The sequence below is a fragment of the Zingiber officinale genome, chromosome 1A, assembly GCF_018446385.1.
Source record: "Zingiber officinale cultivar Zhangliang chromosome 1A, Zo_v1.1, whole genome shotgun sequence".
NCBI lineage: Eukaryota > Viridiplantae > Streptophyta > Magnoliopsida > Zingiberales > Zingiberaceae > Zingiber > Zingiber officinale.
In genome coordinates this window covers 123,275,101-123,347,189 of record NC_055987.1, presented here as the reverse complement: position 1 = coordinate 123,347,189, position 72,089 = coordinate 123,275,101, and the positions used below count along the sequence as shown (strand labels likewise).

The window sequence follows — 72,089 nt, the reverse complement described above, 5'->3', positions numbered from 1 at the left end:
TCATCCGTATAGGGGAGATGTTGCCGAAATTTCTTCTAACAGAGACTACCTGGGGCGTGACAATATTTTTGGTATCAGAGCCGGTTACGATACCTGCTTTACGTGTTCTGGATTTTAGGGTTAGCCCAAGTTTGCTAGTAAACTTGGGTATTTATTTTCGGATTTGTATGGATTTTCGTTATGGTCATGTTTCGGAATTCCATTTTGGATTTGTATAGATTTCCGTCGATTTTCTCGTTCGGAGTTCTGAGGTTATAAAGGGGGGGACTGGACAGCGGCGGAACATCCCCAGATAGCAATTAGGTAAAAGGTAATTTTATAATTTTTGTTACTTGTAGTAATATTTGGGTTATAATTGAACAGATATGAGGCGAGGTGCACGTGCTCCCATGCTGAGACGTGGTGCAGGACGACCACGCAAGAGGACGTTGGAGTCCTTGGTAGCAGAGTCACCAGAGACGTCTGTTGGAGTTGAGCCTGCCGGTCAGGGACAGACTTCGATGGTTTCAGAGGTAACTACCCCGACGTACTCGTCGTACCCACTCCTACCATATTTATGGTACCACCAGCGGTACCACTGGCATACCCGGTACCACCTCCATTAGTGCCTACGACATACCAGGCACCACCGCCACCGGTGCCCACTGCATACGCGGCACCCGCACCAGCAGCAACAGTTGCTCCACCTCCGGTACCACCACCCACCGTACCTCCAACCGCGCCCACCTATACTGACCCTGCGGTGCCACCAATGGCACCTGCCCCCACCTATGCAGTAGCACCGGGGATGCCTCCCCCGGCCTATGCAACAGTACCACCTGTTATACTAGCTCCAGTGGTTCTATCAATTCCTACATCCATCCCTACTCACCTCACTGATATTGTCGCGGCACGAGCCCGAATTCTAGCATTGGTAGAGTCGATGAAGAGTCGATTCACACTCTTCCAAGGAGAGATTGATCCAAGTGTGGCTCAGTCCTGGATAGAGACCATGGAGCGGACCTTCTTCTACATGGCTTGCTCCAAGTGGGAGAAAGCAGAGCTGGCTGCTTTCCATTTACGGGATGAGGCCGACACCTGGAGGGTTTCACAGCGTTCCATCATAGGTGAGAAGAACATCACCTGTGCCAGATTCAGAGAGGCTTTTGAGAGCCGCTACTTCTCACGTGCATATTAGATGGCTCGTCGACAGGATTTTCTGAGTCTGTGACAGAACACCCGCTCGGTGACTGAGTACAATGCTGAGTTTAATCGGTTGGCCAGGTTTTGTCCAGAATTAGTTGCTGAGGACAGTTCCCGTATGCATCAGTTTATCCAGGGACTAGAAGGACATCTACAAGTAAAGCTTGCTGGTTTCGAGAGTTCACCCTATTTAGAGACATTGGACAGAGCCCTCATGATTGAGTCAGCTCAGCAGAGAGTGTTTCTGGACAGGAAAAGGAAGCAGGCGGGTCAAATATCAGGACAGACCCAGTCACCACAGGTGACTGGACAGCAGTAGAGTGGTCGCAGTCGGCCAGGTTAGGGTACTTCTAGGGTTTCTGGTCAGCCTCAAAAGTCAGGGTGATCTTCATCAGGACGTTCCCGATCTTCTCAGCAGAACCGAAAACAACCTGCCAGTGATACTCACTGCACCAGATGTGGGTCCAGAGACCACGTCACCACAGCCTGCTCCCTAGGACAATCGGTTTACTATTATTGTAAACTGCTCGAGCACCTGAGCCAGGATTGTTCGCTGAAGGCTCAGTATATGGCTTCCGGAGTGTCTGGTCATGGAGGATAACCCAGTCAGACAGAAGCTTATCGAGGAAGGCGGAGAGCCCAATCTTCGCATAGCCAGCAGAGGACATCTCCCCCGGCAGCACTGCATATGGCATGCATGGGCAGGAGTACTCCGGTGCCCTCATAATACCACAGAGCTTTGTTCCGAGACCACAGTATCTAACTCAGGGGTAGTATCAGCCACAACCACTAGTCTAGTACCAGTCACAGCCCCAGCCATTGGTCCAATATCAGTCGTAGCCTACCTATCCATCTCTGGCTCAGTACCGGCACCGTCACAGTGGCAGGCTCAGACTTAGGCGCTGCAGCCTTTGGCAGCACTACCACCTCCACCACCGCCATAGACTGGACATATTCATGCGGTTACCAAAGAGGATGCGCATCGGGCCGACGAATCTGTTTTCCGCGGTACGGTTTTACTTTATGCATTATCCGCTGATATGCTGATAGATACTGGTAGCTCGCATTCTTTTATTTCCCGTGTCTTTATGAGGGACATAGGTAGACTACCTACTCTTAGACCGCAGCGACTGCCCGTCTCCCTACCGTCCGGTGATTCATTAGACGTCACTCAGGAGGTCAGAGGTTGCCCGTTAGATTTTGGCAACATGATACTTATGGTTGATTTATTAGTTCTGGAAATGGTCGAGTTCGACATTATCCTTGCCATGGATTGGTTGTCTGCATATAATGCCATGGTTGATTGCCAGACGAGGGTGGTCACATTCCGACCTCTGAACCAACCCTTGTGGGATTTCACTGGCATCAGGGACGATGACATATCGATCATTTTAGCAATTCAGGCTGAGAAGTTGTTATCACATGGTTGTCAGGGATTTCTTGTGTCTATGATTAATATTGACGACAACAGTAGTTCCCAGCTCTCAGACGTTCCGGTGGTCTGAGAGTATCCTGATGTATTTCTAGATGAGCTACTGGGCTTGCCTCCCCGAAGGCAAGTGGAGTTTGCTATTGAGCTGATTCCGGGGACCGCGTCAGCATCGAAAGCTCCATATCGTATGGCACCGAAGAGTTGGACGAGCTAAAGGTCCAACTCTAGGAGTTATTGGATAGGGGATTCATTCGCCCTAGTGTTTCTCCGTGGGGTTCTCCGGTATTATTCGTCAAGAAAAAGGATGGTACTCTGAGGTTGTGCATCGATTATAGACAGCTGAATGCAGTGACCATCAGAAATAAGTACCCCTTATCGCGGATTGAGGATTTGTTGGATCAGCTCAGAGGTACCTCAGTGTATTCTAAGATTGATCTGCGGTCCGGATATCATCAGTTGAGAGTCAAAGAATATGATATTCAGAAGACAGCATTCCGTACCAGATACGACCATTATGAGTTTTTGATAATGCCATTTGGGCTTACCAATGCTCCAGCGGTATTTATGGATTTGATGAACCGCGTCTTCCTGGAGTATCTTGATCAGTTTGTTATCGTTTTCATCGATGGCATATTGGTCTACTCGCGTTCCGAAGAGGAACATGCACAGCATCTTCGAACAGTCTTGGAGACTCTTCGACGACATCAGCTATATGCGAAGTTCAGCAAGTGTACCTTTTGGCTATCTTCAGTCTGTTTTCTGGGTCACGTGGTTTTTAGCCGAGGTATTTCTATAGACCCTCAAAAGATCGAGGCTGTCACTAGTTGGGAGAAGCCGAAATCAATATAAGAGATCCGTAGTTTTCTGGGACTAGCTGGATATTACAGACGGTTCGTCGAGGGTTTCTCCCGGATTGCTATGCCGCTGACACGCCTAACCAGGAAAGGCATGAAGTTCACTTGGACAGAAGGTTGCGAGACCAACTTCCAGGAGCTGAAGCGGAGATTAGTGTCGGCTCTGATTTTGGTTTACCCTCCGGAGAGGATGGATTCGTGCTCTACACCGACACATCTCTTCAGGGTTTGGGCGTTGTTCTAATGCAGCATGACAGGGTAGTCTCCTATGCTTCTCGTCAGTTGAAGGAGCATGAGAAGAACTACCCAGTACATGATTTGGAGCTAGCCGCCATCATCTTTGCTTTGAAGATTTGGCGGCATTATCTGTACGACATTACCTTCTTACGGATCATAAGAGTCTCAAATATATTTTCATCCAGAAGGAACTTAATCTCCGGCAGAGGAGATGGATGGAGTTCCTGAAGGATTATGACTGTACCATTAGCTATCACCCAGGGAAAGCTAATGCGGTTGCCGATGCACTCAGCAGGAAGTCCAGAGGGACTTTGGCTTGCTACCGGGCTTTAGTCACAGACTTGATTTAGGGTTTCTTCGAGTTAGGCCTTGAGGAGCAAGGATAGACAGAACAGGGTATTCTTGTTACCATGGTTGCTCAGTCATCGATCAGGACGAGGATCCGAGAGGCCCAGGTCGGTGATCAGCCCTTACAGTCCATTGGCAGCCAGATAGCTTCCGGGTAGCAGACCGAGTTCACACTAGATGAAGAGGGTATTATATATTTCTGAGGCAGATTATGCGTACCTCAGTCTCACTCGGTCTTACAGGAGCTACTTCAGGAGGCTCATCGCTTTCGATTTGCGATCCATCCAGGTGGAACCCGCATGTATCGAGATTTGAGGCGTTCCTACTGGTGGAACGTCATGAAGAAAGACATCGCGGAATTTGTAGCTAGATGTCTTGTCTGTCAGCAGGTGAAGGCAGAGCCCAGAGACCTGCCGGATTACTACAGAGGGTTTCGATTCCAGAGTGGAAATGAGATCACATTACTATGGATTTTGTGGTGGGTTTGCCTAGCACACGACGAGGCCATGACACAATTTGGGTAATCGTTGATCGATTAACCAAATCGACGCACTTCTTAGCGATCCGGAAGATTGATTCCCTAGATCGATTGATAGATCTGTATTGCCGGGAGATCATCAGATTACATGGTGTTCCTTTAAGTATTATTTAAGATAGAGACCCTCGGTTCACGTCCCGATTCTGGCAGAATCTACAGCAGGCCTTGGGCACTCATCTCTGTTTCAGTATAGCTTTCCATCTGCAGACAGATGGGCAGTCAGAGCGGACCATTCAGACTCTAGAGAACTTGCTAAGATCTTGTGTATTGGATTTCGGAGGTAGTTGGGAGGACCATTTGCCATTGGTAGAGTTCGCCTACAACAACAACTTTCATTCAGCTATCAAGATGGCACCTTTTGAAGCGTTGTATGGTAGACCCTGTCGAACACCCACCCTCTGGGATGAGGTTGGGGAAGCCTAGCTGTTGGGACCTCATAGAGCTCAACAGGAGGCAGAGTTGATCCGTAATAATAGACGGAGGATGTCAGAGGTATAAGACCGCCAGAAGAGTTATGCAGATCGGAGACGGAGACCCCTGGAGTTCTCTACTGGCGACCATGTTTTTCTGCTAGTTTCACCCACGAAAGGGGTGAAGATATTTGGCCTTAAAGGTAAGCTAGCTCTGTGGTACATTGGCCCTTTCCAGATCTTAGAGAGGATCAGAGTGGTAGCTTACCAGCTGGCACTACCACCCTCCCTGGCAGGCGTTCACGACGTATTCCACGTATCTATGCTGAGGAGATACATACCCGACCAGACACATGTGCTGACAGATATCTCAGTTTCCGTTCAGCCTGACGTCACTTATGAGGAAGTTCCGGTATTGATTCTGGACCACAAGGAGCGTCAGCTGCGGAACAAGACTATCCGGCTAGTTAAAGTCGGATGGCAGCATCATTCTGACGAGGAGGCTACCTGGGAGCTCGAGGATACGATTCGAGCTCGATACCCCCACCTTTTTAGTTAGCAATTCGCGCCGCAAAAATCACTTTTTGCGTTGCAAAAACCCCGAAGCTAGCCACGGATCCGTGCGAAGATATATTTAAAATTAAATCATGTACATGTTTCTACCCTAGATCTACCTTAGATCTACATGAAAAGATAGTTACCCTTGTAGCGAAGCCCTTCGCTTATCCCGCTCGTCCAAGAGTTGCTGGATCTCATTGGGTGTCAAGTGTACATCCCTCTATATGTATCCACACAGACAAAAGGTGGAGAAAAATTACTTAGAGTGTGCTAGCACTCTTGGTGGTCACAACAATGGAGGATGAGAGGGAGAAGAGAATGTAGAGAGGAAGAAGATGATGGATTGAATGAGCACACAATTGCATAACCCCCCCCCCCCCCCCCCCCGCGCCCCTCATCAAGTGGCCGACCACTTATTGTTTTAAACCTCCATGCAATACCAAGAGTCATGGCTCTTGGTCTTCCTCATGAGGTGACACATAATGATATGGCCTTGATGATGTGGAACACCATCATTAGTCGGCCCATGCCAAGTCACAAATGAGGTGGCATTTGGTCAAGTCAAACTTGACCCTTCATCTTCCTTCTCAAGTCAAGTCAAACTTGAATTAAATTTATTCAATGAGTCATAATCAAAATTAGACTCATTAGACACATGAATCAAATTGAGTCCAACTCAATTAGTCTAATTTGGATTACTCTTAATCCAATTTGGTTCATCATATGAACCTAATCCTCTTGGTCCATCATATGAACCTATTCTCCATCTAATTGCCCTTTGTGTGTGACCCTATAGGTTCTTGTAATGTTAGCAATGCTCCTAAACCCATTTAGAAGCATAAGTAATGAGCGGTATCTAGCAACACATCATTACTACCCAAGTTACAAGAATGTTGAGATCCAACATCACCTTTGTGACTACTAATTGTGACTCTCACAATATATGATAATGTTCTTCTATCCTTGACATCTAAATTGATCAAATGAGGCATAGACCGTGTCATCCTCTAATCAATTTATATCTTGAACTCCAAGTAGACTCACTCTAATCAAATGAGCTCAATATCTCATATTGACTCATTTGTGCATGGTCATGCACTTAGTAGTCTGACTCTATCAAGAATCATGATATCTCTCCTATCATATAGGAGGGATAGTTCACATCTACATCACTCACATCCCTCCGCATAATTTGTTACATACCTAGTAATCGCCTTTATAGTCCACCCAGTTACGGGTGACGTTTGACGAAGCCAAAGTATGCAACTCCTTATGTAAGGAACCATGGTGACTTCAGGTCCACGGACTGATAGTCATACTAATAGTCACATGAGAAAGTATATGACACTCATATAATGATCCATGATACTTTCTTATGGCGGGTCATTCAGTATATATTCTTCAATGCATACCCATGTATCAACTTGATATCTCTATATCCATGACTTGTGAGATCAAGTCATCGAGTTGACCTACATGATAGTCTCATCGTATTAACATTGTCTCTGAATGTTAATACTTAACTAGGAATGATTAAGAGTAGTGTTCTCTATATCATCTCACTATCAATTCAACCAATCGATTGATATAAATAAGAACCTTCTACTCAAGTACGCTATTATACTTAGTTATTTGACACTAATACAAGTAAGTATAATAACCATAAAGAAATGCATTTATTAGTATATAGGAATATGATACATCGAGTCCATACAATAATCATCATATGATTGGCTCTAGGGCTCTAACTAACACTTTTTACTTAAGGCATGTGAGTTATTTTCTGTTAAGCATTTATACTATCTATCTGTTGCTAGTATTTGCTGATAGTAGATAATGAAATTTGGAGACCAAATTTTATTAGTGGGGGAGAATGTCAAATATCGAAAAAGTGGCAAATAACCATAAGGGAATTTATCAAAATTTTTAGAAATTTTCTGGAAATTTTTCGGAGCTCGTATGGCTTAGGTTACGGGGATAGATATTGGGTCACGGGGAAGCCTATTTAGGCTACCCCATTTAACGAGGAAAAGTTCATTTTTTTTCCTTTTCTTTTCTTTTTCTTTATTTTCTTTTCCTCCGTTATCTTCCCGTGCCTTAACTCTTCCCCAAGCCGACGCCGATTCTTTTCTTCTTCTCCTCACCTCACGCGACGCCAGCCATTTCTCCTTTTCTTCCCCAAACCATCGCCGCCGCCGCCGCGTCGATTCCTCTCCTCCCTTCACGTACAAACCATCGGCTAACGGAAGCTTCGAGTGTTGGAATGTATACTAAAAGCATAGCTTTTTGTATAAACATTTACTTAGAAACAAGAATCATATTGGTCAATATCTACATTTATATGCTAAATGTAGTTGTTCAATTAATTTATATTGTAGATAACATGGTGTGTGGTGTCACACACAGAAGATTATGTTATCGGTTCTTTATGAATTATAAATAGTAGCTCACGACTAAGATGGAAAAGAACAAATCGTTGGAATAGTCGTAGTGTAATTAGATATTAGTTTATCTTGACTAATAAATTACACTAGTACACTCTAAGTGTATTGAGTAGGACTATTTAAGGTAAGTTCTTTTTATACTGACTTAAAAAAAGAACAAAAATTTTATACTGACTTAAAGAACAAGAACGTAGTTATTATGGAAGTGTTCTCTTAATCCTAATATAATAACAAGTACATATATTTAGTATTTATTTCTTTGACTTATCAAAGGGTGACCTTTAGCTCGATAAATCAATAGACCCGATAAGTTGGGAAATGATATTACTTATAGTGTATGTTGTTGATTATAGAAGGAAACTGTGTCCTAGTAATCTAGGTTGATAATGTCCCCAAGAGGAGCTTATAAGGATTGTCATGTTAAACCCTGCAGGTGGACTTAGTCCGACATGACGATAAGGTTGAGTGGTACTACTCTTGGACTAAGAAATTAATTAAAGTGAGTTGTCATTAACTCATTTAATTAGTGGACATTCAATATCTTAAACACGGGGAGATTAATACACTCATAATAAGAAGGAGCCCAAAATGTAATTTGGGATTGGTGCGGTAGTTCAATAATAATTCTTTAGCAGTATGAATTATTATTGATGAAATTAAGTTGGGTGTTCAGGGTGAACACGGGAAGCTTAATTTCATCGGGAGACCAAAACCAATTTCTCCTCTCGGTCTCTATCGTAGCCTCTTATTTATAAAGTATTATACCCACCTTTATACCCATCCTAATAGGGTCGGCCAAGCTAGCTTAGACCCCAAGCTAGGGGTCGGCCAAGACCAATAGGAAGAGCTAAGTATGTGGCTGGCCAATGCTTGGAGCCCAAGCATGGTGTGGCCGGCCCTAAGAAAATTAAAAGGATTTTTATTTTTAAAATTTTCTTATGTGGATTCCATGATTTTAAAAGAGAGTTTAAAATTTAAATCTTTCCTTTTATAGCTTTCTACAAAAGATTGAGAAAAGATTTGATATCTTTCCTTATTTGTAAATTGAAAGGAAGATTTTAATTTTGATAAAACTTTCATTTTTTAACCATGTTCATGATTTAAAAAGATAGTTTAAAATTAAATATTTCCTTTTATAAGTTTCTACAAAAGATTAATAAAAGATTTGATATCTTTCCTTATTTGTAGATTGTAAGGAGATTTTAATTTTAAAGATAACTTTCCTTTTTGATCATCCACATGTTTCAATAGAGAAATTTTAATTTATATATTTTCTTTTATAACCAACCATGAAGGGATAAATTATTAGAGAAATTTTTATTTTAAAATTTTCAGAAATAAATTAGGAAGTTTTAATTCTTGTTAAAACTTTCCTTGTTTGGGATTATAAGGTGGCGGCCATATTGTTTTAAGAAAAGGAAATAAGTTTTAATTAATTAAATTTTCCTTTTCATGGCAAAGTAATAAGGAAGTTTTTTATTTAAATTTTCCTTATTTTCCAAGACCAAGGATTATAAAAGAGGGGGTAGGGGTGCCTTCATGGCTAAGAACTCTATTCTATTCTCCTCCTCTTTTCTTTGGTGGTGTGGCCGGCCCTTCTAGTTCTCCTTCTCCTTTTTCTTTCTTCTCCTTAGCCGAAACTCTTCATCCTTTTGAGCTTGGAAGGTGGTCGGATATTGCTTGGAGAAGAAGGAGAGAAAGGAGGCTTTGTTTCTTGCATCCCTTGGAGCTTGGTGGTGGTGGCCGAACCTCTACATCCTTGGAGGAGTTTTGGTGGTCGAACTTGGTGAGGAAGAAGAAGGGCTTGGGTGGTTCTCATCTCGGTAGATCGTTGCCCACACAACGTCCGAGATATGAAGAGAAATACGGTAGAAGATCAAGAGATCGTTGCGTACAAAGAAAGGTATAACTAGTAATTATTTTCCGCATCATACTAGTTTTTCTTTGTATGAATTCCAAACACAAGAGGCATATGATTCTAGATTTTCGGATTAGATATTCGAAGTTATGTTTTTTTTTTTATTTTTTTCGATCTTATGATTCGATTGTTCTTTTTGGTTAAACATAATGTTATTTTAGGAAATTAAATATTGAATTTCATTAAGAGGCTTTGTCGAGGCAGTGGTGGATGCTCCCATACCCAAGAAGGTCATGTGCCTCGCCATGTTTGACCTGGGAGCCAATTTTTGAAATAAATATTTAATTGAATTTATAACGTAGGTGGATTTGGATCAATAATGTTAAGCATCGTTTGGATCCAAGTCTAAACCATTAAGAACAGATAAGTTAAATTTGGAATCAATAATGTTAAGTTTCGTTTGCAATTCCTAATTTAATTTCTAAAGAACACAATAGGTTGTTAGGAAAGGTTCAACACTTGTATAAAATTTTTGTACAGTGGAACCGGTACGATCTTCCTAGGACCAACCAACATCGAGTCCTCCCTTTTCCTCTGCTCTTGCCGATTTCCCCCTCTTCTGATCTCTGCGCGCTGATGCTGACCCCCGACTATCATGCCCTAATTCCTCATCGCCGGAGCTTGCCAGAGATTAAACAAGGAGGGCGGATCATCCCGAACTCCTCTTCTCAACCTTTCCCCGAGCCTTCCTCCCGATTCAGCCGACCCTTTTCTTCCCTGATCGACGCCACGGGATTGAGTCGTGCCACCAAATCGCCGACGTGAGAGGGCATTCAGGACCCCGAGGTCGATGCCCTAGTGCCATCATCGGAGGTGCGTCTTATGCTCATGCTCAGTGTTTGGAGGACTTGTCGGGTTTGCTGGTTCACAGTACTTGCCGAGATACCTAATCTGTCCCTTTTTTAGGATCTGATCCCATCGCGGCGAGTCGACCGTTGCAGATCATTGCCGATCATCACCTGATCTCTCCCTTTTGCAGTTGACATTTTCCTCTGTCGTGGGCAGCCTACACCGGTGCCCTAACTCCTCCGTCCTCTAATCCTGTGAGCAACCAGATTAAGGTAAGGATTAGTTTGCATATTAGATAGTTTGGGTACTTGGTTTAGAGGTGGGGGTTGCTGATTTAGGGTCTCTGGTTCTATGGACAGTAGCTTCATCAAGCTCCAGCCTTAACTTGCGGCAGCAAGCTTCTCCAGCTGCAATTCAATAGAGTAGGGCTAAATTGGGTAAGTTGATAAGTATGTGGATCCAATTTGGGTTAGTTAATTTGGTTGGATTGTTTAGGACAATCCAAATGGAGGTTCCTAATGAAATTAGGAATTTAGTTTAGCTTGTTACATTTGGAATTAGTTAAAATTATATATTTGACATAGGACTCTAATTTGAGACGGGCGTCTCGACTTTGGATTGCTTGGTGCTACTTTCTTTTTGAGGCGGGTACCTTAACCTATCTATTTTGATATGTTTTGCTGATATGTTTAGTAGAATTTAGCAAGTAATAATAATTATGTTTATATCTACATCGGTATGTCACTATTTGTTTCCTAGCATGATTTGTTTGTTACTTGTTTAGTGTTCATGCCCTGTTTATTATTTATGTTATGGAGGTAGTGTCATGTCATGCTTTATGATATACCAAACTGGTTAGATGTCATACCTGACCTATGTACCTAGATCATATTATTTGATCCACGTATATGGTACATGTTTACATGGAGGTAGATAGGATCAGGATATTTCTATGCTTAGTGTCATGCACCATCTCGCATGATTGCATGTTGTGGGATAGTCGACTCAATTATTGTTGAGAGCATCGCCAGTTACATGGGTCTGCACACACAACCACTCATGGGTTAGTGGTTTTTATTCAGGCAGAGTGTGTTGGTGCGAGAAGCATCCAACGATCGAACATCAGTTTTGATAATGACAAAGGGATTCAAAGTTAAGTTTAATTGTTATATAATGTGTATGACTGAGTGCTTCAGGAAAGTCCTAGCTGTGGTTAGGCAAGGGAAACCCCTAGGGGGTGGTAACCCTAGTTCATAGGGGGTGGTAACCCTATGCGGGAAGTCTTGGCGGGTCGACGCTTCGGGCAAAATTCCTAGGGGGTGGTAACCCTAGGTTAAAATCCTGGTGTCGCGAACCGGGTAGAAGTCTGGATGGGTCGAGGACCGGACATCCAGCATGAAGACCGGAAGCATCGGACGCTGAGCAAAAGTCCAGTCGATCTGAAGGATCGTACTGGCAACAGGTAAATCTCCTGAGAGGAGTAGGTGATGACGCATTCCCCGTAGAGGGAACAGTAGGCGTCGGGTCGACCTAGGGTTTCCGGTTGGAAACTCTATGTCAGACCCGGACAGTCCGATGACTGTCAAATTTATTTCTATATATTATCTTTTGTGTTCTAACTCTGTTTTGCAGGAAACTAATCTTTTTGTGCAGGGTTAGGACTGACCAGGATCGGTCGACCGAACCCATAAGCCAGCAGATCAGATCTCCAGAGGTTGGACCAGACTCGATCAGGGGATCGGTCGACCGAACCTTGGGATCGGTCGACCGAACCTTGGGATCGGTCGACCGAACCAGGGTTGGGCGTCAACTGGATCAGGCCAGGTTGACAGAGTCAGGAGAGTTGATCGGTTGACTGAACCTCAGATAGAGTTTGACCAGCGGAGCGAGAGGATCGGGCGGATCGGATGGGAGAAGATCGCCTGATCGGTCGACCGAACATTGGGATCAGTCGACCGATCCGCGTCGGGTCAAACCTGATCCCAAGACTTGGGGATATGGATCAGACTTTGCAGAGCTATAAAAGGAAGCCTCGAGGTGCAGCTCAAAACATCAATTCGAACAGAAGAACGTGTGATCTTGTGCGCTGCTCCGAAAGCTTCAACTAGACTCTGCTACTCCGACAATCGATAACCACTTCATTCATCTTTGTATTTGTCGGTATAATCTTTTAGAGTTTAATACTTGTACTTATTCACTTGTAAAGATTTGCGCTATATAGTTGTTGCCCACCGAAAGCGGTCAAGGACCGCAGGCTTTCGAGTAGGAGTCGAGATATGCTCCGAACGAAGTAAACCACTTGTGTCTCTGTGTGTTTGCATTTACTTTCCGCTACGTTTCTACTCTTAGTTTTAAATCGCTAAAATAGCCACGAGCATTATTCACCCCCCATCTAGCGCTTTCGATCCTACAATTGGTAGCAGAGTGGGGTCGTTTTGAATCGGTGCAACCACCATTCAAAACAATTTTTTCGTGGTATTTTCAGATTTTTCGGAGTCAATTAGAATTTAGCTTTATAGCTATATTCTAATTCTTTTCTCGAAACAGTTTTTTTTTTTTTTGCTCGAGGTTGGTGCAACACCACCCGAGTTCGTGTTCTATTTTTTTCTTCCCGTACTACTAATCCAGGACCAAGTCCTGGAATTTTCTTGTTGTTTATTTTTCATAGTTGATCTAAAATGGCCCTTCAAGAAGGCTACAGTACAGCCCGACCCCCGCTATTCACCGGAGACGACTTCGGGTACTGGAAGGGTCGGATGGAGACATATCTCCAGACTCATTTTGAAGTCTGGATGATCGTCAAAACTGGACTCTAACTACCAACTAATAGCGTCAGCAAGCCACTACCATACGAGGACTGGGACGCATCTCTGATTAAGAAGGTGGAAGCTAATGCCAAGGCGACCTGCACCCTCCAGTGTGGCCTATCAAAAGAAGAACTTAACCGCGTCGGCCCCTTCAACAGTGCCAAGGAGTTGTGGGAGAAGCTCATTGAACTTCACGAAGGAACGTCCAACACCAAAGTAAGTAAAAGAGACCTAATCTTCAATAAATTATTTAATATCAAACTGCAGGAAGGTGAGACAGCTACCCAACTCCACGCCCGGATTCAAGATCTGCTCAACGGTCTTCATGCAATTGGACAGAAGGTAGATAACCGGGACATCATAAGGTACTCTTTAAACGCCTTTCCGAGGAACACCTTGTGGGCATCCATGGTAGATGCCTACAAGGTTTCTAAGGACCTATCTACCATTAAGTTAGATGAACTTTTTGCAGAATTCGAACTTCATGAATAGACTAATGCACGCCCGGTCGAGAAAGGTGTTGCTTTGGTTGCAGGTACCAGCAGAATGCGTGAATCAATGTCAAGGCGCAAAACTAAGCCCAAGTCCAAAGATGAATCAGATGCAGAGGACGATGACGAAGTTGTTTCTGAACTGATAAAGCTCGTACAGAAAATATGCAAGTCGAAAAAGACGAATCAAACAAACACGAAGGATAAATCTGAAGCCACCTGTTACGGCTGTAACCAAAAGGGGCACTACAAGCCAGACTGTCCAAACAAGAAGAAAAGAAGGAAGGCATTAAAGGTGACCTGGTCCGAGTCATCAGATGAATCCGAGTCTAACGTAGAAGAACCGACAAGCTTCCTCGCGTTGCCAGTACAAGTAAATATTGACGAAACCGAGTCCGAATTCGAGTTCGAAACCGAGAGCGAGTCGGAAACTGATTCTGAGCAAAGCAACGAATACGCATCCATTTCCGAATGACCAAAACCCACAGTAAGTGCTTTAATGTCTAGTATTAACTTAGATGACTCGGAAAATTTAATTCCATACTTGCTTAAAAAATTAGCTAAATCCAACGTCCGGGTTAAGTCGCTCCAAAAGGAGGTAATAGTCCTTAAGGGAGCGACTGACTCGAGTTATTTAACTGAGTCAGTTCAAATTGGAAGTTCAACTCAAGTCCAACAACTTGAGGAAGAAAATTCCAATTTGAAAACTCAAATTAAAGAGCTCAAGGACATGTTGGAACGGTTTACCTCGGGTTCCAAGAATCTGGATCTGATTCTTGGAAAACAGTGAGCCGTTTACAACAAATCCGGACTTGGATTTAAGACCAAAACAAAGTTTAAATCATACTTGTCGTTAGTAAATAGAAATAATAGAAAAATAATTCAAGCATGGGTCCCCAAGTCAAACTTGGTTAATCAAGTTGGACCTGGTCACTATTGGATTCCGAAGGATCAGACTCATTTCCTTGATAGATCATATCGAGGCTATGATCTAGGGGAGCAAATAGAACAACTATCTCAATAAATAGATAAAATTGATTGATGCTTGTTTATTTATTTTCCTTGTAATATACATACTTAGACTAGGATAGTTTAAGGATCTGGGCATAATTTACACTTGCTAGTTAAATTTAGGAGTTTTAAAAATAAAATTAAATATATATTTGTTTGAGCGATTCTGTCTAGGAAGGGGTGGATGATCTCATACCCAAGAAGGCCTAGAGCCTCGCCCTGACCTGGGAATCAATCCTTGAAATACTTATTTAATTGACTAATTGGAAAACCTAACTTTAATTCAAATGTAAATTAATCCTTAAAAATAATTTAAATCAAAGATAATCATCTCACAAAAATACTTAAGATTACCTGATTGATAATTTAGAATCGGGTGAGATGGATTAAGGTTGAACTTAGTCTATAATCAATGTAATCTAATCAAATTAATTAACTTAACAAAATTTAATCTATTTAAACTTATTTTAAAATACTTTGAAAATTAATTTCAAAAATTATTTGAAAAATCTTTTAAAAATTAATTTCAAAACTTATTTGTAAAATACTTTGAAAATTAATTTCAAAAATCATTTAAAAAATACTTTGAAAATTAATTTCAAAAATCATTTGAAAAATCTTTACAAAAAATTAATTTCAAAACTTATTTGTAAAATACTTTGAAAATTAATTTCAAAAATCATTTGAAAAATCTTTTAAAAAATAATTTCAAAATTTATTTGTAAAATACTTTGAAAATTAATTTCAAAAATCATTTGAAAAATATTTTAAAAAATTAATTTCAAAACTCATTTGAAAAATACTTTGAAAAATAATTTCAAAAAATTACTTTGAAAAATAATTTCAAAAATCATTTCTTAAACTTAGTCTAGAACTTTAAAGAAACACTTAGACTTTAATGTTTACGAAATAATTAATAACAAAAGCTAAGTGTTTACTTCAGTACTCATTTTTTTCTCTCTCTCCTCTTTATTTTGATATATGACAAAGGGGGAGAGTATAAGGAAATTCAAATCAAAGGAAAGGAAACTAAAAATCGAAAATTCAAACTAAAAGTCAAAAATTCAAAATTAAAAGAAATCAGGTTAAGGGGGAGCTCCCATTAAGGGGAAGCTTCAATGTGCTTAGGTTTTATTTATGCTTGTACTCATTTATATTTACCTTTATCGTATTTTTTACTTAACTTTGAATTTCGGTTGTCATAATCAAAAAGGGGGAGATTGTTGGTGCGGGAAGCATCCGACGATCGAACCTCAGTTTTGATAATGGCAAAGGGATTCAAAGTTAAGTTTAATTGTTATCTAATGTGTATGATTGAGTGCTTTAGGAAAGTCCTAGCTATGGTTAGGCAAGGAAAAACCCTAGGGGGTGGTAACCCTAGGTCATAGGAGTTGGTAACCCTATGCGGGAAGTCTTGGCGAGTCGACGCTTCAGGCAAAAATCCTAGGGGGTGGTAACCCTAGGTTAAAATCCTGGTGTCGTGAACCGGATAGAAGTCTGGATGGGTCGAGAATTGGACATCCAGCATGAAGACCGGAAGCATCGAACGCTGAGCAAAAGTCCAGTCGATCTGAAGGATCGTACTGGCAATAGGTAAATCTCCTGAGAGGAGTAGGTGAGGACGCGTTCCCCGTAGAGGGAACAGTAGGCGTCGGGTCGACCTAGGATTTCCGGTTGGAAACCTGAAGTCAGACCCGGACAGTTCGATGACTGTCAAATTTATTTCTATATATTATCTTTTGTGTTCTAACTCTGTTTTGCAGGAAACTAATCTTTTTGTGCAGGGTTAGGACTGACCAGGATCGGTCGACCGAACCTTGGGATCGGTCGACCGAACGCACAAGCGAGCAGATCAGATCTCCAGAGGTTGGATCAGGCTCGATCAGGGGATCGGTCGACCGAACCTTGGGATCGGTCGATCGAATGGGTTGGGCATCGACTGGATCAGGCCAGGTTGACAGAGTCAGGAGAGTTGATCGGTCGACCAAACATGGTGATCGATCGACTGAACCTCAGATAGAGTTTGACCAGCAGAACGAGAGGATCAGGCGGATCGGATGGGAGAAGATCGCCTGATCGGTCGATCGAACATTGGGATCGGTCGACCGATCCGCGTCGGGTTAAACCTGATCCCGAGACTTGGGGATCTGGATCAGACTTTGCAGAGCTATAAAAGGAGGCCTTGAGGTACAGCTCAAAACATCAATTCGAACAGAAGAACGTGTGATCTTATGCGTTGCTCCGAAAGCTTCAACTAGACTCTGCTACTCCGACAATAGACAACCACTTCATTCATCTTTGTATTTGTTGGTATAATCTTTTAGAGTTTAATACTTGTACTTATTCACTTGTAAAGATTTGCGCTATATAGTTGTTGCCCACCGAAAGCGGTCAAGGACCGCGGGCCTTCGAGTAGGAGTCGAGATAGGCTCCGAACGAAGTAAACCACTTGTATCTCTGTGTGTTTGCATTTACTTTCCGCTGCGTTTCTACTCTTAGTTTTAAATCGCTAAAATAGCCACGAGCGCTATTCACCCCCCCCCCCCCTCTAGCACTTTCGATCCTATAGAGTGTGTGCAGCAGGTTGCTCTGTTTGGCTTCGTTGGTCCGCTCATGGGTAGTGTAATGCAGCATGATAGCCGGCAGGGATCCCTCCTCTGGACTGGCTCAGGGAGATGAGAGCATTGCACTCCCCCACTTATGATTTGGGGTAGGATGATAGGTGTACTCCGATAGCATCCCGTCCACTCGATCACTCATCAGGAGCAGTGACGACAGAGTGCACGGTTGTCACAACCCTACTCACTCGGTCTCACGATTGTGTGTGAGATGGCTGACTAGCGTCAGGGGTGACCAGGGCATGTCATTGACATCATATGCATGATGCATTTATTGCTTGTGTTTGCTGCACTTTATATGCTGCATATTTGGTGGATGTATTGTTTGACATGTATACAGGATTTATGATACTCCGGGTCTGACGACCTTGATATCCCTATACCCAAGTTCTGGTTAGTACAGATACTCCTTATCTTACAGTTTTGCATTTTCTATATGATATATATACAGGAGTCTGTATGCATATTTATTACTGCTGGTTATTATTTACTATGCATGCCAACTAGGTATTCGCTGAGTGTTGGACTCACACCCTGTTATTACTATTTTCAAGATGAGGTCGTCCAGAGGAGTTCTAGTCGCTAGTTCCCCCTTCATGTTGCGAGGATTTTCCCTTTTGGATCTTTGCTTAGGTTTTTCTTATTATGTTATAGACTATATTTCAGACTTGTATCTTTTGACATTTGGATGTGGTACGATCCCTTAGTATCGATTGCTTTTCATTTGGATGTATGCTGGATTTGTGTTTTATGGGTATAGTTGAGTAGGATATCGGATTTGAGCTTTATGGGTGTAGTTGAGTAGGATTTTAGAGATGATTTTACCTTATTGTTGCATTAGTTTAGTTTCATTATTAAACTGTGTGAGTGTTTTCTTATATTTGTATTGTTATAGATTATTATTGTTCCGGTCGTGTTGGCCAAGGTATATGTGGCCCTGAGGGCATTGTAGAAAGTTTCATATTGTCACCCGTACAGGAGAGATGCTGCCGAAATTTCTTCTGGCAGGGAATACCTGGGGTGTGACAATATCCATGTATTTTCAGTCTTCATGTATTGTCAAACATCGAAACACAAACATCAAGACTCAAACTTGAGCCTTCTTAAGCTTAGTCAACCAGGTCAACCTTGACATAGGGGATACTGCACCAACAAAAGATGCCCGCGAGTTTTGGACCCGTCTAACCAAGCTTCATGAGGAGCTATTGAAGCTAGAGGAGCAAGTCAAACATGAATCCAGATTCGAGTTAAATCCAATGGAGAAATAGGAAAGGTCAAAGATGCCCGTGAGTTTTGGACCCGTCTAACCAAGCTTCATGAGGAGCCATTGAAGCTAGAGTAGCAAGTCAAAAGTAAATCCAAATTCAAGTCAAATCCAATGGAGAAACTTAATGACTTAAGAGTTGCGCTTAAGGTTAGTATAATTTATCAAAATACTCATGTCAGTAGTAATTTAAATAATTTGCATGATAATTTAAAGAAACATGAAATTATCCCAAGTATGATGCATGATAATTTAGCTTTGCATAATTCAAATTTTATTAAAAATTTAAAACTACAAAAGAATCTAGATTTTGATCAAATCAAGCAAGACTTTGACCAAATCAGCATAAACTTTGACTTGGTCAAACAGAACAATGACCAAATCAATTCACATAAATTAATTAATTTAAATATTAAGATCAATTCAAATTTAAAACTTAAAAATAAATAAATAAATCTAGATAAAATTAATAAATATCTTAATAAAATATTTGATAATCTAGATAATGTCAATTTAGAATTTTCTATACAAAATAAAAATAATTTAATAAATAAAAATTTAAATCTTAAGGATAAATCTATAGATAAAACTAATCTAATAAATTTAACTAATAATATAAATTTTTTTTTAAAAATATGAGGATAAATTCAAACATGTTAATAAAATCAAAATAAAATCTAGCAAACTCAAAATTAATAATTAATAAAAAGTTAAAGATATATATTTAAAAAAAATAAAGGACAAATTAATCAACTTAAAATTAAAATTTTAAAAGAAAGTTCAATAATTCAGAGGAGATACTAAATTAGTTGACACCTCCAAAATAATAATTTATCCGACTGGGTAATTAGGACTAGCTTAATTGAGGATAAAAGTTTAACTTAACAAACAACACTAGAGAAGTTTTGGATGATAGTAGGTTAAGGAAACTATATCTATGCATGTCTAGGCTGGTGCATTTGTTTTAGTGGAACTAAATGAAGCTACCCATTACTAATCCTACTTGGTCAAACTAAAATTTTACATTAAATTCAATGGATAGGACTTTGAAAAATTTTGAATACGTGGTTACTCTAATGATGTCTAGATGACTCACTATAGCTTAGAAATTATCCAAAGAATGTCGATTTATTAAACCTAAAGCGAAACTTTAATTTAACATAAGTTAAACCAAACTCTAAAACTTAGCTTAACTCATTTCACAAAACCATAGAATCCCTTTGTCTGAAACGTAAGACTAGTGAAACGAATAATAATTAAATTTAAAATTAAATTAAAGTTAAAGCAAAATTAATTAACATATTACATCATTTTAAAAATATTTTTAAAAATTATTTTTAAAATGTTTTAAAAAATATTTTAAAAATGTTTTAAAAAATCATTTATTTTTTTAAAAAAATTATTTAAAAATTATTTTTAAAATTATTTAAAAAATATTTAAAAAATTCATTTTAGAATACTTTAAAATAACATTTTAAATGTTTTAAAAATTATTTTAGAATAAATTAAAATTTATTTTAAAAAATATTTTAAAAAATATTTTAAAAAATATTTTAAAAATATTTTAAAAATCCTTTAAAAATCCTTTAAAAACTTATTTTTAAAATCATTCTAAAAATCCTTTTCAAATTATTTTAAAAATATTTTTTTAAAATTATTTTAAAAATATTTTTTTAAAACTTTTTTAAAAATTATTTTTTAAAAATTATTTTAAAAATATTTTTAAAATCCTTTTAGAAATTATTTTAAAAATTATTTTAAAAATATTTTTAAAATAATTTCAAAATTGCTTTTCAAAATCTTTTTAAAATTATTTTAAAAATATTTTGAAAATTATTTTACAAATCCTTTAAAAATTTATTTTACAAATCTTTTAAAAATTATTTTAAAATCCTTTTAAAAAATTATTTTAAAAATACTTTAAAGAACTAGTTGTATCTTTCCTTTGTAGCTAAAGAACTCTTGATCTTCTGCTAAATTCCTCTCCTCTTCTTAGACGTCATGTGGGCGATGATCTACTAAGACAACAACCACCCTTCTTCTCGTTTCTCCAAACCGTCAGTTACAAAAGGAGGCTCTAGGATGGGGCACCTTCTAATCTTCTTCCTTCTCTTCTTCTTCTTTTTCTCCAATCCGCCGACCACCAAGGAGGAGGGGCGTCAGCCACTAAGGAAGAGGGGGAGCGCCGACCACCAAGGGAGGGGGGGTGCGCTCTCCTTTTATAACCTTTGCTGTCAGTTACAAAGAAAGAAAAATAACAAAATTCTGTTTAGAAAAAATCTCCCTTTCTATAACCTTGCCGTCAACCCTAGGAGGATGGAGAAAACCAAACCAAGTTATGGATAAGTGGATGCGAGGCTTTATATAGAGGCTACAACATAGACCTATAGGAGGAATTAGTTTAGGCCTCCTAATGGACTTGGACTTCCTGTGTTCGGCCCGAACACCCAACCTAAGTTCATTAATAATAACTCATACCACTAAAGAGTTATTATTTAATTATCCCACCAATCCCATATTACAAAATGGGCTCCTTCTTATCATGAGTGTGTTAATCTCCCTATGTTTAAGATATCGTATGTCTATTAATTAAATGAGTTACTAACAACTCAATTAATTAACATCTGATTCAAGAATAGTACCACTCAACTTTATTATCATGTCGGACTAAGTCCACCTGCAGGGTTTACATGATAATCCTTATGAGCTCCTCAAGGGAGCATCATCAGCCTAAATAATTAAGACACAGATTCCTTCTATAATCAACAACACACCATATAAATAGTAGTATTTCCCAACTCATCGGGCCTATTGATTTAACGAATAAATCTCACCCATTGATAAGTTAAAGAAATAAATACTAAGTATACGTGCTTGTTATTATATAGGGATTAAGAGGACGCACATCCATAATAACAGAGGTTCTGTTCTTTTATGTAGTCAGTACAAATCGAACAACCTCAAACGGTCCTGCTCAATACACACATAGTGTACTAGTGTAATTTTATAGTCAAGACAGACTAATACCAAATTACACTACAACCGTTCCAATGGTTTGCCCCAATCCATCTTAGTTGTGATCTACTATTTATAATTTATAAGGAACCGATAATATGATCTTCTATGTGGCACCACCCACCATGTTATCTATAATATAAATTAAATGGACAACTGCATTGACATATATATAAATATAAAATGTAAACATTTGACCAAAGTGATTCTCATTTCAAAATATTTCAAAACAGATGTTCATACAAAAGCTAGGCTTATAATATACATCCCAACAATATCCCACTTATACTAAAAGACTATGTTGTCATAAATGCTGCCATACATCTGATTCTCATCCCCTCAACATGCCTATCAAAAGCTCTCGCTAGAAGGACCTTAGTGAAAGGATTTGCTAGGTTATTTGCTAATGTAATATTGGCGACAACAACCTCTCCTCGTTTTACGATGTCTCGTATCATGTGGTACTTGCGCTCAATGTGTTTACTTGCCTTATGGACTAGTGGTTCCTTCAAGTTTGCTACTGCACCACTGTTATCACAATAAATTATGATAACTTTGGGCAAACCAGGAATCACATCTAAGTCCATCAAGAAGTTTCTGAGCTATACAGCTTCTTTGGCTGTCTCAGAAGCTGCCACATACTCAGCTTTCATGGTGGAGTCTGAAACACATTTCTTCTTAACACTCCTCCATGTTATGGCTCCACCTCCCAAAGTAAACACATACCCCGAGGTTGATTTACTGTTGTCCCTATCTGACTGGAAGTCCAAATCCGTGTAATCCACAAGGAACAAATCATCTTCCTGGTAAACCAGCATATAATCTCTAGTCCTTTTATGTACTTTAATATATGTTTTACGGCAGTCCAATGTCCCGGTCCTGCGTTACTTTGATATCTGCTAACCATGTCCACAGTAAAATAGATATCCGGTCTCGTACATAGCATCGCATACATTAGGCTTCCTACAGCCGAAGCATAAGGAACTGTCTTCATCTCCTCTATCTCCTTTGATGCATTAGGACACATCCTTTTAGATAAAGGTACTCCATGTCGAAAAAGTAGAAAACCTTTCTTGGAGTTTTACATACTAAAACGAGCTAGGATAATATCGATGTATGAAGCTTGGGATAAGCACAACATCCTTTTCTTGTGATCCCTTATTACTTTGATCCCAAGAATATGTCTACATTCTCCCAAGTCCTTCATATCAAACTTCATGGGCATCCATACCCTTACGTCTGATAACACTTTGACATTGTTGTCAATGAGCAAAATATCATCTACGTATAGTACAAAAAAATATCACCACGTTTCCGTCACTTTTCTTGTATACACAAGACTCATCCGGACACTGAATGAATCCATGAGACTGGATCACTTAATCAAATAGGATGTTTCAAGATCTCGAAGCTTGCTTCAGTTCATAAATGGATCGATTGAGCTTACATACAAGATTCTCTTTGCCTTTTGCAATGAATCCCTCTGGTTGTTTCATATAGAAGTTTTCTACAAGACTTTCGTTAAGGAAAGGAGCAACAATAGATAAAAGAATCCGGATAGACTTAAGCATGGCTACTGACGAAAAAGTTTCCTCATAATCGATTCCTCTTTCTGACTATACCCCTTCTCAACAAGCCTCGCTTTAAAGGTTTCCACCTTCCTATCTATTCCTCTTTTTCTTATGTATACTCATTTACATCCAATGGCTTTTACACCATTTGGTGGTTCTACAAACTCCCAGACCTGATTAGAATGCATAGATTCTATTTTAGAGTTCATTGCACTTTGCCAAGATGCTACATCTTTATCTTGGAGTGCTTCATCATATGTCCAGGGATCAAGTCTGAAGACTCTCTCAAAAACATGAATCTATCAGGTTGTCTAACAACCCTCCCATTATGACGAGGTACTACCTGTAATTGTGCATCATTTGTGACACGTGTTGCAGCTACTTGTGGTATCTCATCTTGTACAGTTGGTACTAAAGTAGAAGTGTCCTCTCTTATTTCCTTAAGAATAATTTTACTCATGGGTTTGTGGTTTATTACATAGTTCTCTTCTAAAAATCGAGCATTGGTGCTAACAATGACCTTCTGATCTTTAGGATTATAAAACAAACCACCTTTCATTTCTCTAGGATATCCCATGAATAAGTAAACTTCTGTACATGATTCCAACTTATCAGCGTCTCCCTTCAGCACATGTGCTGGACTACCCGAAATCCGAATGTGTTTCAAACTAAGCTTACGTTCATTCCACAATTCTGTGGGAGTAGAAGGTACTGATTTAGAAGGTACCAAGTTTAGAATGTATGTCGCCGTTTCCAGAGCATATCCCTAAAACGAATTTGGTAATTCTGAATAACTCATCATTGATCTAACCATTTCCATAAGAGTTATATTCCCTCATTCCGCCACACCATTCTGTTGGGGTGTACGAGGTGCAGACAATTGGGATTGAATCCCGACCTCTGATAAGTAACTCCTAAACTCTCCTAAGAGGTACTCTCCACCACGATCAGACCATAGTTTCTTGATACTTTTACCATGACGTTTCTCCACATCAGCCTTATACTCTTTAAACTGATCAAAGCACTTAAACTTACGGCGCATTAAGTAAATGTACCCATATCTTGAATAGTCATCTATAAAAGAGACAAAATATTCGAAACCACCTCTTGCTTGGATAGTCATAGGCCCATACAAATCAGAATGAACCAATTCCAACACTTCTTTAGCTCTATACCCCTTTGCATTAAAAGGCCTCTTGGTCATTTTTCCTTCCAAGCAAGACTCGCAGGTCAGAAAGTTTTCCATTACGAATGAACCAAAGGTCCATCGGCTATTAACCTTTGAATCCTACTTAAGTTAATATAACCCAACCTTAGATGCCAAAGATATATTTGGTTCATTTCCGAAGGTTGCTTTCTCTTATTAGAATTAGAAGATGTGTTATTAATTTTCATTTGTTGCATCGTGGGAGTTATTGGATTAAGAGTATACAAATTGTCAACCAACGTACCATAACAGATAACCACCCTATTTTTCATAACAACCACTTTGTTATCAAAAGAAACAGAATATACATCCATAAATAATTTAGAAACTGAAATCAAGTTCTTTCTAAAACATGGTACGTAAAGATAATTTTTCAAAATCAAAGTTTTATTCCTATCAAAAGATAAATAAACATCTCCCACTGCAACAGCCGCCACTCTTATAGCATTGCTCATGTAGACGGTGATCTCCCCTTCATGTAGTCGTCTGGTTTCCTGGAACCCCTGCAATGAATTGTAGACATGATCAATGGCTCCCGTATCTACACACAAGGTACTGGTAGATAACACCGCTAAATATGTTTCAATAACTAATGAATAAGATATACCTTTATTATTCTCCTTTCTGCGAGGATAATCCACCTTCCAATATCCATACAGCTTGCATGTGAAGCACTTGCCTTTCGGCTTCTTCATACCTGCCTGCGGCCCAGTCCCTTGAGGTCGAATCACTTTCTTTATCGAACCAACTTGTTTCTTCTTCTTCTTTCCGCCTTTCGGCTTAGAGGCAGAAATGTTTTCAGCAATGTGAACTTGAGAATTTTGACAAAATAGCCCTTTTGTCGCTTAGAGTTCTATCAGAAGTTCCACCAACGAATAAACCTTTTTGTTCATGTTGTAATTCAGGTGGAACTGCTCAAAAATTTTGGGTAGCGTTTGGAGAATGATATCAACCTGGGTTTTTCCATCGATTTCAACTCCAAGGACTTCCATCTCATTCAAATGAGTCATCATCTTGAGGATATGATCCCTTACGGGTGTCCCCTCAGTCATGGTAGTCGTGATTACGTTTCTCATGGCCTCTTGCTTGGCAGCCCGATTCTGGTGTCCGAAGAGTTCCTTGAGATCGAACATCATGTCATAGGCAGTGGGTAGGGCCTGATGCTGATATTGCAGCACATTTGACATAGAAGCCAAAATGTGACACCGCGCCATCTCATCTGCCTTGACCCATTTCCTATGTCTCTCTATCTCCTCTTCACTAGAATCCTTATCAAGCATGCTAGGACAAACCTCAAGAAGTACAAACTTGTATTCTTCAGCAGTTAAGACAATGTCCAAGTTTCGTTTCCAATCAATATAATTTGGACCAGTAAGTTTGTTTTCTTTTAAAATGATAGCAAGAGGATTGAAAGTCATTTTGAAATCTTGAGAATCAAAAAATAAAATATTTGGTCAAAACTTTAGAATTTAAAATAATATTGATTCCTCAAACAATATAATTTAAATTCACCAACGCCTCAAAACACCGTGAATTTTATATGCCACAATAGTGTGAACGTATACTAATTCAAACATTTGTAAGAGGAGGTTTTACCCATTAGTTTTATTATCTTGTCAACCTAACTTTATGATAAATAAAATTAATAGTTGGTTCATCTTCGGTCACACAAATAATAGCAGTGACTCCGATAGAGAGGATACTATTAAATGTGCCTAAGTATATACCATTACTTGATACTTAGTCCATTAATTAGGATTGTGCCCCTTCAGATGGAGAAGATCACACAATCCTAAATAATTTCCTATAATCATCCAGAGAGGAAGTTTGATCTAGTGGCCCGTAAACAAACTCATCCGAAATGGAGGAAGGCACTTAAAGCCAACGCGTAAGTTTGAATGCATCACTTACAAATCAGTAATGGAGACCGTGAGATTTATTTAAATAATCCCTCTCCTACTTAGTTATTTAAATTGAGGAATTTTAACATGCACACACATCACAGCACATAAAAATAGCATATAAAAGCAATAAATATGAAAATAAAATTTTCAACTGTTATGGCATCATCCAATGATGTCCTCCAATATGCCGCCAATGGATCAAGCCGTCGCGTCTATCTTGCTTCATTTTTCGTCGCGCCTCCGGTCCTCAAAATATCACTACACATAGCAAGGATACAAGCTGCAACAAAAAAAATAAAATTTATATTTATCGATCCTATATTCCACAAGAGAATTTACATGTAATCTAGATCGAAAAAAATGTAAAAAAAAATAATATGACAACCGGCCGTATTTAATTATTACAATCATATACACAAAACAACCTCGACATGCCCGAGGGTTCAAATCATACACAACACACAAAAAGTCATAATAGTTGGATCTAAGATGCCTGCAATCACAGAGTTAATCTTTCTTGCACATCCTACTATTATCCAACCTAAACTTATATACGAGCAGTGCATAATTTAACCAAAAACCAATCACAAAAAACCAAAAAACTTGCTCTAATTCTACTTGAAGGTGCTGGAATTCTGTTCTGTTTAAATTTTCCTGTATAAAAAATTATACAAGAATAGAACTTTTCCTAGCAACTCGCATGTTCGATCAAACATGTGTTTAATCAATCAATCAAGTTCTTGAATGATCAAAGCACATCTTGATTGAAGTACAAGATTGATGACCTCTTGTGTTGGTATTCAAAATCGATACAAAGAAAACTAAACTAATTACGCAGCGGAATTAAAGAACTAGTTGTACATTTCCTTTGTAGTTAAAGATCTCTTGATCTTCTGCTGTATTCCTCTCCTCTTCTTAGATGTCGTGTGGGCGACGATCTACCAAGACAACAACCATCCTTCCTCTCGTTTCTTCAAACCGTCGGTTACAAAAGGAGGCTCTAGGATGGGGCACCTTCTAATCTTCTTCCTTCTCTTCTTCTTCTTCTTCTCTAATCCGTCGGCCACCAAGGAGGAGGGGTGCCGGCCACTAAGGAAGAAGGGGAGAGTCGGCCATCAAGGGGGGGAGGGGGCGCCAGCCACTAAGGAAGAGGTGGGATGTCGCCGGCCCTAGGTAAGGAGAAGAGGAGACTTGTGAGAAAATTAGGTTTTAGAGGGCATCACCTACTCCTTTTATAACCTTTGCCGTCGGTTACAAAGAAAGAAAAATAACATAATTCTGTTTTAAAAAAATATCCCTTTCTATAACCTTGTCGCCGGCCCTAGGAGGATGGAGAAAATCAAACCAAAACCAAGTTAAACCAAACCAAGTTATGGATTCATGGATGCGAAGCTTTATATAGAGGCTACAACAGGGACCTAGAGAAGGAATTAGTTTAGGCCTCCTGATGGGCTTGGGCTTCCTGTGTTCGGCCCAAATACTCAACCCAAGTCCATCAATAATAACTCATACCACTAAAGAGTTATTATTGAACTACCGCACCGATCCCATATTATAATATGGGCTCCTTCTTATCATGAGTGTGTTAATCTCCCTATGTTTAAGATATCGTATGTCCATTAATTAAATGAGTTACTAACAACTCAATTAATTAACATCTGATTCCAAAAATAGTACCACTCAACTTTATTATCATGTTGGACTAAGTCCATCTGCAGGGTTTACATGATAATCCTTATGAGCTCCACAAGGGGGCATCATCAGCCTAAATAATTAAGACACAGATTCCTTCTATAATCAACAACACACCATATAAATAGTAGTATTTCCCAACTCATCAGGCCTATTGATTTAACGAATAAATCTCACCCATTGATAAGTTAAAGAAATAAATACTAAGTATACGTGCTTGTTATTATATAGGGATTAAGAGGGTGCACATCCATAATAACAGAGGTTCTGTTCTTTTATGTAGTCAGTACAAATCAAACAACCTCAAACGGTCCTGCTCAATACACACATAGTGTACTAGTATAATTTTATAGTCAAGACAGACTAATACCAAATTACACTACAACTATTCCAATGGTTTGTCCCAATCCATCTTGGTTTTGAGCTACTATTTATAATTTATAAGGAACCAATAACATGATCTTCTGTGTGGCACCACACACCATGTTATCTACCATATAAATTAAATGGACAACTACATTGACATATATATAAATATAAAATGTAAACATTTGACCAAAGTGATTCTCATTTCAAAATATTTCAAAATAGATGTTCATACAAAAGCTGGATTTATAGTATACATCCCAACAGAGGGCACCCTCCATCTAGCATTTGAGGTATCTCCCATCTCTTTGGAAGGCGCCTTCGCTCCTTCCTGCGAGGCTTTTATCCAAGACACCCGAGGCGCCTCCAAGCTCCATAGAGGGCGCCTTGAGTACTGTTCATCAGAGGTTTCTTTTGTGTAACTCCCTTCCTGCAAGGCATATTAGTCCACAAACAAAGTATACCCTGTAAAACAAAGTTAGCACAATAAAATAAGATAAATACAAGTATTTGACAGTCACCGGACTGCCCGGTTCTAACTTCGGATTTCCTACGGAAACCCTAGGTCGAACCGACGCCCACTGTTCCCTCTTCGGGGAACGCATCCTCACCTACTCCACTCAGGAGAGTTTACCTTTTTGCCAGACCGGTCCTCCAGACCGATTGGATTTTTGCTCAGTGTCCGAGTCTTCCAGTCTTCATGCTGGACGTCCGCTCCACGACCCGTCCAGACTTCCACCTGGTTCACGACACCAGAATTTCAACCTAGAGTCCCCAACTCTAGGATTTTTGCCCGAAGCCTTCGACCCTCCAAGACTTTCTGCCTAGGGTTACCACCCCCTAGGACCTAGGGTTATTGCCCCCTAGGACCTAGGGTTATTGCCCCTTAGGACCTAGGGTTATTGCCCCCTAAGGTTTTCCACTTGTCTAACCGCAGCTAGGACTTTTACCTAAACACACTTAGGATTTTTCCTGTAATCTCATTCAAACTTATCAGATAATAAGACAACTTAACTTTGGACCCTTTGACACAATCAAACCCCAAATTCGATCATCGGATGCTTCCCGCACCAACATATTCCTCCACTTATTTATTAGTGCTGCTTCAATTTTGTATGATTTTTAGATTGGAACATGCTCTAAAAATCATACCTGATTCATCATCAAAAGTGCTAGATATTCATACATGTCTGCAAAATATTGTCAAATTTAACATCAAAAATAAACTCATTGCTAAAAACCCAACAAAGCCCTTTAGGTAAGGGAGGTTGATGTTGGAATGTATTGTCTGAGTTGATAAAAATATATCCCTAATTTTTAGTAATTGTGGAGCCATAAATTCATGGATGACTTCAACCTAGTTGAATATAACAAGATTCTCAAAATTATCTATTATATCTATAAGGCATAAATGGACCTTATATGTACTAGAAGAAAATAAGACAAACAAATATATATGTAATGTAGAATTTGTAAAATAATAAAATATCATCTTCTTCAACATGATTGGCATAAAATTTAAATAACTCCTCAATTCTTGATCTAGTAACTTCTTTTTTATTTCAGAAGTAAGTTAGAAAGAGGTCACCCGATGCTTTAATTGAATTGATTGGAACCGAAGCACCTTTGGTCTACAATACCAAGTAACAAAGAAATCTCTCTTCTTATGAAGACAACCAGTACACCTGAAAACTTAAAGGATTAGTTGACTTTTACAAATAGATAAATAAGTATTAGACCTACGTTGGGCCTGATATGATCACATATCAGGCCCACGTTAGGCATAATATGGGATTATAACAGCCCACGTTAGGCCTGATATGGGATCGTATTAGGTCCATGTTGGGTCTAATATGAAATCATATCAGACCCTCGTTTGCCATGATACCCCCACTACTAGGGCCATTAACTGACTAAAATATTAACCTTTTCAAAAATTTTATTTTACTATACTACTTCGTGATTAAAATTTACAATTATAAGTTGTACCTGAGAATCTAAAGGTTTGAGAAGTTGAATCTCAATTTTAAAATATATTGGCCAATATACCATGGATATGCTGCATATCTTGTATGTTCAAGAAAATACTAAAGGGTGACTATTTGATAATCGCTATGTGTCAATCATATAAAATAACAGATCATTGATGCATTCCTTTTTTTGTGGATGCTTAAAAAAAACTTTTAGTGTGACCTAAGATACTGTTTCAACACAGTTTCTGCCCAACATCAACTGAACCCTATATTTTAAAATTTTTAAAATTACTCACCATACTAGAGCTTTTCAAAATTAGAGAGTTTTTAAGATATTACCTTTGATAATTGAATAGTAGAGGATGATACACTTGACCCATTTCCTTGTGCCATTATAAAAGAAGATTATTGTCGGAAACCCTAAAATCCTTCACTATAGAGTCGTAACCAGTGTGGATTTTCATCGAAAATGCTTGATGCCGCTTGGGGGACCCACGAAGACACTTACATGGGTTTCAATGGGGGGACAATTTTACTACTAAAATAGAACTGCAATCAGAGAGTTACGAAGAACGGTGAGACATGCACAAACTGAGAGAGGGGGAGAAAAATGTTGACTCCGTCATCATTCGAACCATCAGTATTATTTTCCGGGGCGTAGCCAGGATTTTCGATTAGGAGGGGCAATTTTCAAAAATTCATGAAACGAGGAAGGAATAACTTACAACTCTTGGAAGAACATTGATTTTGAGAAAAATAGAGAAGATAAAATAGAGGGGAAGAAGTAAAAAAATGAGAACTTTACTTTCTTTGTTAGCAACCTTGACTAGTTTTGGTGAGCTCGGCAATAACACAAAGAGAGCAAGGTAAGACAAAACATGATTATTTTGTCGTGTCAATAAAATCCTAAAAAATACCAGAAGAGGAAGAAGATAGGGGGGTTGATGGTTGTAATTGATCTTGTTGCTAGAAGAGGGCAGCAATTGGTGTTACATTTCTTGCTTGTTGGAGAAGAGAAAGGAGAAGAAAAAAAGCTTTTGTGCTTTAGAAGAGGAGAGGAAAAAATTGTAAGTTTTCTAATGTTGGAGAAGAGAAGGAGAAGAAGCAAACGAGGAAGAAGAGGCAAAAAAATAAAAGAGAGGAATGAGCGAAGGGGTGGCATACGATACAGTTAGGATGTAACATGTATAGGGAGAAGAGGGAGAGAAAAAAATAAAAGGTTTGGTCCAAAATATCCTAATTCTTTTTAAACATTTGAACTCGTTTAAACATTAAACTTGGTTCGGTCATAACTCAACTTCAAATCAATTCCAATTTGAACCAACATAATACTTATCTCCATATCTACTCGTTGAATTTAGTTCAAACTCGATTCAATTTTAATTTAGCTTCCTTACTTTGTGCCCTACGATTTAGTTCATCCATTTATTATTATATATTTTATTTTTAAAATTTAATACTTAACATTTCAAATCATGATATTTCCTCGTAGAAGTGGTACCAATGGATAATTTAGATTATGAACTTTCTAAATACGTGATCATTTTAATTTTTGATATTGAATGGTGATGAATTGACTACTCAAAGTTATTATATATATATATATATATATATATATATATATATATATATATATATATATATATATATATATATATATATATATATATTATTTTTTAATAAAATATAAGAGGGGGTACCCCTCTCCTTAATGTGGCTATGCCTCTGATTAATTTTAAATCAAAATGATTTGAAATGTAATTTGGATGCCTATAAAATGACGATTAAGAAGAGGAAGTTGGCGGGAGGGGTAAAATGAAAATTCTATATCATTTTACTATGTTTTTTTTTGTTAAATACATGAGTATGTTAGATAATTTTTATATTCCACGTATTGGTAAATTATCGTTTTTTCTCCAAAGGCATTAATGTCATTTAATAATTATTTTTCTATAAATCAACCACCAGCAGCGGAGCCATGGCGACCGAAAGCAATTCAAGCCGCAGACATGGCCGACGCCGCCTCCGACCACAGCAGCCGCCACATCGTCCTGGTTCACGGAACTTGCCACGGCGCCTGGTCGTAGCACAGGGTCACCACCCGCCTCCGCTCTGCCGGACACCGCGTTACCGCGCTGGACCTCGCCGCCTCCGGAGTCGACGAGCGCCGCTTCGCCGACTACAACCAGCCGCTGGTCGACGTCCTCACCTCGCTCCCTACGCGCGCGCGCGTCCTCCTCGTCGTCCACAGCCTCGGGGGCCTCAACGTCGCCCTCACCACGGACAAATTCCCCGACAAGGTCGCCGCCGGCGTCTTCGTCACAGCGCTTCAGCCGGACACTCTTCATCCCCCCTCTTACGTCTACTGCAAGGTGACACCTTTACGCGCACATCGCACTCTGCTTTACTCCATACGGTCGATTAAATTCTGCTCTGATCCTGTGAAGCTTAAACTGGATGATCCAACCATGCCATTTTGGTTGGACACGCGATCTGGGGACGAGGAAAAGGGTCCTCTGTCGCTGCTATTCGACCCCAAGTTCATGTCCGTCCTTTACAGCCGTTATTCGCCGGAGGTCAGTCTCTGCTTGCTTAGAGATTCTAAATCGTTAGCGTGATTGCATAAATATTCCTAACAAGATCAGATTTTGATGGAGGACTCGACTCTGGCAGTGGCTCTGGCGAGGCCTTCTTCACTGTTCGTGAAGGATTTGTCGTCGGCGCCGCCGCTCTCCAAGTCAGGGCTACGGCTCGTTGGCGAAGGTGTTCGTTGTGTGTGCGGGAAGGACGAGGCGCTGCCGGAATTCTCCCAGCGGTGGATGATCGAGAATTTCCCGGTGGATGAGGTAAAGGTGATGGAGGAGGCTGACCACATGCCGATGCTGTCGTCGCCGGAGGAGCTGAGCCAGATCATCTTGGAGATTGCTGAGTGTGTTTACTTTGCGGCCTAATAAATTAAATAAATACTAATATTTTTTTATCTAATTTATATGTTTTACTATTAAATGAATAAAAATAAGATTAATCAAGTATAGGCATTCAAATATTTTCTTATTATATTATTTGTATAATCTTTTTAAATTTTAAATGAGATAAATGAAGGCCTTAAAATTCACATACGATCTTCTCAGATGTTGCATGGATTGATTGCATGGGATAACACACTTTCTTGCATGGTTTTCTAATCACAGCGATTGCAAATTAGAGCTATCAACCAATACACTTGAGTTAAAATTTGAAGATTAATTATTGCTATAAACCAAAGCAATTAACAGAGTATAGATAATTAACCAAATCTCACTGTGTTGTCAGCGAATCATAAAAGAGGGATTCCTTTATTTCACAGGAAGGAAGGAGGTTTGGTAGGAGCAGAACATGCAGGCTGATAACTCAGCTCCGTTTCTGATTTTCTGCAACGTGACGTTGAATAAATAGCTTTATGCAGCAGAGTTGGTGAGAATTTGAAATCCCTTTCCTGAGATAGCGAAACCAGATAATGACATCCAGGACCATGGCTATTTCCGATCACTGTTTCCTGTCAAAGCATCAACTGCCCAGTTTCTTAGAGAAACAAGAAACAAGAAATGTGAAGAAGTGAGGTGAACATTGCTCACTGCATTTTCTTCGTACCTGGTGAAGAAAGTCGTGAAGTGAAGATAGTTGCAGTTGCAGCCCTCATCTTGATTCCTGGAGAAACATGGCGACAGGATGTCGAAACTGTAGAATGTTAGAGGAGTACCTCTACTGGGAATGCCTGGAGGACACGAGAAAAAGTTTTTTACAGATTCTGCGTGATGATTTCTCAAACAGCCTTGTGAGTAATTGTAAAACTGTTTTTTCCCCCTTACCCTCTCAATGTTCAGTGATTTTACTGTTTAATTATAGTACATAGCATGCATGCATGTTTCATTTCTCACTGTAGATGTTCATGTTCTAGTTCAAGAAGAAAAAGAAAAGGTTCATATATTTACATTTTCTAGCTAGATCAGATCAAGAACACAGAGATCTTTTAACCTGCACATCACTGAATCAATATTAGATAAGTTTTCCATTGGAGCTACCATGAAGGTGACTGATTAGTTTTATAAGAATCAAACAGCCTGACTTTATGGATTTTTATTCGACTCATGCAGTTTGACATTTTGTTGGAAGAAAGAAAAAAAAGCATGAAAACAATTTCTGCACTCTTCCAAACTTTTGCTAAAGAGAAAGAAAATATACTTCATATTCTAATAATCCAAACTGTTTTCTTTAGCATTTGGATCAATTAAAGTAGACAAATAGGAAACAATAAGCTGATTACAGAGATAAGCCCTAAAGAGAATTTCTTCTATATACGGGGAAAAAAATACTGAGTTGCAAGCCAGAAAGACTGATTCATGCATTACACAGCCTAACTCTTGGTAGATGCGATCATTAAAGAAAAATTGAATTAACTTTTCCTACTTCTCATAAGCAAAATATGGAAGATGATCTTTGGGAAATTAATTTATCATGATTAATTAGACTGAAAGAACTTGTGTAGAAGTTTAAATTATAAGTAACTTTTGACTTATTTTCTTACCTTCGAATTTCCATGCGCCAAATGAATTGTCTTCCCATGACTAACAATGTTCGCTCGGATGATGCAATAATTTCATAAGCAAAGCTCTCTTGTCGGTTCAAGGACTGCTACTAAGATGCTAAACAATGTTCATAGCGTATCTGTACAAGAGCACACGGTATCATAATGATGCAAGAATAATTGATTATAAAAAGAGATAACTAAAACAGCATTTAATTATGCATAATATGTGAAAACAGCAAATGAAGTACAAGAAATTAAAACATATTACTAATTTAATTTTATTTAAAAGTAATCTATAATATCACACTGATTATATTCATTGGTGTAGTCTCGTAAATGCTAATTCAATTGCATGTACTGTTTAACAAGTTGCTACCCTGCTGTTAAAATGAGTCACGAGTTACAGTATTTAGGACATACGAGTATTCATTCTCAGTTTTGATATTCTTTAGTTCTATAAACTTATAATACTACACTTGAACTTTTCAGAAGATTCCGAGGAAGTTTGTGGTGCACTTCAAACAATTGAAGGAGAAGGAACAAGTGATCAAACTAGTAGCACCAAGTGATCATACATGGAACGTCAAATTGATGAGAAATAATCTTGATGCATTTCTCACAGATGGCTGGAACAAATTCGTAAATGACCATTCGCTAGAAAATGGTGATTGTCTAGTCTTCCATTTCACTGGTGAGGCAACATTCAGAGTGTTGATTTTTGATGAGAGTGGCTGTGAGAAGGATAGTGCTTACTTTATTAGAGACAACTATTCTCCAAGAACTCAAAGAGGCAGAAGGGATGAATCTGCAGAGGTAGAACTAATCTCTAATGAAGATACTGAAGGCAGCTCCTCTAGAACACATTACATTAGAGATGTTCCAAATTCCTCGAGCCATAAACCAATGCTTGCAACATCCATCAAGAAAATGCTTGAGAGAAACAAGAGAACTGCTCCAACAAATCATCAGATGGAAAGTTCAAGTAAGTTTTACAGGAAAAATAACAGTTTGTTATACTTGCTACATTTTTCACCTGCTTTGTTTCCTCCACCTAGTCAAGTGCAGAAGTGATGATGCAGAAGAAGCAGCAGCAGAGCCTATGAATCTTGAGCAGCAGAAAATCTTTGTTGCAGGGCTAAGCAAGAAAAGACCATATTCAATGTCTGATTATTCAAACCGGAGGCTAGCAACTGCTAAAGAGAAAGAAAAAGCTCTAAGTTTGGCCAAGCGTCTCAAACCAACAAATCCAGCTTTCATAGCAGTGATGAGGCACACAAATGTTTACAAAAACTTCTTTCTGGTGAGTTGATATTGATATCTTCAACTCATGCATAACTTAATCGTTCTTTGTTTCTCCTACTAACAGTTAACCTTCATGAAAACATTCAGCTGCTTCCAATTAAATTTGCGGCTGAAAATCTCCCTCAATGTGATAGAAATGTAGTGTTGCTGGCAGAGAATGATGATATCTGGAAGTTAAACTATCTCTGGCATACCAATTCAGTCAGGTTTGGAGGAGGATGGAAGAAATTTGCAGAGGGCAATGAGTTAGAAGTGGATGATGTGTGTCATTTTGAGCTCATTGATAATGTGAACTTAGTGTTCAAGGTTAGTATCTTCCGAGCAGTGCCAAGGGTGATGGAACAAGAAGCTGATGTCTCAATATCTGGGAGGAAATAGAGAAGGCAGAATGGTCAACCCTGCTAGTTTTAGTGTTGAAACTGTTAGGCTAAAGTCATTAGTTGCTAATTCCCTACTAATTTTACAAGACATTGCTGTAACTCTAATCATGCCACTCTTGTGGTGGTTAAGTTGGTTAAACTGTAGACTAAACCATACTGTGCTATTGTAGTGTTTTGCTCTCTTTGGTTGTGTTTTTTTTTATCATCATTTCTTCGTTCAAATCTTATTTCATCACTTTGCTAAATTTTAATGAGACATTGGTGCAGCTCAAATCATGCCAAAGGTATTATTCAATTCTCCTTTTAATTTGGGCTTTGAATGTTTGATTGACAAATATTTTGTGTGATTAGATATTAGGGAATTAATATATAAGGAGATGATTCAAAAACAAAGGAGGAAGTGTTATGCATGATAGAAGTATCATGCCTCTCCACAGCTCTTTCAGCATGCAATAGTATATGTTCGCCACAACAAAATAGCTTCTTCTCCATATTGTGACATTTCTTTATTTCTTCCACATGCTTTTTGGGAGACACATGCATTGACCACTTAGATCTCCCTAGGATGGGGATTCACTTTGTACCCATCAAGACCTGCCGCAACCAACATAATTGAGGTCGCTTCACTTTCCTCATCGACCTCCCAAGCGTGACTAATTGCAATATCACTCTTCTCCAAGATTAGCAATGAAAGCAAAGATGATCACAACTCCATTAACAGCTACTTCCCTCTATGATTGATTTCTTTCCTCCCTGATGATGGCAAGCACCTAGCTAGTATTTCTTATCCGATTGGTCTATATGCTACTTCACTTCGCTACAACCTCCAATACCTGACCCCTGCATACTACATCGAATGCAGCTGATGGTATCAAGAACTCAAATAAACCTAATCTATAACTTTAATCATCTGTCAGTCACCTATAGCTAGCAACTTCAACAATATCCTCAAACGCTTTCTCTTTCTCCGTTATTTTCCCCACATGTCATGTACTTTGTTGTGAGTGGATTGTGTATCAATGGATGGATTGTGAGTTTTTTTTCTCTATTTTATATTTTTATATGATGCTTTCTTGTATTAGGTGGGTTGCAGGTCGTTCATCTTTATATATGACACATCTTTTAATAGATGAATTATGGATCGTTCATCCTATTTATAAATTGTGTTGATTTTTATATAAAATAAAGTTAGAAAATTGTAACATTGTGAAAGAAGAAATATAGGAGTGATGAAATTATTTAAAAAAAGGGAATCAAGAAGATTAATGAGGGATGAATGATGATGTCACGATGCCAAAAAAACTATTGCTTTTATGATATGATATCATGCATATTTTTTCTTATTCGACAACACTTTTGCGCTCACTCTCTCCTTTCCTTTGACCTCTAGATCACCAGACCCAAATTGATCTTCGAGGTTTACAAGATCCTCAGAAATAGTGGCAATATTAGAAATAATTTTGTTAGTGAATATTCATTTTATTTTACCCTATTGTGCTGGGTGTTGCTTTTATCTTTTTATTCTGTTTTAAATCAGTTTACATGCCCTGTATTTAAAGATATACAAAAGAACTAAAAAAGGAAATAGCTAATTACAATTAATTAACTTTCCTAAAAGCTATAGATTTGTACAACTTGAATATTCCTAAGATCATGTAAATATCTTGACTAATTGATTTTATTTTCAACACTTCCCAACACTCTCCATCAACCTAGTTTGAAGATATCTTCCATACTCAGATTGTCAATCAAATACTCGAATTGTTTTGATGACAATCCTTTAGTGAGTATATATGCAACATGTTCGGTAGTTGGAATGTAGGGCATACAAAACATATCATTATCCAGTTTTTTTTTGATGAAGTGCCTATCAATCTCAACATACTCCGTTCTGTCATGAAGAACTAGATTGTGTGCAATGGAGACGGCTGCTTTATTGTTATAGTATACTTTCATAGGCAATGAATATGAGACACCCAATTCTTCCAATAATCACTTGATCCATTTGTCTAACAAACACCAATAGCAAGAGCTCAAAACTTAGCCTCGGCACTACTTCTAGCGACCACAAGTTGCTTCTTGCTACGCCATGTAACCAAACTACCCCCAACAAATGTACAATAGCCGAAAGTTGATCTTCTATCACTGATACTTCCAGCCCAATCTGCATCAATGTAAGCTTTGACTTGAAGATATCTATGTTTTCTAAACAATAAACCTTTTCATGTAGTTCCCCTCAAATACCTTAAGATTTTGTAAGCTGCATCAAAGTGTGTTGGACCTGGAGAGTGTATAAACTTACAATGGTAACTGCAAAAGCTATATAAGGGTGAGTATGTGAAAGGTAGAAAAGCCTCCTAACTAGCCGTTGGTATTCATCTCTTCTACAAACTTGTGCAGGTTTGGCTGGTTGGAGCTTCATATTAAACTCCAGGGGTGTCTTAGTTGCCCTGCAACCGAGTAGACCTGTTTCCTTGAAAAGGTCTAGAACATGTCTCCTTTGTGTAACAAATATACCCTCTTTGGATTGTGCGAACTTCATACCAAGGAAGTATTTTAATACTCCTAGTTCCTTGATCTCGAATTCATTAGCAAACACTTCTTTCAACTTTTATAAGTTCAACATGATCATCTCCAGTTAAGATTATGCCATCCACGTAGACAATCAAGATGATAATCCTTTAGAGCGTATGAAAAACATGGTGTGACCCGCTTCACTTATGTAGTATCCCTGACTTTTTTAAGTGTCTTCCTAAATCGCTCAAACCAAGTTCTTGGTGACTGTTTAAGTCCATAAAGAGATTTCTTTAAGCAACATACTTTATTTCTGCCATATTTTTCCTTGAATCCCGATGGCAGCTCCATGAACACTTCTTCTAAGTCTCCATTTAGGAAGACATTCTTCACATCTAATTGGTGTAAAGGCCAATCAAAATGTACTGCCAGAAAGATAAGAACACAGATTGAATTTATGTTTGCAACTGGTGTAAAAGTTTTCTGATAGTCGATTCCATGTGTCTGTGTAAATCCATTAGCTACGAGTCTAGCTTTGTACCTTTCTACACTACCATGAGCTTTGCACTTAATTGTAAACACGCATTGGTAGCCCACTATTTTCTTTCCAACCTGTAGGTCAACAACCTCTCAAGTGTCATTTCTCTGAAGAGCATTCATCTCTTCTAGAACTACTAACTTCCAATCTGGGTGATCTAAAGCTTCTTGGATGTTTCTTAGCACAAACATGTGAGTAATATTTAAGACAAAGACCCTATAATTGTTGGAAAGCTTATGATACCACAAATATTTGGCAATAAGATGATTAGTACAAGTTTAAACACCTTTCCTAATGGCAATAGATATATTATTGTCACCAGGAAGGTTGCTGGAACAGGAGAATTACCTATAAAAATTTGAGTGTCCAATTGACCCAACTCCGGAGGTGAAGATTGAACTTGCATAGGAATAGTTGTATAATCCTCACCGTTTTCACAAAAACGTTTCCGTCTAAAAACACAAAACTCAGGCAAAGGATTAGGAATCTTTGGTAGTATTTCTCCTCGTCTGTAAATCATCAACACTTGGCACCAATAAATTAAGGTTTTCTTTATTTTCATTAGTTAAAACTCGTCTCTTGGTTTATTTCAAAATTTTGGTTGAATTCTAGAAAGAATACATTCGGCATAGATACAAATGTGTGTCAGAATTGATCTGCACTCTTTTCTATCTCCCCGGAAGATCATTTTGTTTAAAGAAGGATTCTTTTTCCCCCAAAAAAAATAAGATCCATGCTAACTAAAACTTTTTTTGACTTTGGATTCAAACATTTGTATCTTTTTTTATTAGGAGCATAGCTAAGAAAAATGCACTTTTCAGCCCTAGGATCAAGCTTTGAACGCAAGTAATTTGGTATATGTACAAAAACAGAACAACCAAACACCTTTAATGGAAAATCATAAATGATTCTATTTTCACGAAAAAAAATTTTGGTGTTATATAATTTAAGATACGTGTTGGCATCCTATTAATCAGATAACTTGCTGTTAGACCTGCATCCCCCCATAAATACTTTGGAACATGCATAGAAAACATCATTGCTCAAGCAACTTCAAGTAAATATCGGTTATTTCTTTTAGCTAATTCATTTTGTTGAGGAGTAATACGATAAGTGGATTGGTGTTCAATGTCTTACCCTTTTAAAAGGTCCCCAAGCATTCGCTAAAGTATTCAGTACCATTATCAATTTGAAGAATGTTTATTTTAGTTTGAAACTGATTTTCAACCATAGTGTGGAAATCTTTGAATAATTTTGCAACTTCGGATTTTTCACTCATCAAATAAATTCAACAAAGTCGAGTATGATCATCAATAAAAGTGACAAACCATTTTTTTCTAGTTAAAGTAGCAATTTTTGAGGGACCCTAAACATCATTGTGAATCAAACAAAATGGTCTTGATACACGATGAGGCCTTAACTTATATGGAACTCGATGACTTTTTGATAAATGACAAACATCACAATTAAAGGAATTGCAATCCAACTTCTTAAATAAATTAGGAAACAAATATTTTAAATACAGAAAACTAGGATGTCCTAGTCTATGATGCCAAAGCATAATTTTTTCATAGAGGTAGAATTAGAACTACTACTTGAACCATGAAACATTTGTCGAAGTGACTTATCCCAAGTGGTAAGCATGGAGACATGTGTTGCTTGGGGTTCCGGGTTCGAGTTCCCTTAGCAACAAATAAATCCCCCTTGGAGGGGTCTGTTCTTGACAGTGAGACCTCTTATTAACATAGTGATACTGTGCCTCCAAAAAATCCCTTAAGGGGTTTTCTAATATGGAGCCATTAAGGTGGTGGGGTCGGTCACTATAAAAAGTTTACCCGGACAATTTTTATATTGATGTTGCTTTGTCCTAGTGGCTACTGGCTAACATGTTGATACAGTGTTGCTTGAGATGCCGGGTTCGAGCCCTCTTAGCAACAAATAAAAATGCAATATTTGAGGTACCGTGTTTGAGTCCTCTTAGCAACAAAGTGGAACTGTGTCTCCCCAAAAAAATCCCTTCGGGGATTTTTGGAGTATAGGGCCGCTCAGCGATGGGGCCCGTCACTATAAAAAATTTATCTTTCCTTAGCTTTTCTAGGAGGCCGCTGATGTGACGGTTCCACATTTTTTTTGTTTATTGCAGGAAGAGTTGTCATCGAAATAGTAGAGGCCTCCTAACATCCTAGCACTACCCATCATCATCCCAGAAGGTGGGAGTTAAAGAATACGACACGACAATTAGAATCTTTCGATAACTTACTAACAAATAAAATATTGCAAGAAAGTTTAGGAACATGAAGGACGAAATTCAATTCAATTTTTTCTGAAATTTGACTAAACCAGACCCTACAATAGGTGAAAAACTCCTATATGCAATTCTAACTTTTCTATAGCGAGAGCAAGGAAAATAAGATTCAAATAAATAAGACAAATTTGTCATATGATCTGATGCACCTGAGTCAATGATCCAAGGTGTGGAATTGAAGGTGCTAGATAGGACATTGGAAGTATTACCTGATTATGCAAGAGAACCACTAGGAATATCATATGTCATATTAGATTTAAGCAGCTTGAAGAGTTGATCCACCTGCTCTTTGGTGAAGAAATTGACCTCAGTTTCATTTGCTAATGGAATCCCAGAGTTGTTTTTGTCACTAGGTTTGTTGTCCTTCAAATTTGCTGATTTCCCATGAAATTTCCTGCAAGTATCTCGAGTATGGCGTGGTTTATTACAGTAATCACACCAAACTCGAGGTTGACCGAGGAGCATTAGCATCAGCAACAGTTAATGTCGTGTTCCAAGGGATCCACCAATCCCCTTTTTGCCCAGCATGGCATTCCGACGACTTACCTCATACTTCAGAAAATACCTCTCCAATGGATAGAAGGGGTTTGCCAATTATTCTACCCCTTCTTCAAATTCAACATTCAATCCAGACAAAAATTTATAAACCTTGCTATTCTCCACCATCTTTCAATGATGAATGTACTCTTCAGTACTTTTCCATTCACATCAATAAACAGATCTAAGTCCTGCCATAGGCCTTTTAGGGTATTGAATTATCTTATTACACTATCTCCCCTTTGCCGAATCTCTCCAAGACGCAACTGCAACTCATAAACTTGTGATTGGTTGCCTTGATCAGAATATATCTAACAAATATTATCCCAAAGCTCTTTGGTAGTGGGGTAACACATGTACTTGGCACTAATGTCTTCCTCCATAGAATTGATCAACCAAGTCATTATCATGGAATTCTCTGCATCCCACGTTGCAAAAGCTAGACCTGTTTTTACCGTGCTTTGGTTTCACCAGTGAGATATCCGATCATTCCCCTCCCTCAGGTGTACATCCTAACTAATTGAGACCACCTCAAAAAATTACCTTCATTGAGTTAGATTGTGTATTTGAACATGATGAAACTCAACATGAGAATTCTTCGTTTCAGTGGTTTTAGAAGTCACAATAGGAGAGGAATCGAGAACTTCAGACATGGTGAAAGAAAGAAAAGAAATCAACTGCTAGGGTTTTAAAACAAACGAGAAGTAGCTCTAATACCAAAAAGATTTTGTATCTTTTTATTTTGTTTCAAATCTGTTTACATGCCTTGTATTTAAAGATATACAAAGGAATTAAAAAAGGAAAGAGCTAATTATAATTAACTAACGTTCCTAAAAGCTACAGATTTGTAGAACTTGAATACGCTAAGATCATGCTAATATCTTGACTGATTGATTTTATTTTCAACACTTTCCAACCATTTTTTTTGTGTATTTTTCTCATTTGTTAGTAGGAATCCAAGTCATTCAGCATAAGTCTAATTATGCCATCATCATGAGTCAACATTTATCTAATAACTTATTCAACATTTATAATTATTATAGCCTTATGCACCCTTAATGGTGTCTGATAACCCGGAATCTGAGTCAGATGGACCACCGGATGAGGTGGATGGAATGTTGACCGAGTCGCGATGTCCCGGAGGGGAGCGTGCTGAGATGGCTTCTAGGTTGACTAAGTCGTCAAAAGTCCTCTGGTCAACGCTACCTGCAGCCAGCGGTCGGGTTGCCCCGGTCCCTGGTACCCCGAGACTCGAGGCAGATTCAACGAATATATAAATAACAAACTAATAATATAATAATGAAATAAATGAGGGGCAAGTACGAAAAACGTACTCTGGCCCAGGGGACGCTCTCGGATGGGACACTGCTCGAGTTGTCGGGACCTGGAAGAGTGGACGACTCCGATCAGTATGGAGAGCTGGATCTGACGACGCAGAGATGGACGCGGCACGGAGCCGGATGCGACCTCAGTACGTAGACCAGGCTATGACATCGGCACGCAAGCTGAGATATGCCATCGGCACACAGGCCAGGATACGTCATCAGCACGCAGGCCAGGCTATGCCATCAGCACGCAAGCCAAGATATAACCTCGGCACGCAGGCTGGAATACAAAACGGCACAAAGGCCGGGACATAAAACATTACACAAGTCAAGTCAGAACACAATGACTGTGAGGGCTCATGGGCCCAGTCAACATCAGAGGTAGACTGCTAGGCGGATCGCGAGCCAGAAAATCGGACTGACAGATTGGAAGGCGAGAATATAGAGTGATCAGATCCGACCGTGGGGTTTGCGATGACAACTGGCGTGGGGCAGTGAGGTGATGCGGGTCCCTACAGTGACGACCTTCACAGGGGAGAGAGAAGCGAGGCGGCGTGAGTGACTGTGTCGGATTTGTGCCGAGTATACCGGCAGCCACGGCGACGACCAAGGTCAGCTCGCCGAAAGCCGCAGAGTGGCCCTAGTGGTTGCTGTCAGGCCCATAGGAGGTAGTGAGTGTGCAACAAGGAATGGAGGACAGCGACGGCCCAATCCTGCCACGGTCACTCGTGGCCGAGGGAGTGCATGACTGCGGCGCGAAGGAGGAAGGCGGCAGCAACATCCCCGTCCGTGAGTGAAGAGGTTGTCACTGTAGGGGACGCCGGAGGCGGCAAGGTGCTGATCTGGTGGCGAAGGCGACGTCGGCGCGAGAGGTGACGTCGGTTTGCAGGAGTTGGCGACGGTGCTCCTTGGCGGCGTCGGCCCGAAGAAGAACGGAGGAAAGGAGGTAGAGGAGAAGAGGTGATGGTCGGCGACAGGCGTCGGCGCTGGCGAGGAGCGTGCAAGGGAGGAAGAAAGACCTCTTCCTTCCTGTTGGCGGCGGCCTCAAAACCCCAACCAGCCCCCCATGCTACAGTGCCTCATTTCCCCCTTAAAGCCCTAACCAGTGAGAAGACCAAAATACCCTTCCTCCCCCTCCTAATTACTACTCTGCCCTTGGGATATATCCGTATCAGTGTCATTCTGTGGTTATAATGCAGTGGCCGATGTAGTTATGAGCAAGGAGACTATCCCTATATATGATAAAAGCCTTCAAGTCGTGATGGTAAGTGTGTTGACAACTCGTTTGTGTTGATGTTCCATCACAATGAAATCTATTGGTCATGTCAGGTGGCACGATTTAATACCCAAAATCTTACAATACAATTTTTTTTAGTAATCCAAGTATCCCGCTTTTATGATCCGACTAATCCTAAAAGTGACCGGCCTAGTCCAGCCCAATCTGGCCCCACTAAAATTTTCCACCAACCTCTAGGATAAATCAGAAAGCACAAATAGATCCGGACGGATAATCCAACGTCACAAGTTTTCAATATGTAATGTGCCGTAAGTGAGATTTTAACACTCATTGTCTTAGAGAGTTTGTCCCACCTCTTATCTTTGCACCATAGATAAGTGGTGTTTGAGAATAGTAGTATACAAAATGAAGTGAACCCAAGGTCCAAATAAATTGACTTATATTGCTGCAAATCGAAGTTATTTGATTTCCTTTTATTAATGTCATAGAATATATTGTAAGCATCTTTTCCACCATATACAATAATAGGAGACTCAATTAATAAAATTACAAATTGACTTAAAATATCTTTCCCTACAATATCTTTTAAATACCAATATATCTCAATATTTTATTTTCATGAAATTAATTTTACACATCAATATTCAAATTGACAATATAAGCTACCTCTTCCTCATCGTCATAGAGACTGGTCAGAAATCCACCTCTGGAACATGGCAAAACACTCCTTAGGCTTGTATGAGCAAGCTTCATGCCCAGCACCCTGCCAAAAACAAAAAACTCCACAACATTGATCATATTCTTGCATGTTTTTCCTATTCTATTCATGTGGGTGGATTAAATAATACCTTAATAGTTGCAAATGTCAAATTGTTGGAATATAATTTTGTGTACCTGTGGAGAGAAACAAATAATTAAGATAATAAACATATTATATATCAATGTGAAAGTAATAGAGAAAGCTCACCCAGCAACTTGTCCTCCAACATGCCATGATCTCCATTCTTCCACAACAGGGTAACTGAGAGATTTTATCCATGCATAAGTGCCAAGAAATGGCACATACATGTCATGATCCCCACTGTTTAAGTAGTTAGAAAATGGAAAGTTACAGATCCATGATAGATTATAGTGGTGATCAATGGTAGAGGCTAACAATGATAATAAGTTGCAGATTCACCTGAAAACCAAAGCTCGATAACCTGCACGAGTAAGATTAAGGTGATACTGCAAGCTACTTGGGAGGTCATATTTGAACAAGTTATATCTGAGATAATGGTTGCACCTGAACCATTCTGCCACGGTTCCCTGCAACAGAGAGAACATTTCCTTGATTATAATTAGTTTGCAGCCAACAAAAAAAGAAAGTGATAAGTTATGGAAATAGAAGTGTTACCTTCTTGACATGTAGTGCCTCTTGTGTTAGATTGTTGTTCGCCCAAAAGTACGAGAGATAATAAGCATAACTCTGAATAAAAGACATGGCTAATTCTATAATCACTTCTTGAGAAGAATAAACAAATGTATTTAAGCTTCTGAACATAATGATTAATGGATCAATAATCAATTTTCTTTTACAGAATTAGGGATTAATAGAGACTAGAGAGAGAATCTCTTACTCTACATATAAAATCAGGAGGAGATGGTGGGTTAAGTAAACCCATATGCTCCTCCAGCAATGATCTTGTATTCTTGCTTACTGAAAGTTGTGTTGGGGAATCATCACCACAGAGAGGATCCGATATATAGAACATACTAATCTCGGTGCAAATCTATGACCAAAGAGATACATCAAGTCTTTGTTTGCAAATTATGAGTGGATCAGGTCATAACAAATAAGCTGATAAATAAACCTCTTCAAAAGTTTTTATATTGGTAGCACACCCCGCAGTTGTAGGATATCTGTGGTCTTGGCCTTGGCAATTTTTTTGTGACATCTGCAAGTAACAGATATAGTTATGATTATTTCTTGGCAAGAATCCAAGGAAGATTTACATGGATAGACTATATATGTATAAGATTTACATTGGACATTGGAACTTGTAAAATTGACAATCTATACCTCGTAGAACTCATCAGATATGATCCCCATTCCATGAGCAAATGGTACACGAGAATTTATGTCAATACTTTCCCCAGTGAATGGATTGCCAAGAAGGTAACCCTACGAAAAGAAAAGACTAAATGCTGACCCAATATGAATTTTATTCTTTTAATTGCAAGATCAACATCTAGGCTACTATGATAGTATTGACTTTGGTTACCATAATCACCACGGTTTAAGTATTCTGGAAAAGGACCAATTTATGAATTTATGTTTATAATCTCAAAAGGCAACGCTATAGTTTGGCAATCATGAGATTTGCCTTTTCATTTCCCATGGAAAATTGATATTGTTTTGTATTAGAATCTCAATCTTGTAGATAGATGCATTGTTAAATTTTTTTTTGGATGTTTCTTTATGTTTACTATCTAAAGCATGTCTAAAAAATGTCTAACTATTAAATGGTTGTATGTGAATAATATTTATATTTTGGAAACAAATTCATCAAAACTCAAAACGTACTAATTCATAGCTAATATATGATGAGGAAACACCTGATCAGGTACCTTGTTACTTTGTTTTTTCTTCTTGATAAAGACTTGATTTCTTCCTTATTGACATACCTTGAGATTGAGAAGTGGTTGTTTCCCAGAACTAATACCTAATTAAATACAAGTAGCATATTGGCATCATAAATTTGGAGATCTCACAGAGAGAAGTAAAAGTTCAAGTAATGACTGTATAGCTAAAGGGCGTGTTTTCAAATTGCATTTGGTATAAGTTTGACTGTTAAAATTCATAAAAAGCCAATTTGACTCATGACTTTGATGGGTTTTCTTTTCTTTCTTTCTTTTTCAATTATCCCATCAATTCAATTAAAAGATCCTCAATTTATTATATACCTGAAATAAACCATGTGCATCCATGATTTGTTTGGCACACAATCACAAGTTTCTTTTTCTTAGTTACTTTAGGAGAAAATAACTCAGATACACAAAATATTTTGGCCAATTTGCTCTCATCCTAGGCAAATGCATGTCCTATGTTGATTGAAAACATGAGTGGCGTCCAGTATTTGGGGGCAAAAATGAAGCAAAAGGACATATGTGAGTTAAAGTGAAAATCAAAGCATACTCGCATGTGGTAAGGTCAATTTTCATATCAACGCATGAGAATTCCCTCTCCTTTCTTTGTGTATTCCTTTCTTGCTCCTACCCACCACATACTCCTTTACTTTCTCCTCTCCACCACTTGTCTTTCTTCTTTCCCTCCTTACTGCTAGAGATGTCATTGGGTTGTTCAATGGATTGCCCTATCTGGCATAACCCAAATAATGCTACCCCAAGACTTGTATGAACTCGGGCATGGTTGTGCTAGGTCAAGCTTGTCGGGTTGAGAATTTAATAATAAAAAATATTTACAAAAATGTAAAAAAAAAATACAAAATTCTAAAAAATGCCAAAGCAAATATTTATAGCATGTTAAAAGTAATTTAGTAATATCTAAAATTTCTTAAAAGTATTTAAGGGATAGAAGGTATATACAATTTTATATGAAATTTTATGGGGAAAAATAGCTTAGTGGGTCATAATTGGCCACCCACACAAGAGTGCACAGTATGGCCTTTTGGTCAAGCATGAAATCATCTAGCGAGCCCAATATGGAATGATTTTAGGTTGAGCCAAGCACAACTCGTGGAGCATAATTCGTGTCTGAAGCTTGGCATAGACGACTTATTTAAGGCCAGGTTACTCAATGAACAACTGATGGAGTATCATGTCAACCTAAGCGACGAGCATCCCAATCCAGTTAAAGCCTTTACCTACATCGTACCAAGAATTTGTGCTTGCTATCACTTGTATCATGTTCAATCAATTTTTAAAGCAATAACAACCAATGACAACAGGGAGGGAGATCGAATGAGCAAAATGTGAAGCAAAGGTTGGGTAAGAATTACTTTGTAAGTACTATCTTTTTCATCACCTTACAATAGAAAATAAGGGGCATTTAGGCAATTCCTAAAATAGTTAATGGTGATGTTCTTAGGGTGGGTATTGGAGGTGGCTCAGTGCTAACAAAGATTTTTTTCCAGGTGAGATTGAAAAATAAAGTGTTATTTGTCAATATGGAAATAGATTTGTCTCATAGTGAAGTATAATCTGTTTTACAGCTTAGTGACTCCATAATAAGGTCACATAGAGTCAATTGAAAAAATGTCATTACATAAATGCTAGCGCATGAAAAAAAAAATCATGGGATTTTTTTTGTGTCATTTGAAATGAAATAAACTCACCTTCGGCTATTAATTGAGCAACAGCTGGAGCAATCTTCCCCGCATGTGATTCTCCAACAATGTATAGAGGACAAGAGAGAAATTGGGGGCGGTCAATCAACCACTACATAAAAGAGTGCATCAAAACTTAAGAAACAGGTGTAAATTTTCTTATTCATCTCCGTAGGAATGTCCTACCTTTATAAGGAAATCATAGAGATATGCTATAGAAGTCCTCTCCCCCACATCATAAGCAACAGGGTTTTCAATGAAGGAAAAACCAGTCCCAACAGGGGAATCTACAAAAATGATATTTGCAATCTGCAACCAAATAAGTTTTAGTGAGATATAAGGTGTGGAAGAACAAATAATGTGGAAAGTGATGGGAGGTAAACATCTCACTTTGGTCCAAGCATATGTACGTTGTTCTAGTTTAGGCAAATTTCCATCATATTCCTTAGTTGTAAATGTTACCGGACCTACAAAGATAACCTGTAGATTTCCATCATATTCCTTAGTTGTAAATGTTCCAAGCATATGTACATAGAACACTGCTTCCCCTTTTTTCCTTTTTTGCTCAGAAGAAACATATAAAGATTGAAATTGATTAATAAAAAAGAAAGACTTGGATCATGCTTCCAAATCTTTGGGTGTGCAACTTTTCAGAGATTGCACTGCAAGCTTGCAAGTAGTATTCAGTGTACAACTTCTTCTTGAAGATGATTTGTAAGGGTTCAACAATATATGCTTAGCCCATGGAACCTTCATTCTTCCAAAGCTCATTATTGATATTTGATCATATAGTGTGGAATAGGTTGGCTTCCGGGGTCATTGAAGTTTCATTGGAGAAAACACTCTGCAATCCAACATATTTTGAGAGTGACAAATGAACATTTGTATGTTTGACTTTGTAGGTTAGCAACTAATAACTCCCTCCCTAGCTTCCCTTCTTTCATAGGAGAATTCCTTGAATTCCTTGGTTCATGTGCGCAGGCAATAATCTCTTGAGCTACAAAGGGTATTTGCTTGTGCCAAATTTGGCTTTGATGAAATTCCCAATTATTTGACATGGGAGACAAGAATTCTTGTAATGTCATCCAATAATTACCTAAGATGCCATCACTATTGGCTGATTGGACAAAGCCATATTGTTTTTAATCAATTTGTTTTCTAAGAAATAGATGTTCATTCTATCTAATATCTTCAGTGGGCAAGTTGCCTTTTATTCTCTCAGAAAAAAAAACAAAGATTTCAAACAAGTGACAACCAACTAAATATTAAAGGAGTTCATAGCTAGGAAGGAAGGAACTAATTAGAATTAATTTCCAAATAACTAAGACCTTGGGTGCAATGTTATATAAAAATGTACTTTTATTGAGCTCTAATGCAGTTAATCAACTGATTCTTTTCTGAATCACCCATTGCATTATAGTATTTGATCACTAGGACAAAAGAAGATTTGCTCTTTAAAAGGGGAAAAAAGAACTCAATGACCAAAAGGGGAAAAAAGCTCTCATGTGCAGATGCAGAAAATGTAGAACATCTGGAAAGGCTTCAGATTACCAATGTTTTTTTTTCCAACTCATGATGAGTAAAAATGAGACAAAAGTATTCACATCTATATCCACACAAACTCAAAAACCACTCTAACAATGAAGTAAACAGTGTGTTTCAACCGGATTTTTCAGGGATATGATTCTTTAACTCAGTTTGTGTCCTAGAGTTGGGATGACACTGACAGACATATCCAGTGGCTATTGTGGACGAAAATAAATTGAGTAATTTCTTCTCATAGTAAGCTTTTGAAATCTGGAGAGTTAGGAGATGTTTTGCTGATATTTCTCAATCACTGCTAAGGGAGGATTTAATGGAGAGAGGACTTTGTTATACATAATGTCTCCAAACTTAAGTAGGTATCTTTATACTTTTTCTCTCATATCATAGAAATTCAATAGATTCTCTATTAACTTAAACTTAAGTTGAATCACATGATATTGCTCTTGCATTCAATTATTGTGGGGTGTGTGTTTGCCATTTTTGTGTTGGATGAGATTGCCCTCGTTCATATTATTTTCATCAAACAAGATACAGATTCTACTACATGGCTTTGCGATGAGATGCAGTCAACTTTCTAAGAACATTAGTACTGATATGCATGATCGTTCAAAATGGCAGAGAAGGATAATTATTTCCATCGTTGATTTAATGCCTATATCAAAAACCATAATAATGATATATAAAAAAAAATGATGATCCCGTCAACTAGATGAACTCTTTGTCACAAAAGGAGTTAGAGACTTACCTACTTCAAAGGCTAAAGCAGAGAAGGAAGAGCATCCGGGGCCACCTGAAAGCCAAAGAAGGAGGGGATCGTCCTCCGGCTCTCCCTCCGACCTTACGAAATAGTAGAACAGCTCCGCTCCCCTTTGTTCGTCCACTGAAACATAGCTACGTAAGCAAAGAGATCGTCGCTTTAGGAGAACGTACGCAGTAGTCAAAAGGCGAATATGAAGCTTAATCCTGGAAGGCGTTCGCATACCCCGTCTCCAAATGAAAGGGAAGAGTTCCCTCGTAGCCAGGGAGGTGGGTGACGACGGAGGCAGAGAGAGAGGAAAGCGAGCAGAGGAGGAGACATGGCCGGAGAAGATGGATTAGGTTTAGAGACGGCGATCGGAGCGAAGGCATCATTTGATCGAGTGTGGCCGCTTTGTTAACCTCTGCAGCTTTTGCTCCAGAATATAAAGGGGCGCTGTAGAACATAAATGAATGGCTACGGAATTAGCAGAGCTTAAAATATGCGCTCGTGATGTTGGAGATGCATAAAATATATATGAACCTCGTGCGAAAAGAATAACATCGAGAGCCGCGCCCGCGATTCCCTTCATTAACCGTTGTTGATATATTATTAATTTATTAACATCTTTAAAAAAATATTTATTTTTTTATAATAATGAAGCATCTCCAATTACGTAAATCATCATATTTCCGTTCCATTTGATTGAGGATCGTTGAAAATTTTAGTTATCCATTTAGAATTATGAACGGAAATTTTAATTGATTTAGATAATTGGTAATTTCCCATCCAAAATATCTTTGAATAAGAGAAAGATATGATAAAAAAAATGTAAAACAAAATAAAAAATAAAATAAAAAACATTAAAAAAAATTTAAAAATTGTTAAAAACATACAAATTTTAAAAAATGGAAAAACATTAAAAAAAATTTAAAAAACGGATTAAAAATAGAAAATAGAAAAAAAAATTAAAAAAACATAAAAATAGAAAAATAAAAAAAAAATTTAAAAACGTAAACAAATATATAAAAAATAAAAAAAAATAGAAACATTATTAAAAATATATAAAAAATAAAAATAGAAAAAATGTAAACAAATAAAAAAATAAAAAAGTGAAACAATTAAAAAAACTTTAAAAAATACACATAAAAATTAAGAAACATATGAAAATAAATTGTAGAGTTTAAATAATAATAATAATATTATTATTATTATTATTATTATTATTATTATTATGATTAATTTTGTAACTAAGGTTAATATAGTAAAATATTAAACTAAATTATTCATTAAAACCTTAAAACAAATAAGTTTTTATTGCATTAGGTTATGCTTTATTCCCCAAAATTTTAGTTATGTGATTACTTGATAATTATATAATCAAGATTATACATGATAACTTAAACCAAACGCACCCTTATAGGTAGTCCATCCAAATAGATCAATTATTATTTATGGTCCATTCTCTAGTCTACAAAGTGTTATGTGATTACTCGATAATCATATAATCAAGGTTATAAATTATAACTTAAACCAAACACATCCTTATAGATAATTCATCCAAATAGATCAATTATTATTTATGGTCCATTCTCTAGCCTACAAAGTGATTCCACCTATACCTAAGACCATTGATAATTGCATGGATGGGTCTTCACTCTTGAGTCAACTTCTAACAGATATAAAATGATTGATTAACACTTAATTTTAAAATTGATTGAAATTATTTTAAAATAATTATAAAAATTACTAATTAACTGTTACACAGTATAAAGTTATAATCAACACTTAATTTTAAAATTTTAAATCCTAAATAACTCCCTATCAACTTATCAAAATTATTTAAAAGCAATCAAAATGATTTTAAATTATCAAAATCACTTTGAAACAATTATAGAAATGATTAAACACTTGAATCTTAAATTCTTCTAAATCATAAACACTTTTGTATCAAAATATATTTTACCAACTTTATTTAAATTATTTGAATTTCACCAACATCATTTTAAATGGATCTGTTGTTATAGATAGTAATAGTTAATTGTAACGGTTCCAATAACTTTGAAAGGGAAAGTATTCTAAAAAAATTGAAACGTTCTAATTTGGGATGGCCATTAAATTTTTACCCTTTATTTATTAATTATTAAAATAACACTCCACCCTATTTATAACATATAAAATTATATGAATGATCTCCCCTTTAAATGTATAAAAATTGAAGTAAGCACTTAATTGAAACAGATATTTTAATAATAAAAATAAAAATAAAAAAGAATTAAAAGGATCAAAATTTAAAACAATTAGGCATAAGGATTATTGGGCGGGATTAATGTGGGCCACCAATGTAATTAAATTGGTAGAGCGAAACGACCACTCGTTATTTTTGCATCGTTTCGTATGCGCGAGAGAGAGCGCCAACTCAAGTGGCGTCTTCTCGTTCCCTTCTCGCCCCACGGCTCGTTTTCCCTTCGCGTCGCCCCCCTTTCTTCCATTCTTCCCGTTTCCTCTCTCGCCTGTCGCATCTCTGCCTCGCGAATCGGCGTCGACGCGCCTGTTTCTCTCGCTTCTCGCACCTTGATGTGTGTTTAGGGTTGTTGTTCTGGTGCCGATCGAGACCTAAGCGCGCTCTCATTGGAGAAGAAAAGGTTTGTCCTGAGCGAGCATTGTGTGATCGGTCCTTGTTTGGGGGCTCATCTACTCATCATTTGTTCTAATTCCACGGTAGATATGGAGGCTTTGCCGGATAAGATAGCGTCTAATTCTAGCGCTGGTTAGTAACCAGAACAGGCGTTGCTTTTCTTTTTCGAGAAAAGATCTATTACTTGAAACTTTGAAAATTTTGATTTTATTATTATTTTTTTTTGCTAAAAAAATATGATTTTGTTTGTTATGATTGGTGATCTAGTTCTGCCAAATGTGTAGTTTGAGTTGTTGGGCCGTTTTTCTTTTATATGCTTTTCAAATTTAATAGGATAAGCCAGATGAATCAATTTTCAATTTGGTGTCGTATATTTATGCTTACATGATTAAGCTCCTATCCCATTAGATAAATCTGTAGCTCATGAAACCACTCTAGTTTGAAGGAAGATGCTGAATTGTCTTATTCCTGTGCTCGCTGACAATTATTTTCCATCAAAATTATGTTGACAAGATAATTGGTTGACAGGATCAATGTCTTTTTACAGGATGATATAGGTTTATCTTGAAGCTACTACGGTGTTGGGCAATTCTTTGATGCTGTCATGATCACAAGGCAGAGATGAATCTCTCTGCCCTCCTGACATCTGCAGGCATAAACATTGGTCTCTGTACACTTTACCTGTCACTATATTCAATCTTGAGAAAACAACCTAGTTTTCTCTATGTGTACTTTGGCCGGCAGCTCACACAGCGAAATAATAATTTTCTGGATGCTTTCAATTTGGAAAGATTTGTGCCATCTCCTAGCTGGATAGTGAAAGCTTGGGGACTAACAGAAGAAGAAATCCTCTCTGTCGGTGGCCTGGATGCTGTGGTATTCCTTAGAATTTTTGTTTTCAGGTGATTCTAACTGCACTTTCTAATTTTTTTTTGGTGATTATACCAAATTATTATTTTACATCAAGGATTGAAATATTGAGATGGGGTTCAGTCCATGGTTGATTCAGCACATGCTGTTGGCTCCAAGTGTCGGTGGTTTCGGAGGTGTACCTAATGAGAAGATGGGGAAGGAGTGGAGGAAGAACATTAGTTGAATGAAGAGAAAAAGGAGGGATAGGAGATGAGAAAGCTTATTGGTAGTGGAGAAACATAGTTCTTGGAAACACGAGTCATGACACACAAGCAGATACTAGAGGAGGAAACTAGGGTTTCAACATGGAGGAGGGTCGGGTGTGGAGATTCTTGCATTGCGACTTCTAGCGTAGAGGATGAGCCAATGCAAAATGATTGTGATGCAAAGGAGAAGCTTCTTGTGAGTTGCCATTGCTTGGTTGTATTGAGGATCTCATGTACCAATTAGCGGACAAAACAAGAAGTTTCTCGTGCTAACAAGTATAACATGAGATTTTGAAAATTGCTTTACATAGTAGATAATCCTGTACGTTTTGGGATTTTTTTTCTTGCATGTGGAATGAAAAATCTTATATATGTTAGGTTACTTTTCTCCTAAAATGAGTTAGCAATCATATGCTTCTTAGGGACCAAGTCGATCCAAGATGAGTGCCTTCTTGATTCAAATATGATTCTTATCTAAAACTCATGAAAATATACCATAAAGAACCTCCTCGTTCAACATTGATATTTAGTCCAGTGTCATGTTGATGCAGAACTAACAAATTGTGCCGCTCAAAACTCAACTCAAACGAGAAGGAATAATAATATTATCAAAATGAACATATCGTAGTGTCCTAAGAAATGCATTTTATCACTAAAATTTTAACTAACTTTTAAAGGGTCTAACTATCTCTAAAATTATAAGAAAACTTTTAGCAACTCTTATATTTCAATATATACTTTAAAATAAAATTGAAATTTCTAAATTGTTCCTAATTTTGAAGTGTTCACTTGTATTACCAAGATTATATTTTATTGCAAAAAGAAGATGTGAATGGATTAGAGTATGATCCATAAAATTTGCTAGCTTTTGTCATGAATGGTATTTGGCAAAACATGAACTTGTTGTGAAGTTTGCCTATGAGAACAATCCAAGCCAAAATTTTTATCATAGGTGGAACCAGAAAGGTCCAAAATGCTTGTGCCATGAGAAATGAACTCCCTCATGGACAATGTATTGGTAACTAACTTATGGAAGCTCAAAACTTACTTTTTTGAGGGGTGGGTAGGTGGGTGGATGGGTGGGTATAAATTATCAATATAGTTCCCTTCAGGTTGTTTAATACCCTGAATCATTCAGGTTTTCCCTAAAACCCAATTTTAACCTAGTTGTGCATGAGGCTATGATCTTGACACCTTGTCATTATAGATCTAATACTAAGATTCTATAAATTCTAAATCCTTAGTCCTATAGCTATGATAGGGGCATTGGGTGAACTTAAGTCGAATTAATTCTTATTATATGTGCCTCATATGATGTCTAAAGTTAATTAAGAATTTACTTAAAGAATAGTTTTCTGAAGAAAAATGAAGGATAACTTCTTATACATAATTTTTATTAAATGTAATTGAAGGATCGTTGAGGACAAGAGAGGGGGAGCGAATCTCATCGCTTTTAAAATCTTTATTTTCTTTAGTTAAAAACAGAGTACGCAGCGGATATAAGAAAAACAGACGAAAGACAAGTCAATTTTTTACTTGGTTTGGAGCCTGTAGCGACTCCTATCCCAAGGCTCGTGATCCTCAATCGCTTTCGTCAATCCACTATATGAATGAAAGTACAAGTACAACTATAATGAAATTTAAATACAATTATACCGACAACTATTGAGTAACAAGAGGTGTAGGTTGTCGGTGAGATTTCCAACGTCATAGGTGCAGAGCTTGCACGTGTAACGATGGAATGAAGCACTATTAAAAATTACTTGAACAACAAAGTCATTTCCAGCTCGAATCCTGAGCTCTTCTTTTATAGCCCTCGTTCAGTCGACGGATAAGTTGTTCCGTCGACTGATCCTTTCAGTTGATGGAACGATCTATCGATCGATGGATCTCTAATCTTTCCTTGTGTGTTGCAATCCGACCCGTTTGATCCCGGAAATCAAGTTGTTCCGTTGACTGATCCACCTGATCCGTCGAAGGAACCTCTCCCCTTCCTTGTTTGCTATGATTCAGTCTATCAGATCCCGTAAATCAAGTTGTTCCATCGATTGAACCACCTTATCTGTCGACTGAACCTTGCCTTCCTTGTATGCTTTGATATGATCCGTTGGATGAGCTTGATCCGTGGACTAAACACTGATCCGTCGACTGAACCTTACTTTCCGTCAACAGAACACCTGTAAAACAATGTTAGAGCATTTTTTCTTGCAAAACAAGGTTAGAACAAATATAGCATTTACCCTTCAAAACAAGGTTAGAATAGATATATGCATGAAAAAAACAGTTAGGACTGTCTTGATCTCAACTTAGAAATCTCTTGATTTCTTTAATTGGATCAACACCTAAGGTTTGCCATTGCTTGAACCCGAGCTCACTGCACTCACTCCAGGAGCTTACCCCACTTATCATATGTTAGACATTCATGCTTAACGTCCGATCCGTGACCCACCAGGTCTTTCCTTGACTAGATTTCTGGTCTACACTGACCCACCGAATCCTCTTGCCAGATATTTGGTCCTTTTGACCTATCTGGACTTTTTATCAGTTCGGTCTCCCGACCCATCTCTGGTCCTCTAGATCCATGAAGGCATTTGAGTCTGCACACTTAAGAAGCATATCAAACACATGGGTTCGGACTTTAAACTCTTTGTGAGATATAAAAAAAACAGTTCAATTATCAGAATAACAGTAATAAGTTTCACAAATTGGTCTTAAGAAAAATTGAAACATCAAAAATCTTGAGCCTCATGGATACAAGAAATACAGATAACTTCTAGAAGTGCAGGTTTCTGATATAAAGAGGTACTGCAGTTGGTCTTTTAGTTTAATGCTCTCCAGCAAATCATTTTACTTCTTCTCTCTAGCATCTTTTTTCTTATGATCAGATATGAATTTCAATGTATATATGACTATTAGATACATGAACATGATTAAGTATTTCAGTTTCATAAAAAAAAAATGATTAAATATTTCAGAGTTCATAGATCTTTCTGTAAATAAACTCAAAAAGTTTCTTCAATTCACTAGATGTTTTTTAATAACACTAAGTTTATCTTGCAAACATGATAATGATTTATTTTATTTTTCTTATCATGATACCACCACCAACATATAATGCTATCCATGTATTGTGCCATGATGAGTATCATATCTCCATTTCACTTCAATCAGAAATTTATTCTTTTTTGTCATTTTTATACTGAAATCCTGAAGTTGTACTTCCTGTTCTCTCTCTCTATATATTACTCCACAGCTTGCGTATCTTCTCCATTGCTGCTTTTGTTTGTGTCTTTGGAGTGCTTCCCATTAATTATTTTGGCCAAGAAATGCAGCACACACGAATATCTGCAGAATCATTAGAAGTATTTACAATTGCAAATGTCAAAGAAGGATCCCGCTGGTAAGCACTGCCAGTATTTTATCCCTTCACACATCTTTTATTGACCTTTAGACATGCCCAATGATCTTTGGTATAACTGAACACATACTACTTTTTTCAAGAATGCTAAAACATTGTTTTTTTTTAAATTGGTCTTAAATACCGTCTCTAGAATATAAATTGTACAATGTTTGTCTCACATGAATTACATTGCTTACAATTTGTCAATACTTTATCCTGAGGTTATGGACACAAATAATTAACTTTTGAATGATGAGAAAAAAACCTTATCAGTCAGTGTTGGCACAAAAATTACATGCTTTCAAAATTTATCCATGGTATATCAATGGACGTGGAAGTCAAAATTTATCAGTCAATGTTGTCGCTTGTGATCTGTGAATATTATCTTATTACTTCTTTAGTCAATTCCTACTTGTCTGTAAGTATATTTCAACTGACTATTCACAAAAATGAATTAATTTACTAGGTGAAATTGAAAGTTTGAGATAAAATTGTCTGCTTTTACATCATTGACCGTTCAACTTTAACCAAGGTTTCTGCATCTTGAAATTTTGCAGGCTTTGGGTCCACTGTGCCGCTTTATATGTTATAACCTGTTCAGCTTGTAGTCTTCTTTACTTCGTAAGAATCTTTTGAGTGTTGTTTTCTCAGATTAAGTTATTGTAACCTAGTTATTGACTTAGTTTTTGTTGTCATTTTTAGGAGTATAAAAGTATTTCAAAAATGAAACTAGATTATATCATTGGATCACCTCCAAAGCCTAGTCATTTTACAGTCCTTGTTCGTGGTATTCCAAAGTCAATAGGGGAACCTTTGGGTGATACTATTAGAAACTTCTTCCTACACTATCATGGTTCAAGTTACTTAGGACATCAAATAATTTGTCGAAGGGGAAAACTGCAGAATTTTTTTGTAAGTATATTTACTCTTTATTCACTATTTTTTTCAGATGTTTTTAATGTTCAGTTGAGATGTTATACTTGGTTACATGTACATTGGCATGTGGCTTGAATGTAACGGATTCATAATGAATGTACTATGTAGCTTTATTTTTTCTTTTTTCTGTACCATTGTATTGAAAATCTTTATTCCTTGTACAATGATATAGTATTTTGGAATATTTATAGTTTGTTTTTCATTTACCTATTTGGTCATTATTGAGCATTTTCAGCTCAGGAATGATGAGCATGTGACTATAATTCTGATATGTGGAACATTTTCCTCTCTGGAATGTGTAGAATAATGGCTTCTTGTATTGTTCAAATTTATTTTATGCATTTATGATGTCGCTAAATCTGAATGGCTACATTTCATCACTCAGTACTAAACAGTAGCTTTTTTTTTTTTTTGGTTTGCTTCATTCTGCCTTTTTTTTTTAACTTTTATTCCCTACTATCTAGATCCACTCAGCTATATTTCATCACCGATCTGATGGGTTTAACTAGTCAGAATATGCTTTTCAATATACTCATTTTTCATGGTATGCTATTTTCGTTCCAACTGGCTTGTCTAGTTTCAGCATTAGTATGAGATGATAACTCTTCTGGGCCAGCTTTTGCTTACTCTCATCATCAATGGGATAATGCTAGACTGTTGTTTGGCAAACTGTTATATTTAATTTTATGCCAATCACTGGGCCACAAATATCATGTAATTATAAATGCATGCTTTCACATCATGTTTTGATTATCCATAGATTTTGCGGTAGGTGAATATTCACATTTCTTAGATTAAAATGACGAAGGAGAAACCCATTAGTAGATGTTAAATGTTTGGATATTCACATTAGATGATTCTGATATTAGATAAACGAAGATTTGTTATGCTTGATAGATATCAATACAAGTTCCTCTTGCACCTGAAGTTTCTTATCCATTCTAAAACCCCCACGCTAATGCAAGTTCACGGGTGCTCAAGTTACGAGCCTTCGTTCTACTATAATCAATTCTGACCAAAACCTTAGTTTAATTGTGGTTTCCTCCATCACTTTTGTAGATTATAATTAGACATTAATTCTCATTGCAATCAGTTTAGTGACAATTTACTTGTGATATAGATCATCCTTGTCCCTACTTAATTATGTTGGTTACAAAGACCAATTTCTAACAGTTTTGAGGGAAGTTCCTGTGAGGCAGATCCAATATGATAGAAGGTTACAGAAATGCTTTGTATAGTTTAGGGCTATCCTTTTGACACATGCAGGGGTAAATACATACATTAAGCTCGAGTGATATCATGCATCAAACAACATTGACTGGTAAAAGTGCAAATCTGATGGTTATTTGCAGGAGAGATTCAAGGGTTCTCCCTCTGTGGATTGAATTATTTGCAAGTTATGTTGATTACATAATCTTGCTGTAGTGGTAGAGTAGTTCAAAAAGAAGATGGATCTCTTTGGAGCATCATATAGAGTTTTGAATGAAGAGCTGTAGTAATGCAAGTCTGTTACATGTTACCCAGCATGGACCAAAATGTCATTAACTCTATTTTGGGTTATAGTTAGAGTTTTATCTAGTACGAGTTGTGATAACCTATTTCACCTCAAGAAGTATTGCAAAACATTAACGATGCCTTTGGGTGATGCATTACAACCATAGAGCTTATAGAGTGTAAGGTTTGTCCTTTTGGGTAGAGATTTTGGTGTTTTGTGAGTACTTGAGTTGAGGTTTTGCTGATTTTCTCCATCACCGTTGAGAGAGGAATTTAGGGAGGATTGGAAACTTTTATTTTTTACATGGTTTAAGATTAGTGTTTTGGTTAGTTTTCTCAGCAATCATGCTCTCACATTATCTTTTGGTTCTGGATTCTCTTCTTCCACTTACCTTCTCCTGACTGTTGCTGATTATCATCACCTCATACAAACAGTTATGTTCTGCGCAGTCACCTAAACACGAACCATTACTGGTATTTTAGAAGATGCACAGTCATTCCAAATTTAAATCATATACAGAACACTGGAGGGTGATCATGATATGAAAATGTACCAGAAAACTGAAGTAAGAAGCATATGTTTGAAAGTGTACCAGAAAACTGAAATAAGAAGCATATGTTTGCCAGCTCCAATTTATCATCTTGTTAGTTAGGGGTTTGCCACCAGGCTCTGGTATATATATCATCAACTTGGTGGTCTATTTTATGATAAATACAAATTTATTCTTTTTTTTTTGTTGACATTTCAGCGTGAGCACTTATATTAGACTTCCATCTTGTATATCCAAGACCAATATTCCTAAAATCTAATAATATCCTGTTTTTTGTTGCTAGGAGAAATTGACTGATTCCAAGATCTCCATGTTATTTATTGAATTGGTTTCCTGGTTTGATAGTTTCCTAACATTCTAACATAGAACATATACATAAGGGTTATATAGATAAAAAAGAAAGAAAAATCTATTTCTGTCTAGAAGATCTATCTTTCACAATATTTATCGTAAAACAATTATTGATTGACATAAACCAGACTCCACTATATTTGTTTGCACTAATTTAACTGTGAGATAAAGTACAAAATTCTCTATAGAAGATCTCAATAAGCTTCAGCAAAGGAATTCATGCTAAACTCAGACTTGATCATCTTAGTTAACTTAATTCTTGATTGGTATTACTATGTTCCTTTTTAATCCATTTTCACTTGGTTAAGGACCTAGTCAAACCTTCTTTTTTTTTCTCTCTTCTATAGAAACTCTTGTTTATTATGAGTAGTTAAAGCAGCGAGTTTAAAGCAAACTTTTTTATTCCATGAAATCTCTGTTGCAGTCTAATGCGAAGATGGTCTACAAAAAGATTTTCTGCTTTGAAGTCACTGCTCTGGATAATACTTGCAGATCTGGCCTCTGTAGATGTGGTCTTTGTGGAGGAGTGTCCAATTCTTTTCGCTTTTACCCTGATAATTTTTATGAAAGGAGGACTGACTTGCACTGCATAGATTTAAGTAGCCACCAAAAGGTAATTCTCCAATAATATTTTCTCTCAATGTCCATGTAAATTTAACTTCACTTCTTGAGATACTAGGCTTTAGTCTCTGCCAAATCATCTTTGAATAGGACAATCTATATCATTTTGGTTGATTGTGATCCCAATACATATAAGAAGAATAGCATGCTATCTATACTGAAGTTGGGTTAACTATTGGTTTTTTATCAGGAATGCTCATCTGCGTTTGTCTTTTTCAAGACTCGTTATGCAGCAATTGTTGCTTCAAAGGTTCTGCAGACTTCAAATCCCATGTTATGGGTAACAGACCTTGCTCCTGAACCAAATGATGTTTATTGGCGAAACTTATGGATACCATATCGGCAGCTTTGGGTTCGAAGAATAGCAACTCTTTTGGCTAGCATTGTCTTCATGTTTTTGTTTCTTATCCCAGTGACTTTTGTACAAGGTCTAACTCAACTAGAGCAGATGCGACACATGCTATCATTTCTAAAAGGTATACCTAACAAGTAAGTACTCCTTTTTCCACCCTATTTCAAACTAGGTGATTACTTAAACTCTATTTGTTGATATCTTTCACAATTCCCAAATTTTCTAGAAGATGCATTCACTATAAGATCGACCAAACATTCAGCCGTTAAAGTTTGTATTTAGGAATCTATCTAATTGTTCATTTTTCTAGTCTTAATGCTTCGTCAATTCCATTAGCACTAGTTCACTGTCAAGATTTTTAAAACGTTTGTATTGAAGCAAATACAGAAGAAATGGTCAGAAACTTAGGTTTATTGTTTAACATTCTTTTGGTATCTTGCCACCTTATACATGTAGGCATCCTTTTTTTACTAGAAACCCCTTGTTCGCCTACTCTGCACATGTGTTGAAGCATGTAGTAAGGATGCATGTCCAGATCCTGATCTTAGTGAATAGTAAGTAGATACCTTGGAATCATTGGACGAACTGATTTCTCTCATTGAGAAGGTTAGATTGTCAATTTTCTGATAATTTCACTTTCATTTTTTATTTTTTCTGTTAAAGAACTACAAATTGTTGCTTTCTTTTACCAATTCAATAGCTTTCCCAATTTAGCAGCATTCTTAACTTTGTCAATAAACATAACTCATTCATATCTATGAATTTATATCTATCTACCTACCTACCTATCTATCTATCTATATGACTTTGGAGTTGTCTTTCCATACTTAGTCATCAAAAGTTTATAAAGATGCATTCCCTGGTAATTTATTGTACAGAATGGGATAGAATCACAGAGGACCAAATGGGATGAGTATGCGCTCAATATATGACCCTAAATTTTGCCTCTTAATATTGCCGTGATATTTGTGTCTTATGTGATTTTTCAAGAGAATTTGCAGTACTTTCTTTTAGTTAATGGATTGCTGTGCTTCCTTGAGTAGCCTTGTTTCTGAAAATCTGTGTCACTTCATTGTGTAACTTCAGGCATCTTCTTTTCGTGTAATCTTAACAGTTAGAACGCATCATCCGAGTTAGTTTTTTTTTTGTTTTCCTCAAAATGAAACTGGAATTTGCTGCAAATATGCAGGGCCTTTGTAATCCAGTTCGTGTCAGGTTACCTCCCCAGTGTCATTTTGCAGCTTTTCCTATATACTGTACCCCCAACGATGATGCTGTTTTCTACCTTGGAAGGGCCTGTTTCACGCAGTGTCAGAAAGAAAAGTGCATTGTGCAAAGTATTGTACTTCACTATATGGAACATATTTTTTGTGAATGTTTTATCTGGATCTCTCATCACCCAGCTGAGTCTCATTACTAGACCGAAAGATATTCCAGCTCATCTTGCTAAAGATGTGCCAAGGCAGGTAGATCTTGTATCCAGCTTTTATCTTATGAATTAAATCAAAGGATAAAATGACATTTGAATTATTTATCTTAAGAATTAAATCAAAGGATAAAATAAGGCTGATGTTTTATCCTTCCACATTCCCAGGCAACCTTCTTCATGACTTATGTCCTTGCATTAGGTTGGACAAGTTTATCATCTGAAGTACTGCAAAGTTACTCAGTATTATATCATCTGACCCGGAAGTATATATTCAGATGCAAGGATGATCCAAGTTTAGTACCCTCATTTCCATATCACACTGAAGTTCCAAAAGTCCTCTTGTTCGGTTTACTCGGCTTCACATGTTCGATATTGGCACCTCTTATATTACCTTTCTTACTGGTTTACTTTTTTCTCGGTTATCTGGTGTATCGCAACCAGGTAAGTTCTTAGCTTTATGCATACCAAACAATCCTACGTCTATCTAGTAATGTACCACACTGCTTCTTCACCTTCAAACATGCAGATTCTAAACGTTTACAGCACAAGTTATGATTCCGGCGGGCGGATGTGGCCCATTGTGCACAACACTACAGTGTTCTCTTTGGTGCTTACACAGATCATAGCACTTGGAGTTTTTGGAATAAAAGCATCCCAGATGGCTTCAGCGTTCACTATTCCACTTCTGATCATCACACTTCTTTTCAGTGAATACTGCAAGAAACACTTCTATCCCATATTCAGAGATCTCTCTGCTCAGGTTTGTTTCAGTAGCTCCAGTAGTAGCAAGTCCTCTACTTGATCATTTTTCATAAGTCTGGCAATTGCAGGACTTCATTGACATGGATAGAGACGATGAGCAGTGTGGGAGGATGCCGAAAATCCACGAGCAACTATTCACAGCATATGCATGGCTTGCGCCGCCGCCACCACCACCGATCACCGGTGCTCTCGAGTTATGTTATGTTGATGGGGAACCTGACTCCCCCGTGCAGGTCACAATCTGACAAGAAATTGGATTTCAATTGTAGGAATATGTAGTAGTTCATTATTTTATTTATCTCAGACTTTAGGGATATGTAGGCCATACATTCAAGGTGTAACTTTTAATTTATTTGTTTATGAAATGTAAAATTTTAATGATTACGAGGACAATAAGTTATGTATATAGTATAAAAGGATGGAGGTATCAAAGTAGGGAAGAATTGAAAGATGTCTTATATATATAATATAAGTATAATAGTTAAAATGAAAGACATTGTCAGATGTTATTTGTGATTGTAAAGTTGGCGATTCCTACCCATATGAAAGTGCCTGATTGGGTTCAGGCATTGTCTTGATGAGTAAGATAAAACTTACCATATAGTTTTTATTTGGTGAGATAAGACTTAATTGTTATTTGTTGTGGTTTATAATCAAATTGAGATTTCATTTTAGATTAAAATGAGAGACCTAGCATGACTAGTCTATGTTCATATGGCTTAGTTATTATTTTTATTTTTATTATTATTATTATTATTGATCTAGTGGTAAGGTGGGGTCCGTCGGGCAGAAGATCAAGATGGTCAGCATCCCAGGAGTTCGTCCCATCGGGTGACCCATCTGCCGGATTGACGCGGGGGATACCCGACCTGACACTACGACAATTTGGCCAGATACTGAGTTTTCGACGCTCAAAAGACTCAAGTATGGAGGAACGGAGTCCAAGCGACTGTCCCGCTCGGCCAAATAGTAGACACATCCTTGACCAAGTAGGCATGGCTCTCTCGCTCAACAGGACGGAGCCAAGATAGCAGACCATTAGTCGAGCGGACATCCCGCTCGGCTCGGTCGCGATATCAGTCGGACAACAGACTGGTCGAGCGACTCCCCCGCTCGGCCTAGTAACAAACAAAAGGAACAGCTGGTGATATCCTTCTGGGAACTCGTGCTACTAGCAGACGGCGCGCTCGACGGTATGGTCAGGTAGAGGATCGTACGATAGAAGCTTCCGCTGTCCTGTCAGAGATATGCTCGAGCTGTTAAGGTATGGTGTTAGGGACGCTTTACTGACACGTCCTTTCATGGTAAGCTTTGAGAAGCGTGCACGCCTCGATAAGTGTGCACACACGCTCCCGGGGGCCTATATAAGGAGCCCCAGAGCTTCATCGGAGGTAGGTTCACTACTGTAACCATAATTATGCTGTTGCTCTTTTCTCTTCTCTACTTTCGCTTGCCGCCGGTGATTGACTTGAACGTTGGAAGGTCATCACCGGAGAACCACTCCCCGACTCGGCACTAACGACTTGTGGTTGCAGGCGTAGCTCGTCGGAGGCCCATGTCATCTTCAGTCTACATCCAGTCAACGTAAGCACCATCTCCCCACCGTCCGACGACTTGACTCTCGGACAGGATCAAATTTGGCGTCGTCTGTGGGAACGCTCCTGCATCCGAGCCAAGAAGATGGAAGAAGTTGGACGACTTCACACTGTGACGCTCACTTAAGAGGAGCTCGACACGCTCATACAAGCATGAGCGATAAAAATAGTCGAGTAGCAGCAGCAAAGAGCGTTGGCCGATCGGCTGGCGCAACAGACGACATCAGCCTCGGGAGGCCGAGCGACCCAGGAAGATCGACCAGAATAGCTATCCATCTGGGGACAGAATAAAGGGCCGATCGACACGCAAGGGGAGGCTTCGCCCACCCCGATACCATTCCACCGGGCTTTGTTCCAGACGCCCTTCGAGATCATGTAAGCCAACCAAGAGCGAGGTTCTTCGTCAGATGAAGCGCCTGTTCGGGACGCGAGGAAAGGCAAAACGCCGAAAGCTGATTTGTCTCCCGAGCGGGTCAACCGCCAATTCTCCGAGGTGATATTGCAAGATCTGCTACCGAGGCACTACGCTCCTCTGGCGATCGGAGAGTACAACGAATCAACTGACCCGGACGACCATCTTGGTAAGTTCGACAACGCCGCTACTCTTCATCAATACATAGATGGAGTCAAATGCCGAGTCTTCCTCACTACATTATCCGGCTCGACACAACGTTGGTTTCGGAGGTTGCCGGACGGGTCGATCCGGAGTTTTAAGGACTTCCGAACGATTTTCCTCCACCACTTCGCTAGCAGCAGGCACTATCAGAAGACAAGCGTCAGTCTGTTCTCCATGAAGCAAGGGCCAAGAGAGACTCTCCGAGCCTATATCCAGCGCTTCAACCAGGTAGCGATGGATATTCCCTCGGTCTCGTCCGAGACCATGATGAACTCGTTCAAGCAAGGGCTCGTGGACAGGGACTTCTTCCGATCGCTCGTCAGGAAGCCACCCCGAGACTATGATCATATGTTGAAGAAGGCCAACGAATACATAAAAGTGGAGGAAGCTCAGCGGCCAGAAGGAAGGAAGCGCCATCAGAACCATCGGAGCCGGCCGAGCGAAGGCCGCTGACCAACCACCAGCCGCCAAGAGGGCCCCGAGCCGAAGGAGCACGACCACATCAGGAAGCAAGGCCACATGCCGTCCAACATGTGGCCTCTGAGCAGCCAAAGCCAAAGGGAAAGGTATGAACTCCTATGTTCTGTGCTTTCCATCAGTCGATAATCCACAACACCCGTGATTGTCGCGGATTCTCCTCGGTCGCTCAAACGACCCCTAGAAGTCATCGCCGCCGATTGCCTTCCCCCGACCGGCGACATACGCATCAGAGCACCGAACGACGAGAGGAGACCAGGCGATCACCCGAGCGTCAGCATCATCATCAGCTAAGGAGTGATGACTATCTCCGAGCCTCACATGAACGAGGCAGACCATTCGCTAGGGAGGAGGAGAACAGAAGCAATGTCGTCCGGGGGGTGATCAACATCATAGCTGGTGTACCAACCAGTGGAGACTCCAATCGAGCCCAAAAATCATAAGCTCGGAGGCTGGAGATCCACGCCGTAGGCTGCAATTAAGAGAGGGCGAGCGGACCCGAGATTAGCTTCGACCCCAGGGATCTCGAGGGGATTAAAGTGTCGCACGAAGACGCCCTCATTATCCAAGCGGTAATTGCCAACTATACTATTCACCATATATTCATTGACACAGGGAGCTCAATCAACATCATTTTCAAGAAGACGTTTGATCAGCTCCAGGTCGACCGTGCTGAGTTGTTGCCGATGACGACCCCTTTGTACGGGTTCATCGGCAATGAGGTTCAGCCGATCGGCCAAATAAGGTTGGCCATATCACTTGGAGAGGAGCCACTCCGGAGGACGCGGACTACTAACTTCATCGTAGTAGATGCTTCCTCCACCTACAACGTCATTCTGGGTCGATCGACCCTCAATGTGTTTCGAGCGGTAGTGTCAATCTACTGCCAGAAGATCAAGTTCTCAGTCGAATACCAGGTCGGGGAAGTCAAAGGGGATCAGCTGACTGCTCGACGCTGCTACATGGAGATGATCAACACAGAAGCCAAGTCTGCTCGGAAGATGGCCCGGCTAGAGGTACACGCCATAACCGAAAACCCTCCTAGTCTGGTTTATGAGGAAAAGGAAGAAGTGTAGATACATCCTGGCCAAGCAGAGGCGACGACCTTTATAGCGTCCGACCTGGGGGCCGAGCAAAAAGTCGAACTGATCAACTGCCTCCAACAGAACCATGACGTTTTTGCATGGTCAACGCACGAGCTGCCCGACACCTCTCTGAGCGTCGTGCAACATGAACTCCACGTCCGACCGGACGCTAGGCCGGTAAAGCAAAGAAAAAGAGACTTCAGAATCAGTGCTGAGCAGAACCTGATCATCCGGGTGGAAGTCGAGAAGCTCCTGGAGGCCAGCCACATACGGGAGGTTCAGTTCCCGAGCTGGCTCGTGAACGTGGTGCTCGTCTCCAAACCAGGCAACAAATGGCGAGTCTGTATTGACTTCCGGGACTTGAACAAAGCATGCCCGAAAGACTTCTATCCCTTGCCCCGGATCAATCAATTAGTAGACTCCACTGCCAGATGCGAGCAGATATACATGCTGGATGCGTATCAGGGGTACCACCAAGTGTCGCTCGCCAAGGGGGATCAGGAGAAGGTTAGCTTTATAATGGTTGATGGAACCCACTGTTACAACATGATGTCGTTCGGACTGAAGAACACCGGAGCCACGTACCAGAGGCTGATGAACAAGGTGTTCCAGCGGTAAACTGTCGCAATATGGAGGTATACGTCGATGACATATTGATCAAATTCCTCCGAGCGGCTGACCTCTGTGCAGATATCATGAAGACCTGCCAGACACTTAGAACGTATGGAATCAAGCTAAATCCGAACAAGTGTATGTTCGGCGCAAGGAGCGGATGTTTCTTGGGCTACATAGTCACTGAGCGGGGCATTGAGGCGAACCCCCAGCAAAGTAAAGGCACTGCAAGATATGTCGCCTCCAAGAAATTTAAAGGAAGCTCAGCGTCTCACCGGTCGGATAACAACATTATCTCAGTTAATCTCCAAGTCATCCGACCGGAGCCTACCATTCTTCAAGATATTACGCCGAGCCACCAAATTACAGTGGGACGAAGAGTGCGACCGAGCCTTTAGGGAACTCAAGGCATATCTGAAGTCGCTGCCTGTACTGGCTAAGCCAACTGCTGACGAGCCGCTCCGAATCTATCTGTCCTCGACCGAGCATGTTGTCGGCTCGGCGTTGGTTCGGCAGAACGGCGAAGAACAACCAGTGTATTTCCTGAGTCATATTTTAAAGGATGCTAAATCCCGCTATACTGGTCTTGAGAAGCTCGCTTTTGCATTAGTACTCACCGCTTGGAGACTCCGACCATACTTCCTGGCGCACACAATTATTGTGATGACTGATAGTTCTCTAGGAAGAGTCCTCCTTAACCCAGAGGCGTCCGACCGGCTGATCAAGTGGACAACGGAGCTCAGTGAATTTGACTTCCAGTATCAACCCCGAACGACCATTAAGGCGTAGTCCTTGGCGGACTTCGCCACTGAAGTACAGAATCCCGAGCCGGAAGCCACTTGGAAGATATATGTGGACGGATCACCCATTCGGCAAGGAAGCAGGATTTGTATACTACTGATCTCCCCCTAGGAAGAGCGGATGCATCTGTCCGTTCGGCTAGATTATCGGGCGACCAACAACGAGGTTGAATACGAAGCACTCATAGCAAGTCTGCAAGCCACCCAACACGTTGGAGCCGTCACAGTTTTAATTCACTCGGATTCCCAATTAGCCGCTCAGCAACTTATCAGGACATTCGAGATAAGTAACACTTGGCTCAAGCTCTACGCGGAAGCCTTCGAAAAGTTGAAGGCCAATTTCCGAGAGGTCATCATACAAAAGATTCCCTGAGCGGAGAACCAGGTGGCAGACGAGCTGGCCAAAATAGCCAGCTCACTGTCACCCATTGTTATCACACAGCCGATCGAGCAGGTGTCTTTGGTGGCACATATCGATCAGATGGAGGGACTCACATTCCTAGGCGATTAGAGGACGACATTGATAGAGTTTTTGCGATCGGGAGCTACACATCTGATCGGGAAGAGACCAGACTACTAAGGAAAAGAGCCGGTCGATTCACATTGGTCTGAGACCAACTCTACAAGAAGACTTTTTCTAGGCCGCTGCTTAAGTGTGTTGAATCGGAAGACCCCGACTACATACTGCAAGAAGTACACCAAGACTCCTGTGGAGGACATCCGGGCGGTCAGTCGCTGGCGATGAAGGTCTTGTTGGGTGGATATTTCTGGCCGACCTTACAGGCAGACACCGCTCGGACAATGATCACCTGTCTATCCTGTCAGAAGTACCATAACCTTTTGCACCGACCTATTGAAGAAATGAAAGATTCCATGGTATCATGCCCGTTCGACCAATGGGGTATGAACATCGTGGGGTCCTTCCCCATGGCGACAGGTCAACAGAAGTTCTTGCTTGTCACAGTGGATTATTTCTCTAAATGGGTCGAAGCAGAGCCGTTGGCGAGAATAATCAAGCAAATGGTCCAGAAGTTTATTTGGCAGCACATCATCTGCCGGTTCGGGATTCCGCGTCGACTCGTCTCAGACAATGGTAGGCAGTTCGCGGGATAGAAACTCAAAGAATGGTGCGAGGGGTATGACATTCAGCAGGCCTTTACCTCCGTAGCATACCCACAGAGCAACGGGCAGACTGAAGTCGTCAATCGGGAGATCTTGCGAATCTTGCGGGTTCGGCTCGACCATGTCGGAGGAAGCTGGGTGGACGAGCTCCCCGGCGTGCTATGGGCAATCCGCATGACCCCTAAGG

The 72,089-nt window shown here is 38.9% G+C and overlaps 4 protein-coding genes and 1 pseudogene across 6 annotated transcripts; 4 read left to right on the top strand and 1 right to left on the bottom strand.

Annotated features, from left to right (window-relative positions):
• Positions 1–32,638: 32,638 nt before the first annotated feature.
• Positions 32,639–33,580, top strand: LOC122002475 (annotated as a pseudogene).
• A 272-nt stretch (positions 33,581–33,852) lies between these two features.
• On the bottom strand, positions 33,853–52,413 carry LOC122030221 (serine carboxypeptidase-like 18). 3 transcript variants are annotated; one of them, XM_042589404.1, is made up of 19 exons: positions 52,190–52,413; positions 51,953–52,098; positions 50,053–50,129; positions 49,849–49,971; positions 49,672–49,774; positions 48,002–48,039; positions 47,397–47,498; positions 47,188–47,271; positions 46,954–47,106; positions 46,731–46,802; positions 46,515–46,642; positions 46,302–46,415; positions 46,183–46,228; positions 46,001–46,097; positions 36,230–36,331; positions 35,950–36,145; positions 35,194–35,333; positions 34,260–34,383; positions 33,853–34,164 (listed from the first exon to the last, which is right to left on the bottom strand). In XM_042589404.1, exons 1-14 carry the CDS (start codon positions 52,408–52,410, stop codon positions 46,014–46,016), a joined length of 1,491 nt encoding a protein of 496 aa, XP_042445338.1. In that variant the 5' UTR covers positions 52,411–52,413; the 3' UTR covers positions 33,853–34,164; positions 34,260–34,383; positions 35,194–35,333; positions 35,950–36,145; positions 36,230–36,331; positions 46,001–46,013. The 3 variants fall into 3 exon arrangements, with proteins under 3 accessions (XP_042445338.1, XP_042445331.1, XP_042445344.1); XM_042589397.1 differs by having other exon boundaries at positions 50,053–50,142; positions 51,957–52,098; XM_042589410.1 differs by lacking the exons at positions 35,950–36,145; positions 36,230–36,331 and having other exon boundaries at positions 46,515–46,536; positions 46,620–46,642; positions 50,053–50,142; positions 51,957–52,098.
• On the top strand, positions 34,322–36,219 carry LOC122002466 (B3 domain-containing protein REM16-like; the record flags this gene model as incomplete). The annotated part of the gene is made up of 2 exons (XM_042557647.1): positions 34,322–34,443; positions 35,686–36,219. Coding segments are annotated over exons 1-2 (651 nt in total), but the record flags the coding sequence as incomplete, so codon positions are not given.
• On the top strand, positions 36,235–37,132 carry LOC122030243 (B3 domain-containing protein Os11g0197600-like). Its single transcript, XM_042589421.1, has 2 exons — positions 36,235–36,496; positions 36,586–37,132. The coding sequence occupies exons 1-2, from the start codon at positions 36,296–36,298 to the stop codon at positions 36,874–36,876; spliced, it is 492 nt and encodes a 163-aa protein (XP_042445355.1). The 5' UTR covers positions 36,235–36,295; the 3' UTR covers positions 36,877–37,132.
• A 1,930-nt stretch (positions 52,414–54,343) lies between the features above and the next one.
• LOC122030209 (CSC1-like protein RXW8) lies at positions 54,344–66,038 on the top strand. Its single transcript, XM_042589388.1, has 11 exons — positions 54,344–54,588; positions 55,129–55,483; positions 58,953–59,099; positions 59,657–59,720; positions 59,802–60,011; positions 62,856–63,044; positions 63,243–63,541; positions 64,594–64,870; positions 64,999–65,274; positions 65,360–65,593; positions 65,664–66,038. Exons 2-11 carry the CDS (start codon positions 55,203–55,205, stop codon positions 65,838–65,840), a joined length of 2,154 nt encoding a protein of 717 aa, XP_042445322.1. The 5' UTR covers positions 54,344–54,588; positions 55,129–55,202; the 3' UTR covers positions 65,841–66,038.
• The last annotated feature ends 6,051 nt before the right edge of the window (positions 66,039–72,089 follow it).

What these genes read in the sequence shown, in the direction of transcription:
- LOC122030209 (XM_042589388.1), top strand. Translation starts at nt 55,203, where the DNA reads ATGAATCTCTCTGCCCTCCTGACATCTGCAGGCATAAACATTGGTCTC. An exon ending in CTTGTAGTCTTCTTTACTTC is followed by an intron (nt 59,721 to 59,801) that starts GTAAGAATCTTT and finishes TGTCATTTTTAG; the next exon opens with GAGTATAAAAGTATTTCAAA. An exon ending in ATTTAAGTAGCCACCAAAAG is followed by an intron (nt 63,045 to 63,242) that starts GTAATTCTCCAA and finishes GTTTTTTATCAG; the next exon opens with GAATGCTCATCTGCGTTTGT.
- LOC122030221 (XM_042589397.1), bottom strand. Translation starts at nt 52,410, where the DNA reads ATGTTCTACAGCGCCCCTTTATATTCTGGAGCAAAAGCTGCAGAGGTT. An exon ending in CCCTTTCATTTGGAGACGGG is followed by an intron (nt 52,099 to 52,189) that starts GTATGCGAACGC and finishes TTGCTTACGTAG; the next exon opens with CTATGTTTCAGTGGACGAAC. An exon ending in AGGCACTACATGTCAAGAAG is followed by an intron (nt 46,643 to 46,730) that starts GTAACACTTCTA and finishes TCTCTGTTGCAG; the next exon opens with GGAACCGTGGCAGAATGGTT.
- LOC122030243 (XM_042589421.1), top strand. Translation starts at nt 36,296, where the DNA reads ATGAATCTTGAGCAGCAGAAAATCTTTGTTGCAGGGCTAAGCAAGAAA. An exon ending in TTTACAAAAACTTCTTTCTG is followed by an intron (nt 36,497 to 36,585) that starts GTGAGTTGATAT and finishes GAAAACATTCAG; the next exon opens with CTGCTTCCAATTAAATTTGC.